This window comes from Brassica napus, unplaced genomic scaffold, assembly GCF_020379485.1.
Source record: "Brassica napus cultivar Da-Ae unplaced genomic scaffold, Da-Ae ScsIHWf_605;HRSCAF=898, whole genome shotgun sequence".
NCBI classification, from domain to species: domain Eukaryota; kingdom Viridiplantae; phylum Streptophyta; class Magnoliopsida; order Brassicales; family Brassicaceae; genus Brassica; species Brassica napus.
In genome coordinates, this window is record NW_026016666.1 from 1,658 (window position 1) to 70,779 (window position 69,122).

At 34.9% G+C, this 69,122-nt stretch overlaps 12 protein-coding genes, 1 long non-coding RNA gene and 1 other non-coding gene across 16 annotated transcripts; 6 read left to right on the plus strand and 8 right to left on the minus strand.

The window, feature by feature from the left end:
• Positions 1-12,827: 12,827 nt before the first annotated feature.
• Positions 12,828-15,468, minus strand: LOC106404868 (dicarboxylate transporter 2.2, chloroplastic). Its single transcript, XM_013845524.3, is given in 6 exon segments — positions 12,828-13,097; positions 13,194-13,700; positions 13,703-13,955; positions 14,545-14,790; positions 14,792-14,934; positions 14,937-15,468. Coding segments are annotated over 6 exon segments (1,674 nt in total). The 5' UTR covers positions 15,346-15,468; the 3' UTR covers positions 12,828-12,981.
• A 1,509-nt stretch (positions 15,469-16,977) lies between these two features.
• On the plus strand, positions 16,978-17,658 carry LOC106425847 (classical arabinogalactan protein 1-like). The gene has a single exon (XM_013866571.3). It carries the CDS (start codon positions 17,069-17,071, stop codon positions 17,459-17,461), a length of 393 nt encoding a protein of 130 aa, XP_013722025.1. The 5' UTR covers positions 16,978-17,068; the 3' UTR covers positions 17,462-17,658.
• Positions 17,659-18,043: 385 nt separating this feature from the next.
• On the minus strand, positions 18,044-20,487 carry LOC106404857 (pentatricopeptide repeat-containing protein At5g64320, mitochondrial-like). Its single transcript, XM_013845516.3, has one exon. The coding sequence runs from the start codon at positions 20,373-20,375 to the stop codon at positions 18,225-18,227; it is 2,151 nt and encodes a 716-aa protein (XP_013700970.1). The 5' UTR covers positions 20,376-20,487; the 3' UTR covers positions 18,044-18,224.
• An 894-nt stretch (positions 20,488-21,381) lies between these two features.
• LOC125575571 (transcription factor SAC51-like) lies at positions 21,382-23,875 on the minus strand. Its single transcript, XM_048774925.1, has 4 exons — positions 23,699-23,875; positions 23,039-23,503; positions 22,803-22,958; positions 21,382-22,712 (listed from the first exon to the last, which is right to left on the minus strand). The coding sequence occupies exon 4, from the start codon at positions 22,662-22,664 to the stop codon at positions 21,951-21,953; it is 714 nt and encodes a 237-aa protein (XP_048630882.1). The 5' UTR covers positions 22,665-22,712; positions 22,803-22,958; positions 23,039-23,503; positions 23,699-23,875; the 3' UTR covers positions 21,382-21,950.
• Positions 23,876-26,339: 2,464 nt separating this feature from the next.
• On the minus strand, positions 26,340-27,737 carry LOC106404838. Its single transcript, XM_013845502.3, has one exon. It carries the CDS (start codon positions 27,618-27,620, stop codon positions 26,508-26,510), a length of 1,113 nt encoding a protein of 370 aa, XP_013700956.1. The 5' UTR covers positions 27,621-27,737; the 3' UTR covers positions 26,340-26,507.
• Positions 27,738-28,122: 385 nt separating this feature from the next.
• Positions 28,123-28,896, plus strand: LOC125604724. The gene is made up of 2 exons (XR_007336414.1): positions 28,123-28,396; positions 28,676-28,896. It is a non-coding gene; the product is annotated as an uncharacterized LOC125604724 (long non-coding RNA).
• LOC106404826 (oligopeptide transporter 4) lies at positions 28,556-34,339 on the minus strand. The gene is made up of 5 exons (XM_013845494.3): positions 33,756-34,339; positions 33,494-33,591; positions 29,942-30,505; positions 29,616-29,868; positions 28,556-29,479 (listed from the first exon to the last, which is right to left on the minus strand). The coding sequence occupies exons 1-5, from the start codon at positions 34,230-34,232 to the stop codon at positions 28,682-28,684; spliced, it is 2,190 nt and encodes a 729-aa protein (XP_013700948.1). The 5' UTR covers positions 34,233-34,339; the 3' UTR covers positions 28,556-28,681.
• A 2,422-nt stretch (positions 34,340-36,761) lies between these two features.
• Positions 36,762-38,479, minus strand: LOC125604722 (leucine-rich repeat extensin-like protein 3). Its single transcript, XM_048774922.1, has one exon. It carries the CDS (start codon positions 38,297-38,299, stop codon positions 36,878-36,880), a length of 1,422 nt encoding a protein of 473 aa, XP_048630879.1. The 5' UTR covers positions 38,300-38,479; the 3' UTR covers positions 36,762-36,877.
• Positions 38,480-39,860: 1,381 nt separating this feature from the next.
• On the plus strand, positions 39,861-44,194 carry LOC125604723 (fatty acid amide hydrolase-like). 2 transcript variants are annotated; one of them, XM_048774924.1, is made up of 21 exons: positions 39,861-39,998; positions 40,114-40,192; positions 40,281-40,390; positions 40,468-40,528; positions 40,799-40,989; positions 41,069-41,198; positions 41,270-41,347; positions 41,427-41,574; positions 41,645-41,757; positions 41,827-41,902; positions 41,979-42,050; positions 42,273-42,324; positions 42,414-42,494; positions 42,699-42,782; positions 42,862-42,965; positions 43,040-43,132; positions 43,202-43,270; positions 43,372-43,436; positions 43,555-43,616; positions 43,721-43,816; positions 43,902-44,194. In XM_048774924.1, exons 2-21 carry the CDS (start codon positions 40,114-40,116, stop codon positions 43,977-43,979), a joined length of 1,842 nt encoding a protein of 613 aa, XP_048630881.1. In that variant the 5' UTR covers positions 39,861-39,998; the 3' UTR covers positions 43,980-44,194. The 2 variants fall into 2 exon arrangements, with proteins under 2 accessions (XP_048630881.1, XP_048630880.1); XM_048774923.1 differs by lacking the exon at positions 39,861-39,998 and having other exon boundaries at positions 40,037-40,192; positions 43,902-44,193.
• A 1,357-nt stretch (positions 44,195-45,551) lies between these two features.
• Positions 45,552-47,384, plus strand: LOC106415402. Its single transcript, XM_022709525.2, has 3 exons — positions 45,552-45,993; positions 46,228-46,779; positions 46,922-47,384. The coding sequence occupies exons 1-3, from the start codon at positions 45,631-45,633 to the stop codon at positions 47,210-47,212; spliced, it is 1,206 nt and encodes a 401-aa protein (XP_022565246.2). The 5' UTR covers positions 45,552-45,630; the 3' UTR covers positions 47,213-47,384.
• Positions 47,385-47,682: 298 nt separating this feature from the next.
• TRNAV-AAC lies at positions 47,683-47,756 on the plus strand. Its single transcript has one exon. It is a non-coding gene; the product is annotated as a tRNA-Val (tRNA).
• Positions 47,757-56,047: 8,291 nt separating this feature from the next.
• LOC106425832 (NAC domain-containing protein 104-like) lies at positions 56,048-57,841 on the plus strand. Its single transcript, XM_013866556.3, has 3 exons — positions 56,048-56,337; positions 57,056-57,327; positions 57,494-57,841. The coding sequence occupies exons 1-3, from the start codon at positions 56,190-56,192 to the stop codon at positions 57,629-57,631; spliced, it is 558 nt and encodes a 185-aa protein (XP_013722010.2). The 5' UTR covers positions 56,048-56,189; the 3' UTR covers positions 57,632-57,841.
• A 1,550-nt stretch (positions 57,842-59,391) lies between these two features.
• Positions 59,392-64,728, minus strand: LOC125604720. Of its 2 annotated transcripts, none has more exons than XM_048774919.1 (2): positions 64,522-64,728; positions 59,392-61,535 (listed from the first exon to the last, which is right to left on the minus strand). In XM_048774919.1, exon 2 carries the CDS (start codon positions 61,351-61,353, stop codon positions 59,665-59,667), a length of 1,689 nt encoding a protein of 562 aa, XP_048630876.1. In that variant the 5' UTR covers positions 61,354-61,535; positions 64,522-64,728; the 3' UTR covers positions 59,392-59,664. The 2 variants fall into 2 exon arrangements, with proteins under 2 accessions (XP_048630876.1, XP_048630877.1); XM_048774920.1 differs by having other exon boundaries at positions 64,441-64,721.
• A 1,411-nt stretch (positions 64,729-66,139) lies between these two features.
• Positions 66,140-69,103, minus strand: LOC106425822 (magnesium transporter MRS2-2). The gene is made up of 11 exons (XM_013866544.3): positions 68,765-69,103; positions 68,636-68,665; positions 68,026-68,179; positions 67,835-67,956; positions 67,691-67,765; positions 67,411-67,620; positions 67,273-67,317; positions 67,130-67,174; positions 67,012-67,041; positions 66,813-66,932; positions 66,140-66,731 (listed from the first exon to the last, which is right to left on the minus strand). The coding sequence occupies exons 1-11, from the start codon at positions 68,999-69,001 to the stop codon at positions 66,645-66,647; spliced, it is 1,155 nt and encodes a 384-aa protein (XP_013721998.1). The 5' UTR covers positions 69,002-69,103; the 3' UTR covers positions 66,140-66,644.
• Between the last annotated feature and the right edge of the window lie 19 nt (positions 69,104-69,122).

Here is a 69,122-nt window from a genome sequence, read left to right on the forward strand (position 1 = left end):
CTCTTTGAAATTCATCATATATGTTGTGCAGGATGCAACTATGAATTAAAACAATATTTTCTATTTTTTGAATTTTTTTCTCAAATCTATGTGTTAACCCCTACGAAATATTGAGTTTTGGGTAAATGGTCTATATACTGAAGCTTATGATTTTTAGTGTTGTTTTAAATTTCTAAACATATTTTATATTTGTATTAATGTACATTAAACTCTATTTCATGGAACATCGGCATCGTTTTAATTTTTTATCAATTAATTTTGTAAACTTCATAATACTCCCTAATTGTTAGATTAACCACAATAAATTGTTATTCTTTGGAAACGGAGACAACAAGGTTCCAAACCTCTTTGACATTCATAATATGTGTGTGCTGGATGCAACTATGAATTAAAGCAATATTGTCATATTTTTTGAATTTTTCTCAAAATCTATGTGTTAACCCCTACAGAAATATTGAGTTTTTCGGTAAATGCTCTATATACTGAAGCCAATGATCTTTATTGTTGTTTTTAAATTTCTAAACACATTCTATATTTGTATTAATGTGTAGTTAAACTCTATTTCATGGTACATGAGCATCGTTTTAATTTTTTAATCAATTAAATTAGTAAAACCTTCATAACACTCCCTAAACATGTAGATTAACCACAATAAAATCGCTATTCTTTAGAGAAACGGAGACAACAAAGGTTCCAAACCTCTTTGAAATTCATCATATATGTGTGCAGGATGAACTATGAATTAAACAATATTTTCATATTTTTTGAATTTTTCAAAATCTATGTGTTAACCCCTACGAAAATATTGAGTTTTGGGTAAATGGTCTATATACTGAAGCTTATGATCTTTGTTGTGTTTTAAATTTCTAAACAAATTTTATATTTGTATTAATGTATATTAAACTCTATTTCATGGAACATGGGCATCGTTTTAATTTTTTATCAATTAATTTGTAAAACTTCATAATACTCCCTAAATTGGTAGATTAACCACGATAGAATTGTTATTCTTTGGAGAAACGGAGACAACAAAGTTCCAAACCTCTTTGACATTCATCATATGTTTGTGCAGGATGCAACTATAATTAAAATATTTTTCATATTTTTAAAATTTTTCTCAAATCTATGTGCTAACCCTTACGAAAATATTGAGTTTTCGGTAAATGTCTATATATTGAAGCTTATGATCTTTAGTGTTGTTTAAAATTTCTAAACACATTTTATATTTGTATTAATTTATATTAAACTCTATTTCATGGTACATGAGCATGTTTTAATTTTTTTTAATCAATTAATTTAGTAAAACTTCATAACACTCTCCTAAACAGGTAGATAACCACAATAAAATCGCTATTCTTTAGAGAAACGGAGACAACAAAGGTTCCAAACCTCTTTGAATTCATCATATATGTGTGCAGGATGCAACTATGAATTAAACAATATTTTCATATTTTTTGAATTTTTCTCAAAACTATGTGTTAACCCCTACGAAAATATTGAGTTTTGGGTAAATGGTCTATATACTGAGCTTATGATCTTTTGTTGTTTTAAATTTCTAAACATATTTTATATTTGTATTAATGTATATTAAACTCTATTTCATGGAACATGGGCATCGTTTTAATTTTTTATCAATTAATTTTGTAAACTTCATAATACTCCCTAAATTGGTAGATTAACCACAATAGAATTGTTATTCTTTGGAGAAACGGAGAAAACAAAGGTTCCAAACCTCTTTGACATTCATAATATGTGTGTGCAGGATGCAACTATGAATTAAAGCAATATTGTCATATTTTTTGAATTTTTCTCAAAATCTATGTGTTAACCCCTACGAAAATATTGAGTTTTTCGGTAAATGTCTATATACTGAAGCAATGATCTTTAGTGTTGTTTTAAAATTTCTAAACCATTTTATATTTGTATTAATTTATATTAAACTCTATTTCATGGTACATGAGCATCGTTTTAATTTTTTTATCAATTAATTTAGTAAAACTTCATAACACTCCTTAAACAGGTAGATTAACCACAATAAAAATCGCTATTCTTTAGAGAAACGAGACAACAAAGGTTCCAAACCTCTTTGAAATTCATCATATATGTGTGCAGGATGCAACTATGAATTAAAACAATATTTTCATATTTTTTGAATTTTTCTCAAAATCTATGTGTTAACCCTACGAAAATATTGAGTTTTCGGTAAATGGTTTATATACTGAAGCTTATGATCTTTAGTGTTGTTTTAAAATTTCTAAACATATTTTAATTTTGTATTAATGTATATTAAACTCCTATTCATGGAAAATGGGCATCGTTTTAATTTTTTATCAATTAATTTAGTAAAACTTCATAAAACTAATCCCTAAATCGTAGATTAACCACGATAAAAATCGCTAATCTTTAGAGAACGAGAGAACAGGTTCCAAACCTCTTTGACATTCATCATATTTTGTTCAAGGATGCAACTATGCATTAAAAAATATTTTTCATATTTTTTGAATTTTTTCTCAAATCTATGTGTTAACCCCTACAAAATATTGAGTTTTGGATAAATGGTCTATATACTGAAGCTTATGATCTTTAGTGTTGTTTTAAATTTCTAAACACATTTTATATTTGTATTAATGTATATAACTCTATTCCATGGAACATGGGCATCGTTTTAATTTTTTATCAATTAATTTAGTAAAACTTCATAATACTCCCTAATTGGTAGATTAACCACAATAAAATTGCTATTTTTAGAGAAACGGAGACAACAAAGGTTCCAACCTCTTTGACATTCATCATATGTGTGTGCAGGATGCAACTATGAATTAAAAAAATATTTTCATATTTTTAATTTTTTTCAAAATCTATGTGTTAACCCCTACGAAAATATTGAGTTTTTTTCGGTAAATGGTCTATATACTGAAGCTTATGATCTTTAGTGTTGTTTTAAATTTCTAAAACATTTTATATTTGTATTAATGTTGTATTAAACTCTCTTTCATGGTACATGAGCATTGTTTTAATTTTTATCAATTAATTTAGTAAAACTTCATAACCCTAAACAGGTAGATTAACCACAATAAAATCGCTACTCTTTAGAGAAACGGAGACAACAAATGTTCCAAATATCTTTGAAATTCATCATATATGTGTGCAGGATGCAACTATGAATTAAAACAATATTTCCATATTTTTGAATTTTTCTCAAAATCTATGTACTAACCCCTACGAAAATATTGAGTTTTGGGTAAATGGTCTATATACTGAAGCTTATGATCTTTAGTGTTGTTTTAAATTTCTAAACATATTTTATATTTGTATTAATTTATATTAAACTCTCTTTCATGGTACATGAGCATTGTTTTAATTTTTTATCAATTAATTTATTAAAACTTCTTAATACTCCCTAAACCGGTAGATTAACCACAATAAAATCGCTATTCCTTAGAGAAACGGAGACAACAAAGGTTCCAAACCTCTTTGACATTCATCATATGTGTGTGCAGATGCAACTATGATTAAAACAATATTTTCATATTTTTTGAATTTTTTATCATCTATGTGTTAACCCCTACAAAAATATTAAATTTTCGGTAAATGGTTTATATACTGAAGCTTATGATCTTTAGTGTTGTTTTAAAATTTCTAAACACATTTTATATTTGTATTAATGTATATTAAACTCTATTTCATGGAACATGGGCATCGTTTTAATTTTTTATCAATTAATTTAGTAAAACGTCATAATACTCCCTAAATTGGTAGATTAACCACAATAAAATCGCTATCTCTAGAGAACAGAGACAACAAAGGTTCCAAACCTCTTTGACATTCATCATATGTTGTGCAGATGCAAACTATGCATTAAAACAATATTTTCATATTTTTTGATTTTTCTCAAAATCTATGTGTAACCCTACGAAAATATTGAGTTTTTGGTAAATGGTCTATATACTGAGGCTTATGATCTTTAGTGTTGTTTTAAATTTCTAAACACATTTTATATTTGTATTAATGTATATTAAACTCTATTTCATGGAACATGGGCATCGTTTTAATTTTTTATCAATTAATTTAGTAAAACTTCATAATATCCCTAAATTGGTAGATTAACCACAATAAAATTGCTATTTTTAGAGAAACGAAGACAACAAAGGTTCCAAACCTCTTTGACATTCATCATATGTTTGTGCAGGATGCAACTATGCATTAAAACAATATTTTCATATTTTTAAATTTTTTATCCAAATCTATGTGCTAACCCCTACGAAAATATTGAGTTTTTCGGTAAATGGTATATATATCGAAGCCAATGATCTTTAGTGTTGTTTTAAAATTTCTAAATACATTTTATATTTGTATTAATTTATATTAACTCTCTTTCATGGTACATGAGCATTTGTTTAATTTTTATCAATTAATTTAGTAAAACTTCATAACACTCCCTAAACGGTAGATTAACCACAATAAAATCGCTATTCTTTAGAGAAACGGAGACAACAAAGTTCCAAACCTCTTTGAAATTCATCATATAGTGTGCAGGATGCAACTATGAATTAAAACAATATTTTCATATTTTTTGAATTTTTCTCAAAATCTATGTGTTAACCCCTACGAAAATATTGAGTTTTGGGTAAATGGTCTATATACTGAAGCTTATGATCTTTAGTGTTGTTTTAAATTTCTAAACATATTTTATATTTGTATTAATGTATATTAAACTCTATTTCATGGAACATGGGCATCGTTTTAATTTTTTATCAATTAATTTTGTAAACTTCATAATACTCCCTAAATTGGTAGATTAACCACAATAAAATCGCTATTCTTTAGAGAAAGGAGACAACAAAGGTTCCAAACCTCTTTGACATTCATCATATATTTGTGCAGGATGCAACTATGATTAAAACAATATTTTCATTTTTTTAATTTTTCTCAAATCTATGTGTTAACCCCTACGAAAATATGAGTTTTTGGTAAATGGTTATATATTGAAGCCTATGATCTTTAGTGTTTTTTAAAATTTCTATTAAATTTATATTAAATAACTCTCTTTCATGGTACATGAGCATTGTTTTAATTTTTTTATCAATTAATTTAGTAAAACTTCATAATACTCCCTAAATTGTAGATTAACCACAATAAAATCGCTATTCTTTAGAGAAACGAGACAACAAAGGTTCCAACCTCTTTGACATTCATCATATGTTGTGCAGGATGCAACTATGAATTAAAAAATATTTTCATATTTTTAAATTTTTTTCAAAATCTATGTGCTAACCCCTACAAAATATTGAGTTTTTCGGTAAATGGTCTATATATGAAGCTTATGATCTTTAGTGTTGTTTAAAATTTCTAAACATATTTTATTTTGTATTAATGTTATATTAAACTCTCTTTCATGGAACATGAGCATTTTTATTTTTTTATCAATTAATTTAGTAAAACTTCATAATACTCCCTAAATTGTAGATTAACCACAATAAATCGCTATTCTCTTAGAAACGGAGACAACAAAGTTCAAACCTCTTTGACATTCATCATATGTTTGTGCAGGATGCAACTATGCATAAAACAATATTTTCATATTTTTAAATTTTTTTATCAAAATCTATGTGCTAACCCCTACAAAAATATTGAGTTTTTCGGTAAATGGTCTATATATTGAACCTATGATCTTTAGTGTTGTTTTAAATTTCTAAAACATTTTTATATTTGTATTAATTTATATTAAACTCTCTTTCATGGTACATGAGCATTGTTTTAATTTTTTTATCAATTAATTTAGTAAAACTTCATAATACTCCATAAGACGGTAGATTAACCACAATAAAATCGCTATTCTTTAGAGAAACGGAGACAACAAAGGTTTCAAACCTGTTTAACATTCATCATATGTGTGTGCAGGATGCAACTATGAATTAAAACAATATTGTCATATTTTTTGAATTTTTCTCAAAATCTATGTGTTAACCCTACAAAAATATTGAGTTTTCGGTAAATGGTCTATATACTGAAGCTTATGATCTTAGTGTTGTTTAAATTTCTAAACACATTTTATATTTGTATTAATGTATATTAAACTCTCTTTCATGGAACATGGGCATCGTTTTATTTTTTTATCAATTAATTTAGTAAAATTTCATAACCTCCCTAAACAGGTAGATTAACCACAATAAATCGTATTCTTTAGAGAAACGGAGACAACAAAGGTTCCAAACCTCTTTGACATTCATCATATTTGTGTGCAATGATGCAACTATGCATTAAAACAATATTGTCATATTTTTTGAATTTTTCTCAAAATCTATGTGCTAACCCCTACGAAAATATTGAGTTTTTCGGTAATGGTCTATATATTAAAGCCTATGATCTTTAGTGTTGTTTTAAAATTCTAAACACATTTTATTTGTATTAATGTATATTAAACTCTCTTTCATGGTACATGAGCATTGTTTTAATTTTTTATCAATTAATTTAGTAAAACTTCATAATACTCCATAATTTGATTGATTAACCACGATTAAATCGCTATTCTTTAGAGAAACGGAGACAACAAAGGTTCCAAACCTCTTTGACATTCATCATATGTGTGTGCAGGACGCAACTATGAATTAAAACAATATTGTCATATTTTTTGAATTTTCTCAAAATCTATGTGTTAACCCCTGAAATAGCGTTTTTTCGGTAAATGGTCTATATACTGAAGCTTATGATCTTTAGTGTTGTTTTAAATTTCTAAACATATTTTATATTTGTATTAATGTATATTAAACTCTATTTCATGGAACATGGACATCGTTTTAATTTTTTATCAATTAATTTAGTAAAACTTCATAATACTCCATAAATTGGTAGATTAACCACGATAAAATCGCTATTTTCCTACAGAAACGAGAGAACAAAGGTTCCAAACCTCTTTGACATTCATCATATGTTTGTGCAGGATGCAACTATGCATTAAAACAATATTTTCATATTTTTTTTTTTTTTTTTTCAAATCTATGTGTTAACCCCTACGAAAATATTGAGTTTTTCGGTAAATGGTTTATTATTGAAGCCTATGATCTTTAGTGTTGTTGTTTTATTTAAAATTCTAAACACATTTTATATTTGTATAATTTATATTAAACTCTCTTTCATGGCATGAGCATTGTTTTAATTTTTTATCAATTAATTTAGTAAAACTTCATAATAGTCCCTAAACTGGTAGATTAACCACAATAAAATCGCTATTCTTTCTTTAGAAACGGAGACAACAAAGGTTCCAAACCTCTTTGACACTCATCATATATGTGTGCAGGATGCAACTATGAATTAAAACAATATTGTCATATTTTTTGAATTTTTCTCAAAATCTATGTGTTAACCCCTACGAAAATATTGAGTTTTCGGTAAATGGTCTATATACTGAAGCTTATGATCTTTTAGTGTTGTTTTAAATTTCTAAACATATTTTATATTTGTATTAATGTATATTAAACTCTATTTCAAGGAACATGGGCATCGTTTTATTTTTTTATCAATTAATTTAGTAAAACTTCATAATACTCCCTTAATTAATAGATTAACCACGATAAAATCGCTATTCTTTAGAGAAACGGAAACAACAAAGATTCCAAACCTCTTTGACATTCATCATATGTTTGTGCAGGATGCAACTATGCATTAAAACAATATTGTCATATTTTTTGAAACTTTCTCACAATCTATGTGCTAACCCCTACGAAAATATTGAGTTTTTCGATAAATGGTCTATATATTGAAGCTATGATCTTTAGTGTTGTTTTAAATTTCTAAACACATTTTATATTTGTATTAATATATTAAACTCCTATTTCATGGTACATGGACATCATTTTAATTTTTTATCAATTAATTTAGTAAACTTCATAATACTCCCTAAATTGGTAGATTAACCACGATAAAATCGCTATTCTCTACAGAAACGGAGAGACAAAGGTTCCAAACCTCTTTGACATTCATCATATGTTTGTGCAGGATGCAACTATGCATTAAAAAATATTTTCATATTTTTAAAATTTTCTTAAAATCTATGTGCTATAACCCCTACGAAAATATTGAGTTTTTTTGTAAATGGTCTATAATTGAAGCCTATGATCTTTAGTGTTGTTTTAAATTTCTAAAACATATTTATATTTGTATTAAATGTATATTAAACTCTATTTCATGGACATGGACATCGTTTTAATTTTTTATCAATTAATTTAGTAAACTTCATAATACTCCATAAATTGGTAGATTAACCACATAAAATCGCTATTCTTTAGAGAAACGGAGACAACAAAGGTTCCAAACCTCTTTGACATTCATCATATGTTTTGTGCAGGTGCAACTATGAATAAAAACAATATTTTCATATTTTTTAAATTTTTTCAAAATCTATGTGTAACCCTACGAAAATATTGAGTTTTTCGGTAAATGGTCTATATATTGAAGCTTTGATCTTTAGTGTTGTTTTAAAATTTCTAAACACATTTTATATTTGTATTAATGTATATTAAACTCTCTTTCATGGAACATGAGCATTGTTTTAATTTTTATCAATTAATTTAGTAAAACTTCATAATACTCCCTAAATGGTAGATTAACCACAAAAATCGCTATTCTTTACAGAAACGGAGACAACAAAGGTTCCAAACCTCTTTGACATTCATCATATATGTGTGCAGATGCAACTATGAATTAAAACAATATTGTCATATTTTTTGAATTTTTTTCTCAAAATCTATGTGTAACCCCTACGAAAATATTGAGTTTTTGGTAAATGGTCTATATATTGAAGCTTATGATCTTTAGTGTGTTTTAAATTTCTAAACATATTTTATATTTGTATTAATGTATATTAAACTCTATTTCATGGAACATGGGCATCGTTTTTTATTTTTATCAATTAATTTAGTAAACTTCATATAGTACTCCCTAAATTGGTAGATTAACCACAATAAAATCGCTATCTTTAGAGAAAGGGACAACAAGGTTCCTCCAAACCTCTTTGACATTCATCATATGTTTGTGCAGGATGCAACTATGAATTAAAACAATTTGTCATATTTTTGAAATTTTCTCAAAATCTATGTGTAACCCCTACGAAAATATTGAGTTTTCGATAAATGGTCTATATACTGAAGCTTATGATCTTTATTGTTGTTTTAATTTTCTAAACATATTTTATATTTGTATTAATTATATTAAACTCTCTTTCATGAACATGAGCATGTTTTTAATTTTTTATCAATTAATTTAGTAAAACTTCATAATACTCCTAAATTGTAGATTAACCACGATAAATTGTTATTCTCTACAGAAACGGAGACAACAAAGGTTCCAAACCTCTTTGACATTCATCATATGTTTGTGCAGGATGCAACTATGCATTAAAACAATATTTTCATATTTTTGAAAATTTCTCAAAATGTATGTGCTAACTCCTACGAAAATGTTGAGTTTTTCGGTAAATGGTTATAAATTGAAGCCTATGATCTTTAGTGTTGTTTTAAAATTTCTAAACACATTTTATATTTGTATTAATGTATATTAAACTCTTTTTCATGGTGCATGAACATTGTTTTAATTTTTTATCATTAATTTAGTAAAACTTCATAATACTCCCTAAGTCGGTAGATTAACCACAATAAAATCACTATTATTTAGAGAAACGGAGACAACAAAGGTTCCAAACCTCTTTGACATTAATCATATGTGTGTGCAGGATGCAACTATGAATTAAAACAATATTTTCATATTTTTTGAATTTTTCTCAAAATCTATGTGTAACCCTACGAAATATTGAGTTTTTTGGTAAATGGTCTATATACTAAAGCTTATGATCTTTAGTGTTGTTTTAATTTCTAAACATATTTTATATTTGTATTAATGTATATTAAACTCTATTTCATGGAACATGGGCATCGTTTTAATTTTTTATCAATTAATTTAGTAAAACTTCATAATACTCCCTAAATTGGTAGATTAACGATAGAATCGCTATTCTCTAGAAACGGAAGAACAAAGGTTCCAAACCTCTTTGACATTCATCATATGTTTTTGCAGTTGCAACTATGCATAAAAACAATATTTTCATATTTTTAAAATTTTTCTCAAATCTATGTGCTAACCCTTACGAAAATATTGAGTTTTTCAATAAATGGTCTATATATTGAAGCCTATGATCTTTAGTGTTGTTTTAAATTTTCTGAACACATTTTATATTTGTGTTAATGTATATTAAACTCTCTTTCATGGTGCATGAGCATTGTTTTAATTTTTTATCAATTAATTTAGTAAAACTTCATAATACTCCATAAGCTTGTAGATTAACCACAATAAAATCGTTATTTTTTAGAGAAACGGAGACAACAAAGGTTCCAAACCTCTTTGACATTCATCATATGTGTGCGCAGGATGCAACTATGAATTAAGACAATATTTTCATATTTTTTGAATTTTTCTCAAAACCTATGTGTTAACCCCCTACGAAAATATTGAGTTTTCGGTAAATGGTTTATATACTGAAGCTTATGATCTTTAGTGTTGTTTTAAATTTTAAACATAATTTATATTTGTATTAATGTATATTAAACTCTATTTCATGAACATGGGCATCGTTTAATTTTTTATCAATTAATTTAGTAAAACTTTCATAATACTCCCTAAATTGATAGATTAACCACGATAAAATCGTTATTCTCTACAGAAACGGAGACAACAAAGGTTCCAAACCTCTTTGACATTCATAATATGTTTATGCAGGATGAAACTATGCATTAAAACAATATTGTCATATCTTTAAAATATTTCTCAAAATCTATGTGCTAACCCCTACGAAAATATTGAGTTTTTCGATAAATGGTCTATATATTGAAGCAATGATCTTTAGTATTGTTTTAAAATTTCTAAACATATTTTATATTTGTATTAATGTATATTAAACTCTCTTTCATGGTGCATGAGCATTGTTTTAATTTTTTATCAATTAATTTAGTAAAACTTCATAATACTCCTAACTTGTAGATTAACCACAATAAATCGCTATTTTTTAGAGAAACGGAGACAACAAAGGTTCCAAACCTCTTTGACATTCATCATATGTGTGCGCAGGATGCAACTATGAATTAAGACAATATTTTCATATTTTTTGAATTTTTCTCAAAATCTATGTGTTAACCCCTACGAAAATATTGAGTTTTCGGTAAATGGTCTATATACTGAAGCTTATGATCTTTAGTGTTGTTTTAAATTTTTTACATATTTTATATTTGTATTAATGTATATTAAACTCTATTTCATGGAACATGGGTATCGTTTTAATTTTTTATCAATTAATTTAGTAAAACTTCATAATACTCCCTAAATTGATAGATTAACCACGATAAAATCGCTATTCTCTACAGAAACGGAGACAACAAAGGTTCCAAACCTCTTTGACATTCATAATATGTTTGTGCAAGATGAAACTATGCATTAAAACAATATTGTCATATCTTTAAAAAATTTCTCAAAATTTATGTGCTAACCCCTACGAAAATATTGAGTTTTTCGGTAAATGGTCTATATATTGAAGCCTATGATCTTTAGTGTTGTTTTAAAATTTCTAAACACATTTATATTTGTATTAATTTATATTAAACTCTCTTTCATGGTACATGATCATTGTTTTAATTTTTTATCAATTAATTTAGTAAAACTTCATAATACTTCTTAAACTGGTAGATTAACCACAATAAAATCGCTATTCTTTAGAGAAACGGAGACAACAAAGGTTCCAAACCTCTTTGACATTCATCATATGTGTGTGCAGGATGCAGCTATGAATTAAAACAATATTTTCAAATTTTTTGAATTTTTTTCAAAATCTATGTGTTAAGAACCCCTACGAAAATATTAAGTTTTCGGTAAATGGTCTATATACTGAAGCTTATGATCTTTAATGTTGTTTTAAAATTTCTAAACACATTTTATATTTGTATTAATTTATGTTAAACTCTATTTCATGGAACATGGGCATTGTTTTATTTTTTTATCAATTAATTTAGTAAAACTTCATAATACTCCCTAAATTGGTAGATTAACCACGATAAAATCGTTATTCTCTAGAAAAACGGAGACAACAAAGGTTTCAAACCTCTTTGAAATTCATCATATGTTTGTGCAGGATGCAACTATGTATAAAAATAATATTGTCATATTTTTTGAATTTTTTTCAAAATCTATGTGCTAACCCCCCTACGAAAATATTGAGTTTTTCGGTAAATGGTCTATATATTGAAGCCTATGATCTTTAGTATTGTTTTAAATTTTCTGAACCCACTTTATATTTGTATTAATGTATATTAAACTCTATTTCATGGTACATGGGCATCGTTTTAATTTTTTATCAATTAATTTAGTAAAACTTTATAATACTCTCCCAAATTGGGGGACTAACCACTATAAATCGTTATTCTTTAGAGAAACGGAGACAACAAATGTTCCAAACCTCTTTGACATTTATCATATGTTTGTGCAGGATGCAACTATGCATTAAAATAACATTTTCATATTTTTTTAATTTTTCTCAAAATCTATGTGTTAACACCTACGATAATATTGTGTTTTTTCGGTAAATGGTCTATATATATTTAGTGTTGTTTTAAAATTTCTAAACAAATTCTTTATTTGTTTGGTTCTTTTTATTCTTGATTTTAGATTTATTGCGTTGAATTTTGTTCAGGAGATGATACGTAGAAGCTGCAACGCTCGAGATATATAGAATCTTTGGCCTAGCTTCATTGTTCAGGGTGTTGGTCTATTCGGTTTAGTAGAAATGTGAATGAAGAAGTTGTGACGAATATATAAAATTACAGTTTGGTTATGTCCTTATGTAATTGCTTCTTTTGTTTTTTTTTGGTTTTTTTGGAATTGCTAAACTTCAGTTAAGTTTGGATTAACAACAAGATATATCCGTACAATGTAGTCTGGCTTCTTCTAGTAGAGACCCAAGAACTTCCACCATAAAGATCCAACAGATCCCCAAATGACTGCTTGTAATAGAGCCATCACGAACCCTAGCCTAAACATGTCTTTCAGATCTACGTAGCCAGCTGCAAATAAAAAAAAAAAAAAACAAAATAATAAGGGAATACTATATAAATGTTCATTGAGTAAGAAAAAAATGAGACAAGAGAAAGAGAACAAACCTCCATAGTATAAAGCAGCTGGTCCACTACTATAATGAGCCAACGCACCAGAAAGATTGTTATTAAAGGCCAAACAAAGAGCCGCTAAAACCCCGGGAACACCAGCAGCTATCTGCATGGCCAAGAAAGCTGGATAGAGAGCACCTGCATGAGCCGTTTGGCTTGCGAACACGTAATGCAGCAGGAGATAAGAAGCCTGGAGGATAACAAACGAAGCAGGCCAAGTCAAGGAGAGTGTTTGTAGCAGTTTAGCCACACAATCCGACATCCAAGCAACCACCCCGAGGTTCGTTAGCTGTCCAGCCATACCAATCAAAACAGCAAACCATGTTAGCGAGTCCCAAGCCGATTTGTCGCTTAGACAATCATTCCAGTTTATAACTCCCAATACTAGTAACGTTGATAGACCAATCATCGCGGAGACAACGCTAGATACTCCTATTGCTTCTCCGAAAATCCAAAGAGAGACGGTGAAGGCCATTGCACCGAGCATGACCCATTCGTTTTCGTGATGGGACCTAACCGTTCGAGCTTCTTTGCAGCTGCGGCGGGAGCTTCCGGTGTGTGTTTAAGCTCAGGAGGGTAAAGCTTGTAGATGATGAGAGGTGTACAAAGAAGTGATGCAAAGGCGGGAACACTCGCGGCTTTAAACCAAGAGACCCATGGGTTTGAGAGCACCACACCAACTTCTCTAGCTAGTTTCAGACATAGCAAGTTTTGTGCGGCTGATGTGAGGAGAAGCGCACCAGAAGTCCCTGCACACTGTCACAGAGTAACACAAACCTCATTAGTTAAAGTCATCAAGAGAGAGACGTAGATTTTATCATTTTAGTAGTCCTCGGCGTACTATTCGAAGCCCAAAAACCAAATCGGAATTGAACCAACAAGCCGAGACGAACTGAAAATTACAAAAACCTGATGGTTCCAATTCTTTCCATCCAAAAAACCGAAACCGAACCGAGAATCAAAAAGACCGAACTGAGAATCAAACGGATATCCGAATATTCCAATATAAAAAAAAAAAATTATTTTATTTTTAATATCTATTAAAATAACTAATAAAAAATCTAAAAAGCCCGAACTACCCGAATTACCAAATATTTTTTGGTTTCTCCGATCGGATTTTCAGGATATCTAGGCTTTAAACCCGAACCAAACTCGATTTTTTCTAATTCGATTCCACGTCAGGTTTTATAAGAAAATAGAAAACTTGACCGGAACTTGACATTACCCATATCCGGAAAATGTCCGGTTCTTAAACGGGTCCTAACCACTCAACCAAATAAGCTGAAAACCGAATAACCCGAATTGACCTGAACCAAAAACCCGAATGCCCAGCACTAGATTTTACCTGCAGTTGTGTCTGAATCAGAAAAGCACCAAGCCTTCTCGAAGACGAGTCACCAGGTTTACTCCCGGCGGAGAGAGACAACGATTTAATCACCGGCAAGAAAACCCCACCGGCTCTAGCCATCGTAGACGGCATGATCAAACCCATAAACGTTTCACACAACACGAGACCGTACGATAGACCAAGAGTGCTTCTCCCGAGCCACTTCACGAAGTAGGTAGCGATCCTATCGCCGAGACCCGTTTTAAACGAAGCCGCGAGCGAAGAAGAATGAGATCGCGATCAGCCAGATGAGCTCGTTGGTGAAAGCGGCGAAAGCGGTTGAGAAAGAAAGCGTTCTGGTGACGATCGAAGCGGTTAGGCCGATGAAGGCCCATGCCCCGACGGGAGTGGGCCGAGGACGAGGCCCGAGATGGTGAAGAGGAAGACTGAGAGGAGTTGCCATCCTTGTGACGTCACTTGTTCGGGTCTAGGGATTAGGAATCTGACGATGAGACCTATTGAGATGGAGATTGCGAGAGGTATCAGCTTAGCTCCTTGCGGCGGTGAAGAAGATGAAGAAGAAGATTGAGGATTGCTCTGTATCTCCGGTGAGGACGAGGTGGAAGAGGCGGTGGCGCGGAGAGTGAGTCGAGGAGAGGAGATGGAGAGTGATCGGAGGGTTGGGGATGAGGTGTAAAGGGAGATCGAAGGGTGAGTAAGTGATAATGATAATGATCTTGAAGATGAACGGCGGAGAGAGAGATAAGAGAGTGGTGAAGAAGCGGTGGTTGAGAGTGAACGGAGAGCGAGACTCGCCATCGTTGTACTGTTAATTCTCAGTTCTCTTCGAGGGAGATTGAGTTTATTAATTTTTATTATTTATTTATTTATTTATAATTTCTCCGTTTACAAGTACAGGCGAATCTATCACCATGTCTGAACGACACATATGATAAGTGATGTTTTGTGGAGCTAAACTTACTTTTGAGTTATTATTGTTAAGTTAGACCTTCATGTTCCTCACTTCTCTATTTCTATCCCTATAGTTTTTTTCTTTTAACACACCCCCCCCCCCCCCCCCCCCCCCCCCCCCCCCCAAAATCAACTCTGCATCTTGTTACTTCGCTTTCTCTACAGATCTCTTTGTATATTTGTGTGAGAAAGATTGTTTGATTCTCTAAGGTAAACGACCTATTTGGCTATTTGCATATCAAGTATAGTAAAAGGAGAACAAAAATACTCGGTACCATCTTTTCAAGCTTCAAAAAACATCTTCTGGTAGGTTTAATAATGCTCTTATTAGAGATCCAAAAACTTCCACCAGAATGTTCCAACTACTCCACAGATGATGGCATTAATCGCCACCATCATGAATCCAATCTTGAATACATCAGGCAGTTCACCAAAAACATGAATGTTAAAGACTTTCCACATAAAGAGAGCGGGAGAGTTATGTTCATAAGGTACCTCCCCATATTAGACAGCGGCTTGCTGCTATAATGCATCCATGGCCGGTCATGGGTTAAGCTTAGTGAAACATTCGATCTAAGTTTCCAAAATTTTTGAAATTTTTTATATGTAAATATTTCTAAATTTGTAAAAAAAAAAATCTAGGCTCTTAAACTTTTGAAATCTTTTATTAATTGGTATAGGATCCTCAAACTATCAAGGCCGACCTTGAATGCATCAAAGCACCAAAAAGATTGGTGTTGGAAGCTACAGCAAGTGCAGCTAATAAAACACCTGATCTTATTATACTCATAGCTAAGAAATACCGAGAAGAGAGTTTTTACGTGACCGGTTTGGCTTTGCAAAAAGATAGTGGATGAAGAAGTGAGCTGCTTGGAGAAAGACCAAATGCATCTGGCCAGCTTAAGTTGAGAGATCGGAAAGCTTTGGCTACACAATCAGACATCCAGGTCACCATACCGATGTTTGTGAGCTGTCCTTCCAAGCCCAACAAGACAGCAAACCAAGCTAATGTTCTTTTAGTCTAATCTTTTTTTCTGATTAGTAATTGTATTTGATTTTGTGAAACAGTGTAAGGAGGAAGCTTTGAACTTTGAAAATCTGCTAATAAAACTATTTTATCTTACAAAATGTTAAACTATAATTAGAGTGTCACTAATGATACAATATTATACAAAAAAAACAGAGTGTAATTTACGTTTTAATTATTAAAAAAAAAAATAAAATTAATTAATCATAACGGCCAAATTTTCTCCTTTTTCCATCACGCGTCAATAAGACCACCACGTGTACGGTTGTGATTCTATAGTCACATCTGTTATAGAGCCGTTAGCGCCGTAGTCAAGGGGCCGCGTTTTCTTTTTTCTTCTTTCTCACTAGACTTGTCCCCACCTTACTGTATAATGAAATCTAAACCGTTAGATTAAAGTTTCACCTTACATCTCAAAGCAGTAGACCCTACATATCTCTCTATATAAACATTCGTCTCCTAGTTTCGTTAACATCACAAGCAATTAAAGCAAAACACTCTTAGAAACATAACAGCTGTCTGAATATCTCTCTCTCTCTTGTAATGGCATTCTCAAAATCTCTAGGGTTCATTCTTCTCGCTGCCATCTTCGTTTCCTTCACGGTGGCTCAATCTCCGGCTCCAGCTCCATCTAACGGCGGAGGAAGGCGGATCTCACCGGCGCACTCACCTAAGAAGGCGTTATCTCCTGCACAAGCTGTCTCTCCTTCTCCTCAAACCGCGTTGACCCCTGAATCATCTGCCTCTCCTCCATCGCCGCCTTCGGTTGATTCTCCTTTAGCTGATTCTCCTTCTGATTCGTCGGCTGTTTCTCCCTCTTCGATCTCTAACTCGCCGGCTCAAGCTCCCGCTCCTGTAAGCGGCGCCGTTTCGAACAGCTACGCGGTGTTTGGATCCATCGCTGTTATGTTATCTGCTGCCGTTTTGGCTATGTAGGTTCGAGGAATGAGATTTATTAGATTTTTAGTATTTATTTATTTACGATATATATGAGTTTTGGGAGAGCGAGAGATGATTCTTTATTTTATTTTTGTTAGTTTTTCTTTATCAGATTACTATTTGTTTCTCCTTTTGTTGATCTTATGAGCCTTTTTCCATATTCCATATTAATATGAGTTTATCAGATTCAAATACATTTAGTTTATATATCTAAAATACTATTATTCGATCGCTAAACGTTTGTATATTGCAAACTGTAATAAAATCATGATCTGCAAATTTGCTATACAATGTTACAACCATAAAAACAAAAGGTGTAATTTAATCAAGGAAAATGTAACATGCTAAAATCAAGTGTTTAAAAATATGTTCAAAAAAAAAAAAATCAAGTGTTTAATGTTAAGACAAAAGAATTAAGATACTACTATATAAACAAATCACGACTAAAACAGTGTTAAATGTTAATATACATTTCAAGAAAAAACACGGTAAAACGCTTAAATCAATTGTCATAATAGTTTTGCATATATTCTCACATACTACATTTATACTACTGGTAAGTAAATTAGCCCAAAGAGAAAATAAAGAATAAATAATAACAAAATAGCGATTTTTCCATCAAAAAAAGGGCCTTAAGGTCTCTTATAGTACCCCAATTGAATTGTAAATTGGTAATGAACGACGACCATATTGTTTGTGACAAAGAGAATAATACATACATACAATTAACTGAACAAGCTTCTCTTTAAATCATTCAACTTCAGAGAACTACTTCATAAAATCTCTGTCTATCTAATGTTTCTTGAGGAACAAGACTCCTCAACAAAATGGACCAACTTCTACAATTCGGAACAAAACCTTCTTCAGCACCTTCCTCCAGAAGAAAACAAGCATCATCCACAAACCCTCCTTTGCACAACCAACTCATCAAAGTGTTATACGTCACCGCATCAGGCGATATCCCTTCATCCCGAAGCTTCTCAAACATCGCCACACCATCTCCAATCCTCCCAGCCCTGCACAGACCGTTGATCAAACTGTTAAACGTCACAATATCCGGCGTGGTCCCCCTGTGAACCATCTCTCTCTGAAACTCAACCGCTTCCTCCACCTTCCCGTTCCTGCACAGCCCGTTTATAAGTATGTTGCAGGAGATGTTGCTCGGAACAACTCCGTCTCTCAACATCTTCTCGAACAAGCTCCTCGCCTTATCAACCTCCCCGGCCCTGCACATGCCTTCTATCAGACCATTATACGTTATCTCGTCAAGCGGAGAGCCCTGGAAAACCATCTCATTAACCAGCTTACGAGCTTCTTTAATCTCCCCTCTCCTAAGAAACGCCTTGATCAAGGTATTGTAAGTAACAGTGTTGGCAACTACACCTTCTGAGATCATGTCTCTGTGCAGCCACAGGGCGTGGTCGATCTCATCGACCTCGCAGAGTCCAGCTATCATCGTATTGAACGTATACGCGTCAGGCTTACACCCTTTACTCGGCATCTCTTTAAAAACATCGATGGCTTCCGTGACTCGATGCTCTTTACACAAAGCGGATATCAAACAGTTGTAACCAGCAGTGTTGAGTTTCAACCCGTCAGCAGACATGTCTCTCAGAACATCGAAGGCTTCATCTATCCGTCCTAACTTGCAGAAACCATCAAAGAAGATGGTATAAGAGAATATATTAGGCTTACATCCTCTAACCCCCATATCGCGAAAAACCTCTAAAGCTAAGCCTACAAGACCCTTCTTCAAGTATCCATATATCAACGAGTTAAACGTGCAGACATCAGGAACAAGACCATGAGAATCAGACAAAAGAGATTTAGCATCATCAAGCCTCCCCTGAGTCACAAACCCGTGAAAAAGAGTGTTGAAGATCACAATACTCGGCTTCGGAACTCTACTAAACAGATCTTTAGCAGCATCAACCCTCCCTATCTTACACAACCCATTCATCAAATAACCATACGTTATATCATCAGGAGCAAACCCTCTCATCAACATCCTATTCACCATCTTCGCCGCTTCATTAATCCTCTCAAACTTACAAAGCCCAAAGATAACATCGTTAAACGTCTCAGCGTCAGGCACACATCCCATCAAAAGCATCTCTTCAAGAAGCTGAAGCGCTTCGTTCACTCTACTACACTTCGATAAAGAATGTATAAGCGTCTGGTAGATAACCGAGTTGGGGACACACCCATGTTTCGTCATGTCTCTAAGTAAAGACAAACCCGAATCAATCTCGTTAATGGCACATAACGCTTTTATCACGACACCGAAAGTGAAAAGCGTCGGGGGGATTCTTCTGCTGAGCATATCGTCGAACACGTTGGCTGCAACTTTGTAACAACCTGCGGAGACCAGAATCTCGAGGACCACGTTGTAAGATCTGAAAGTGGGTGAGCAGGAGAAGACGCTCCGCATCTCAAGGAGCAGCCGAGTGGTCTGTCCGGGGAGATTAGATCTGGCGTAGTCTCTCATGATGGAGATAAAGATCGATTCTTTGAAGCAGATACCTTCTCGTTTCATCTGGAGGAGGAGCGTGTCGATGGCTTCGAACTGGGATTGGGATCCGAGCTTGCGGATTAGGGATTGGTAGGAGAGGAAGGTGTGGCGGTAGCCCGGTTGGGAGCCGGTTCGGGAGAAGAGGGCGAGGGAGGTGGGGACGTCGAGAGGGAGGGAGAGGAGGGTGGAGAGCTGCGAAGGTGTGATCTTGGGGAGGGAGGTTGAGAGGGAGGAGAGGTCGTAGGGTTTGAGAAGGTTCTCCCATTCGTTGGCTGAATCGGAGGAGGAGGCATCGTTTTGATCATCGCCGTTGCTGCTGCTAAGGTAACGGGAGGGTGGAGGGAGAGGGTGTGATCTTCTTCTGCTCAGGTGTAGAGCAAGCTTTGATCTCGCGAGCATAATACGAAACGCTACATTAATCAATCTGTTGAAAGAAGGTTTTACGGTGAGAGAGAGAGGGAGATTCTATGTGGTTCCGACAAAGCTTTTGAACCTTCTACTTCGTTAAGAAGTTTCGAATATTTTTATTTGTTTGTTTGGATCTCTTGTTGGGCTGGTTCACATTGGGAAAGAGCTAAGTTTCTGAGCCCAAACAAAGGAAATGGCTATAGGTTGTTTATTATTTATTATTCATTTATTTGGAGGAGAACAAGTCTGTGTTAATTAGCCATGGTTGTACCGCGTCCTGTTCGGGTTCAGTTTGATTGATTCAGACTTCCAGATTTTAAATTTTCAGATACTATGCTCATAAATTTTATTTAGATTTTACTGATTTTTTTTTATTTTTTTTAACTGAATTTTAGTTTAGATTTTACTAATTTTTGGGTTGAAATTGATTCAATTCTTTTCAAATTTGGTTATAACAAATATAGTGAAACTGATCAAGAATATTTTAAAATATATAAATTATTCAACAACTAATTGAAAACTAGTTAAACTACCTAAATTAATTAAAATATTAAATAGCAAAAAAAATTACTAATATTTTTTAAAAATAATCTAAAATATCTAAGTTTACTTTAACATATGTAAAAGATTAATAGATTTTACTAATTTGAATACTTCGAATTCTATTTCGAATTTCGACTCAGTTTGGATTGTATTTTAAAGCAAAAATATATCTCTTAGGTTTTGTTCAGATGTTTTTCTATAACGGTCATGATTGGATTTGTTTTTTAGGTTTGAGTTCGATTTGGATTTTGAATTTGGTTAAGAAAAGCCAGACCTACTATTAATCATCAACCAGAGGAAACAAAGAGTATGGAGCAACTCAAATTTTTGAGAAATTTTTAAAAAATATTTCAAGTGAGCCAACTTTGTGTGTTGTTGATTTGATTCTTTGGAGAAAGAAATGCTTCTTTTGATCCTAATTTGTAATGCTAATGATTTTTTTTGTGTACTAATGTTAATCAAACAAGAGACCCAATTTTATATCACTGGTACATTACAAAACACAATCATCTTGACAATACATAGACACTAAGAGAACATGAACAATGAACAGAGAGACTCAATGGCACAACATCAAAACATAGTAGCAAGTGAGGAAAGCAAAAGAACAAATGAATGGTTTGCATTATTACAAAAGACACTAAAAAACTAATCACATGAACATGACATCAATGGACCCACTTAGGTCACCATATGAACAAAAGAGAGTGTAGGTAGGTCAGAGATAACCTTAGGAGAGGGAGATTCATAGACCACGCGAGTATATGAGATAAAAAAGACTTTGAATATTTGCCTTTATGATTTCACCATCCACACTAAACCCATCAATGACCAGAAAGAAAGTGACCGCATGTCTTCTTTTAACTTTCTGAAAATGCAGAAGCATGTACACCTAAAGCAATCCACTATATACACAGCTAAAAGCTGGTGCAGAGGATAGGGACCCCCTAAGCCACTTCACACGTGAGAGAATCTTCAAGCCTTATCTGTCTGGTGACTAGTGACTGGTGGGACGTTTCTTGTCTAGCAATGGTTTAAGTCTTGTTTCAGTAGCTTTAGGTAATCAATGGCTTCGTCTAGAAGTAAGAGAGCTTGGTTCCCTTTTGCACCAGGAACTATGCTCTCGAGTATCTTCAGAGCTGTGCGGATCTTGTCTTTTCTTGACTGCTCGTCGCTCAGACCAGAACCAGTGTCTTCTTGACTGATGTCTAGTAGCTTCTGCCTTTTACAAGGAGCATCTATTTCTTCTGATACCCCTTTGTTGCAAACTTGTTGATAAGGAGAGTGACCAGTGCTCATTACTTCATCATCGCTCTCGCAATCTTCATCATCTGAATAGAGCAATGCATTGATCTCCTCAGTGTCTTCATGCATTTCAGATTCTTGTCCATAGTGCTCATCAAGCTCAGAGAGTTTAACTGGTTCTGCAGTTAGGGGAAAGGGACATTGGAATAGACGAGTCTGGTTCCCTGGCTGATCTAATATCATTAGCCTTTTCTGAGAAGAAGACTCTAATGCTCCTCCATGTGGAGTAGTAGCAGCAGCAGCAGCGCACCAAGACCTCATGTCAGATAGAGAGAATCGTTTCCCACAAGACTCCTTATCAAGACTCCATTTGAATGGTGGTGGCTGCAAACAGTGGGCCTGAATCTCAGCTGCATCAGGAAGGAACCGAGCTGCTGTATCCTCAAAGCAAGCTTGAGGAGGCAAATCCCATTGCCTGGTATCAAGAGGCATGCTCTTGGAGTTTTTAACTCAAAAGGTAACTTCAAAAGAGCACACACACTACAAAAACCAAAAAGACAGAGGCAACAGATCAGCTCAAGAAACATAAACTGAACAATTACATAAGAGGGGAAAGTTTCATTGACATACCGATTGTTTGAGTTGTTCAATTAGGTGAATGCAATACTTGTTGTTACCTTTCTGGAAGTAAGTAGTGAAAGAAAGACGAAGGAAGAAACTAAAATACAGCTGAGAATCACAAAGCAACTACGTGACTGGTTTGAGTAGAAGTCTAAAGTATTCAGCCTGAAACACACACAATCATAAGTGTTAGAAGACTAAACCTATTGTGTGGTAAATGAGAAAGTACTATGTGTGCTATGTACCTGGCAATTATCCATGGGTTGAAAGCATGCAATAATTCTAACTACAATGGTTGGTCTGTTAGCGTCTCCTGTCTCGTGTTTCAATGCTCTAAATCTTGTCTTGCCAGGTGACTGACACACCATTACTTTGAAAGAAATAAACTTTTTTTTTTGTGTGTGGAAGGAAACAAGGAGCTTGTTGTCTAGCTGATTCTTTGTTCACAATGGTACACATAGATATGTTGGGAACCCATTTTTTTTTTAAAAAAAGAGAGAAGGTGAATAAGAAAGGAGAGGACTTAAGAAGGATTGGTTAAAGAAGAGGCTTTTCCAGAATGACACGGCAATAGAGATTCAAGAGCACAACTTTGCGGTATATAGTGAACCAACAACAACACATACTGTTTCTCTTTCTCCTCTTATTACACTAAAACTTGTTCCTTATCATCATCCACTGCTTTGTATTCTCAATCTACTTTTCGAAATCTGTAAGGAAACATATGATCAAACACTACAAAATGAGCTAAACACACAAGAACTGTAGAAGCAACAGAGAATCAATCATAATACAATTGTACTTGTCAGGTTCACAGCTACACAAACCACATTGTTCTAAGCATGAAGGATTTAAACCGGTTTTAACCAATTACGAACAGAGGAAGAAAGATTGAATTTTGATACCTTGGAGAGATGAAAGAGAGGAACTTTGATGTTGGGTCAGATCCAGAGAGAAGGATGAGAGTTTCTTTAGCTGAATGAATCAATGGAAAAGCGAAGAGGAGATAATAAGAGAGAAGATGAAAGTGACCAACGAGCAGAACAATAATGTTAGAAGCCACACGCAAGTGTTAAGTGGTAATAACAAGGCTTTATAAACATGTTTATTGACGCTTTTGTGCTTTTACCAAAACACCCTCACTTATGTGTACTAGTACGTAAGTGGCAACAATGGTAATATGATCAAAATCTCTAATCTGTAGTTTATTTCATTTCGGTTTGGTTTGATTTGTTCCGGTTTGAATTATGATTGGTTTAAGATAAAACAAATTAGCAAGCAAATTAATACTTGTTTTTATGTTTCTGATCTTCTCATGGAAACTTGTATTAACGCACATGTTACATATTTTGAAATGTAATAATACAATTCGGATTATACAAATAAAAAGAAATGTTACTTGGAAACTAATCTTGTAGTAATTAAAAGAATTGGTATTGGTGCTTCGCTTGGAAGAAATGGAGGCAAGGGGGACGAACGTGTATATACGTGATTATGGTATATATGATGACAAACTCTCACGGTCCATAATTTCAGGTTTATCATCCTTTTATCATTAATTAATAATACTATTTTCTCTTAATAAAATACTTTGTTGATTGTTTGTTAAAGTAAAAGGTCCATACGTTTTCTCTTTTAATTTTTAGTGAAAGCTAAGTTGGTGAAAGTATGCTCCAGCTTTTATATCCTGCTTTAATCAACTCTATATTCTAATACATTTGTTCAGGTGCGTGTTTGTGTGTTTCAAACACCCATTGTGATGGAAAACAGAATAAAAGAGAACCACTTTTTTGGTTGTTTAATTTTGATTAACAAGTTAGCATCTAGCTTGATTATGCAACGCCAAAATTAGCTCAATACTTTTGTTTTATTTTTGTTAATATCATGTAGACTTTATTATTTTATATAAATATTGACATAAAAGTCTAGTAGTGGGTGAAAAGAAAAAGAAAATGAAAGAAAGAAAATGAATATGAAAAGGAAAAAAAGGAAAAGAAAAAGAAAAGGAGTCATAAGTTATGATTAAAGAAATGCACGGGAATGTTAAGTGCTTAATTACCCGCACGACTTCTCTCGTATTTTCTCCTTTTCTTCCTTTCTTGTTGTTAACTTTGTTCTCATTTGATTTGATATTGAGAATAGTAATTACTGTTTAGCAAGGGTTGAATTCAAAGTTTCATCATGGTTTCACATTATTATACCCAACTCAAAATCAAATTTTTGTTTGAGATAATTTCTTTCTTTTGATTATTATTATGGTATTTTTAGTGAACACATGGACTTCAACCAACTTGAAATTAAAATGTGTTATTACATATTGAACACTTGAACATTCATATGAACTGGGGTAACATTCTTAGCTCAGTGGTAGAGTGGCGTTATAGTACTTTTATTTTGTAAAAATAAGTTTGTTTTCAGCAAAAATAAAGAGATCTTTTATTTAAGATAAAACGTTTGTCCAAAGAGTTTACAAGAACACTGGCAAGTGACGTCACAAAGTTTTGTTTCAACAAGATCTCAGAAGCAACAAAGATAAAGGATTGCTACTTACTACCACTTACTAATTTAACATTTAAGTTTTTTTTCTGAGCTGGAAAGCATCATCACTGCACGCTGAGTACTTCAATTTCAAAGTCGAGAACCGAGTTAGGCTGGATTCCCCACGCTGGAAACCCACCAGCACCATATGCATAGTCCGGTGAGCACCGCATAAACAGAAGATGTTAAATAACACCATAAGATATTCCACACACACGAATGGCTTATACAGTTCTACTACAACAAGCTCAAAATGACTATCCTTAGAGACAATAACATGCTTTTAAGACAGACGCAAAGCTTTAGAATTCATGAAGCAAGCAAATATGTTTTTCATGACGACATCACAATAGTTAACAAGAAAAGACAAACACACATATCCATTTTATTAGCAACATTGTGTGTGAGATGATCTTTTTACCATTTCTCTATCAATTTCCTTGCAAAGCAGGCTTCCTCGCCTGAAACGTATACATCTTTTCCCAAGCGTTACCAAATATTGAAATATAGTTATAAAAACATTCAAACAGCCTTGAAAGCTAACTTCACAGATCGTAAGTACGCACCAAAACATTAGAATTGCACTATTGCATAGCTGATTTTGAATTTGCAAGCCAGACCTGTAGCTATGTTCAAGAAGAACATTGTGTCAATAAGTAGGACACTGTCAAAATTTCAGGAACGTTTAGAGCCTAAATATTCTACTATCATATGAACAAATTTATGAATTAACAATGAAACAACCTTAACCCTTTAGAATAGTAACAGTTGAGCTAATATAATCTAAATAACGTGCACATAAGCATTGGTTGAATAGCTTCCCCATCTTCTTGATTTTGTAGACTCTCTTAACATTTGTAAGTATACCTACAGCAACTACAAAAAAAATGAGTTCCTTATCGATCCAAGGGCTACAAGAACTTCGAATATAGCAATGTGTGCTGCCACATTACTTCCTCCTTTGCCAAATAGCATAAAGTTTGATATATAACAAAAGCATGTTGGTGGTTAAGATGCAAAAGATTATGTACCATGATGCAAAAAGAGTGAAAGTTTTGGCATATACATCAACAGATTCGATTCCAACAACATGAAGACTAAAGCCTACAACGAACAGAACAGAACAGAACAGAACAGAACACAGTCAATCTAAAGCAAAAGAAGAAACACTTTTCACTAAGTAGCCTTGATCTTATCATCACCAACAACAGAAAGAATGGGCAAGCTACTCAAAAACTCATCAAGCCCCTCAAAGAAGCCAATCCCTTCGATAATATTATCCACCTCCCTGTTGCTCTCCCTTCTCCCACTAACCCCACCACCCTCCTCCACGTCATTACTCAGCTCCACATTCAAATCCAACCTCCCCACGCTCTTACCTCCTCCAGCTCCACTTCTTTTCCTACTACCATTATGATGATGACTCACCGGTCTAGACACAACAACCGGTTCTTTCCCTTTCCCTTTACCAGTATCCACTGCCACCTCATCATCATCATCAGAGATTGCAACGTACACGTCATCATCATCATCCTCATCATCGTAAAAGACTCTCGGAGAAGCAGGTTCTTTCCTCTTCTTGGGGCACGCGATGAGAGGCGAGATAGGCGACCACCTGGTCCTCGTTGCTGGAGCTTGATTAAACTCACCGGAGAATCCTAACGGAAACACACTCCACGAGCAGAAGTAAACATCTTCTTCTCCTTCAACGACGACGGGAGGCTTCTGAATCCTCACGGCTTGAAACGCTCTTTTACAATCTCGACACTTCATCACGCACTCCTCGTAGTCCCTCGGGTACTCGAAGAGCACGAAGCAGTACGGACACGCCGTCCAGAAACTCCCTCCGAGTTGACTCGCTCCACCGAGTTGACTCGGCTGAAGCGCGCGGTCGTAGGACGATTTTCGAATCGGATCGGAGAGGACGCGCCAGGCGTCGGAGACGAGTTCGAAGGCCTTGTCGGCGAAGGGGAGGCGGTTGACGGAGGGGTTGAGGAGGAGAGCGAGCCTGCGGTACTGAGTCGCGACGTGCTCGGGGCTCTGAGTCAGGCGCCCGAGACGGAGGACGGAGTACCAGTCGGGGAGGTTGGAGACGGTTACGCGGATCTCTCCGGCGATGAGGATGTCGCAGATCGCGAGGATGTAGTCGGCGGCTTGGGCTCGGGTCGGGTCGGATTCGCAGGCGCGGATCGCGAAGGATTTGGCTCCGTGGAGGTCGGAGGACGCGAGTAGCTTCTCTGAGGTTACGAGCCACCGATCCGCCTCCGCTCTGTTACCGCCGCCTGCCATTATCTTCTCTCTGAGATTCGGAGATTTGAGATTTGGGTCGTCGATCTGAAATGTGTTGCAACGTTAAACCGTGATTAATCCGGTTTAGTTGGGTATTCTATGGGATACGGTTCAAACCGGGAGATTTTCTTTTTTTCGTAGAAGACCGGATTGGTTATTCTAACGTATCCCATCACTAATTCAACTAATTAATTCATGAAAATTCAGTTACTGCAATTAAATAATTTTAAAATAACCTTACTTTTTTAAATTCAGTGATATTGGAATTTTTTTTGATAAATTATTTGAAATTTATTGTTATTTTAAATTGTGAATCTTTGGAATTTTCTATTCATTCAGAGTGTTTTGGTGAAAAAAAATTATTTGAAAGTAAAAATATAAATCCAATAGTTTTAGATGAGTTTCTAAAATTGGTTAACCAGAATCATAGTAAATTCTCAATTTACCTCAGACATTTAAAATTTATTAAAAATCAAATGGTTTCAAAATTTAAATTGATACATCATCTTTAGTGTTATCAATAACAAATATATTACATAGTGAAATATTCATGTAAGCTTTTGATGATGGTACATACGACTATCCTTACCATGCCATAAGAAAATAAGTTTTATCAACTATAAAATTTGAGTTGTATAGTTGATGGTCTAAGAAAACAAATTATACCATTTTCTCGGTTCACTGTGCTTTTATAATTGCGTGTTTTAGTTAATTTATGAGTATGGTTTATAAATATCAATATAATACATTTTCGTAACACAGCAATGAAACATAGGGTCTGATTGGTAATGGCTGTAGCTTTAAAATTTTTGCTGTAGAAAAAAATCTGTAGACTTTTTGCTTTGGCTTTAGATTTTATTGCTGTAGAATTTGTGGAAAGCAGTAAAAAATTGCTTTGGATATTTGGCTCTGTAGAGCACTTGTACAGCTGTAGATTATTTTAAAAGCTGTGGTTTCAAAAAAAAAATTAAAGCTTGATTGCTCTGAATTTAGTGCTGTAGAAATAAATAGGGCTGTGGACAGCACCTACATCAACTACCAATCACCCCCATAAGTATCGATCATATAACCGGACAACCTTTAACAATCACTCCTCTAGCGGTTGGACATCTAGCTAGATCACAATGTTCACCTTGTGTACCCCACCAATCCAAACTCTTATCCTCCATCCCTACCGAGAAGTACAACAAAACCGCCATGAACGCTACACCAGCGTCCATCGCAGCTGACAGCACGTAGTTATACCTTTGCCACCAGCTTTTCCTGTACCGGAACACAAACAAGTTGAATATCGTCCCGACCAAGATCCATGAGTTGTAGTTCACCGCTGTCGCTGGTGGCATCATCGCGGTTGCTCCTAGAAGAACCGGGAGGTTCACTAGCGGAATCCAAGAACGTTTCGGAAACGCTTTGTGGCATAACCACACTATCACCGGCCCTATTGCACCACCGAGGAAGAACCAGTTCATGGCTGCGTAGTTTCCTTGAGAGCCAAAGATCCGTTTTGGTCCAACCAGTCCCCAAATGACCGATGCATCGAAGAAAACACGGTCGCCCGGACATGTCCATGGACTGTTGGGTGGTAGAAGTTCTTCTTGACATATGTTGGTAATAGTGTTTAGTTGCCACCATGCAACCGTTATGTTGATTGTTCCAGCAAGAATTGTACCGATAAATTGGACTAAGAACATGGATCTTGGTGGGATCTTCATGTAGTGACCAAGTTTGAAGTCGTTTAAGAAAGAGACAGCTTGTGCCATACTCATGTATCCATAGACTTTGAAGCATACGTTTGCAATAGGTCTTCCCGGGTAGATGATTCCCATTGCATACTCCGTTATTATATTCAACCCCGGTGTCTGCAAATTAAAACATGGTAAATTAACTTTTTTGAAAAGAGTAGATCTTTACTACTAGGAGGTCCATTAATTTTATCCACTACATCTACTATTTGTTAGTAAAATGAACATGTATCAATTGGTCAATATTGCTTACTTGGTTAGTTGTTGCGGTAATGATGCTGATGGGAAGTGTGAAGACGAAAGCCATGGCACTAGCGAACACAAGTCCCCACCAAGGCATTTGAACCTGATCGTTCAAGAAAATACATAACGCAAGAGAGATCAGAAGTGTTGCTGCCAGCATTGAGTAGAACCACCATGAAGGTATGTCTTTATATCTCTTCATTAACCTAGTATGTACATCCTCTTTGCCTTTGTACGAAACTCGAAACCTCTCGGTAATTTCCCTGGTTAATTGCATTTATTATTTAGTATAAATCAAATATTATTTTGTTAAGATGCTTATATATATACTTATACCTGCCGTAGAAGAGAGCTACATGAGTGAGTGTAGAAGCAATGGTAGCGAAACCAAGCCCATATGTCATAGCAAAGAACGTGCTCAAGTTAATCCTTCCTTGTTGCTCATACTTAGCTAAATCGAGCTCAAACTTATCATTCACGATCGCAGGGATATCGTACGTCTGACCAACCGATGTGAACAAGTGCGATGAGAATATAGGGAACCTCGTAGCGTTGTAAGCATCAAATCCCCAATAAGATAAAGGCAACACGATGTAGATCAAAAGAACATAGCCGATGAAAACATTAGCGATGGCGAAGAAGGGGCTAATGAGTGGACTGAACAAGAAGGAAGCAACCGCGGTCCAGTCTAGTGTAAAGGCTCCAAGACCGAGACCTCTCATTCCTGAACCAATCTGTTGAGCAGTGACTGATCGTGGAAATGCCCAACATATCCATGATATGCTTGTGAGTGTCGTGAAGAGATAGCCAGGGACTATGTACCATCCGAAACTGCAGACTAATGCTATTACAAAGAATTTTGCTCTCGTCATCTTTTGCTCATCCTTCTCATGCAGTGCCCTACATGCAAGTTTTGTTTTCATTTAAAATTCGGTCTTTATTTATGCCTACTAGTCAATGTGGACTCTCAACAAAGCAACTACATACTTTGCAATTTGCTGCAATATACGTGAACTGTATATATTATATATATATATATATAATATTTCTATCTATGACATCACTATATCATCAGCAAAACAATGATTAATTGAGTATCATTGAAACGATTACAAGAAACAAAAAATAAAAATAATCGTGTTTAACGTACGAACTAGATTTTGACCCGAGTTTGGAAAGCGCGGAGTTGTTGGATTATATTATAATACAAAGTTTTATTATATCGAAAAACATAATTTTTAACAGCTATATAATCTACAAATTAGTTTATTTAAGATTTTATATGTACACTTTTACGTAAGTTTCTTTTCGACATGAGAATTATATCCGGATCAAAAAAACAAACCGAACCGACCCAAAATTATAGGTTTAGTTCAGGTCTAGAGAAGATAACCTATTGGGTTTTTTTGACCCGCAGGTTTTTGTTTGAGTTCGGGTCCTACCCTAGACCCGATCATAAATATGTGTTTATTAGGTATATTTGGATATTCCGAATATGTTTCCGGTATTCTGGATATTATTTTTAAGTTTTTAGTTTACGATTAGAGTTTTGATTTCAGGTAAATTTTTCAAATTAAAAAAAAAATTGGGTATTTGGATAAAATTTTGGGTATTTTTCAGTTCATCGTGTCAGAATTTGAATAAGATTTTAAATTTTTAGGTATTTGAATTTTTTTGGAATTTGCTTGAAGTTTCAGATACTTTTCGTGTTTCGGATATTTTTCAAATTTTTCATATATTTCAAATTCTTTTAGGATCTTAAATACCCGAACAGATGTGGACCCATTATGTCCATATCAGGTCCAACAACTTTTTGATATAGATTTTTAACGTTATTGTACAAAAACATGGTTGATGAAATATTTTTCTGAGTAAAGGTATCATAAGAAATAATATTAAGATCTGTTAAAAATATTTAAAATATTGTATGTTTAGAATGATTAATGTATTATCAGAAAAATAATAAATAGTTATACATAACTCCAACAACTTTTTTATATTAGATTTTTTAAAACTCTTTCTTTTTTAATAGTATTGATTCGTTTTAAGTGAAAAGTATATAAAAGTATAATATCTAAATAAATAATTTTCAAAATCTTGAATAATCAATACTGATATCGTGAAGTCAGGTTAGCTTATATATATATGATAACCAATGAATTTTTTCATTTTTGTGAAGGTAACATGAATATTCAGAAATATCATTTTTAAATATGAAAATATTATCAAACTATAGACGGTTGAAAGTTTAGTATATGATATGAGATTTTAGTGGAAAAGTTTATATATGAGATGATTACTTTATTATAAACGAAAGAGGAAGTTAGAATGTACACATATATGTCTTGTAATTTGTCTTGCTTTAAATCATATATTATATGATAAAAGTGATAAAATAAAACATTAGTTTCAATGCTTTTACGATTAAAAATCAAAATGATAAATATAGTAATAGTAATGATTAGGATTTAGGAGTGAAATTTAAATAAATAAAAGAATTGACTAAATTACTGTTAGAGAAATATATGGTAACATATTGTTAGTATAAATTTAAGGTAAGACCAAAAAAATAATGAGTTAAATGAAAAGGTCCAAACCACTTTTATAGGTAGATTTTTTTAGACTCCTTCCCTTTTAATAGTATTGATACCAAGATTTTTTGATATCTTACTCGGATATTTACTTCGAATAATAAAATCTTGGTTTATGACAAATTATTATCTTGCTATCTATTAATTATAGGATTTGTAGATATATTAGATTGTTTCCTACTTGTAGGCAGATATCCAGTTAATGATATTTTTTATTCAATTCATATATAGTTGGGGTGGTGAATTATACACCATTCATTTTTAATAAATGATGTTTTTAATTTCTAATATAAATTTATTAATTTTTATGTTATGATCATATATATTGCACATTCTATTTTGTTGTTGGTTGATTTGTAATTTGCTGAATAATTTATGATATTTGTGTTTAGAAAATATAAAAAACTATTCTTTTTGAAGGAGTGCTTATTTTAGTAAATTTACGTCGAAACTAGTCTTCTAAATGTCTAATTAGGTTATACTAATTTTCACATTTAATGGATTTGACTCTTTGCAGCAAAACCATTCTGCGACTTAAAAGACCCAAACGTGTATTTAAGCTGTCTACATTTTAAGATGACATGTAATAACTTTGTAATCTCCCATTAACTATATGTTGAATATTAAAAATGCATAGACCTACCATGTGCAACCTCCACCACAGCCATAGATTGGACTATTAACCCATTTATTGTTATTTTAATACATTCAAAAGCTCAATTAAGACGATAACGTGTGTATGCTTTTCTACATAAGATCGAGAAATAAATGACTTATTTTCAAAATAGTAAAATATGTTATCATTATATATCAAACATGATCATCAAATGTGAAACTCAACTTGTGGACCACCAAGTGAATAGGTAAGTAAGGTCATACTTTACGTATACGTTAAAAGACCGCCATGTCTATCCGCTTTGACTCACGTGTATTCATACTTATTCACTGTATTTTGTTCTGCTTGCAAGTTGCAACCAACAAGCGTGGACCCATAAGTTTAGCTAGTGTACAACTAAAATTTTCCTATAAGATTAATATTTGGGTATTTATAATAAATTATTTTATATGAGATGCTGTTTTTGGGGAAAAGAGTTGTAGATAAGCTTGTATTTCGATACACACATTATTACAAAGAATAAATCGTGTGTTTACTTTGTCTTTAAGATTTTGAAAAGTAATCGTAAAGTTGCTTTTCTCCCCCAGATTGATGCTAATCTTAGTATCTTACCATATTATTATGTAGCTTTGTTACAAAAGGAGAAACAATTAGTTGTTAATTCAAGAATAGAATACTCACCGAAACAGGGACACTTGAACCAAAGTGCTAGGCCACCACATGTGAGCCGGTTCGACCACGTATTTCCTTAGTAAACCGGCCCACCCATATCCCAATACCTATCATTTTGTAACAAATATGAACATGAAGACGTAACTTTCTTCAACTTTACGTGATTTTTTTCAACTTGTTACTTATTTACTTACGTTTTTACTGAAGTCTTATTTGTTATAAAGATATATAACAACTTGAGAAGAAATGATTATGGTTAGGAATATAATACCTGTGTAGTGATGATGAGGAGCCAGCCAGCAATGAAAGAGATGTTTTTGCGATAGAAAGCTTTAATAATTGTGACGATACCAACCGCATAAGCCGACCCGGATCCGAACGCACTACCCGCATTAGCGAAAATCGATATCAACACATGCTCCTTCATGTTAAATGGACCGGGGTTCAACGAGAACCGGGTCGATCCAAATCCTGGTATCCCAAACTGAGTTTTGGGAAGCACCTTGGCCAAGAAATGACCTATGGGGAGTGTAGCGACTTGAACCGTGATTTGAGTGATGACAAGCGGTTCTGTCCGGTACGAGAAGAATTGGTTAAGGAAAGAGAGGAGTGCACATGAGATTAGACCCAAGAACCACATCCTAAATGTCCAAACCGGTAGTGTATGGTCGTCGGTGTTTGTCACCGTTAAACGGACTTCTTCAATCGGTGAGACGTCGTCGTCGTAAGATTCGTCGGTGGTGGCCATTCCGGTGAGGAGGGAATCTACTTGTGTTGTGTGTAAGTGAGAAAGAGATGAGAGAAAGAGAGAGCTGTAACGACTAGGAATCTTTATGTGAGACTGATAAGACCAAGGTGACCAACCTCTCTTTATAAAATAAAGATATTTATTTTTTTGTTTAAAATATATAAAAGACGATTAATGCAGTTTGATTAGTCTAATAAGAATTACTGATTGGCTCTAATGAGTCAACGCATCGTTGTGATATGATGTTTAAGCAATGAATTTAATATTGCAGTAGTGGCCGAAAAGGAGGAAAATTAAAATGTAGTTGATTCTTTGACGTATAAAGAAAATTTATGTTTTAATTTATAAGCTGGATGATTATAATCAAACAAAAAAAGTATAAAGAGTTGAAGAAACATTTCTGATGTTGATAGTCTTCTTCTTTGCATAATACGTCAATAAAACCAAGAATTGTCAAAGTCAAGCATTCACATTGTATTTGTCTACCATTAATTATGCTACATGTTTTTTTTTTTGAAGAACATTAATTATGCTACATGTTTTAGGTTTATAAATTATTGCAAGAGCAAAAATATAAACACACAAATCAACTACAGTATTTCTCATTTTCTTTATTCTTATCTGATTTGCATAAATCTATATTTGCAATGACTTTCCATGTGATAAGTTTTTTTCTTTGCCAAATAAAAACCATCACACAATTACAGAAACAAATCATTATATAACCGTAAACAAGGATGCAAGCTCTACACTGAAAGTAAATGAAACAGACAAGTGATGATGTGAATTATCTTTTTTTTTTGGGTCAACAAGTGAATTATCTATGTGGCAATCTTTTATCTTTCCATCAGGAAAAAAATAATAATACATGTTTATATATTCACTGTTTACATTATATAATTGAGAAGAGCAGGCTAAAGAGAAAATTGTGATTTTACAAAAGGCCCAGCACAACACTCTAATTAAGTCCAGATTAACCCAATAACCAAAAGCGAATCAGAATAATGTGTGGGTTTTAACTTTTAACCGAAACTCTTACCCAGGTAATTTACGTAACTTGAGTCTTCTGAACCGGTACATGAAGATTTTAGTTTGCCAAATACAGTCCAAGTTTCTACCAAATCCCGGTTTATCTATTCACATTGCTTGCTTCTAAAACCATAAACCCTTAAAGTCGCGGTTAGGGTTCTGTATTTGCTTTCGTTCTATTTTAAAGGTGTGTCCTTTTCTACGACAAAGCAAAACTCGCGGCTTTATGTGTGTTTTCACCAATGGGTAGTAGTAACAAGAAGAGAACCAACACTGATTTATCGGAGTATGTAGAGAATAAGAAGAAGAAGAAGAAACCAAAGATGAATGCTGACTATACTTCTTCCTCTTTACCCAAGCTTCCTCAAGTGATGACAGTGTACTTAAACTTAGCTCAAGCACTAGTGAATCCAAGCACTGCAGAGAGTAGCCAACAGCTTCTACAGCGGATACAGGGTGGGTATCATCCATAAGAAGATCTTCAAGAAGTCTCAGATAAAGGTGGATTTTCTTGAGGAAGTGTTTAGAAGGAGGGCGTGGATCGCACACAAGCTGTTTGGGTTTCTTGTGGAGAAGAGTTTGAATCCTAATGTTGAGTTTCGTAGAGTGGAAGCTCTTGAGTTGATCTCTGAAGGTTTGAGGTCGTTGGTTATTAATATGATGTTTGAATTGTAAGGTTGAGTTTCGTAATGATGTTTTTATTTTGGAAATATGTAAAATTAAATGTTTTTTAATTTGTGTGCTCGACTCTAAAACGATAATTAAAATGAAACGGATGGAGTAAATGTTAGGGATCGCAGTGTTGCTTCTCATACAGTCATACCATGCTCCAAGAGCGATCATGAAGTCTTTTTTTTTTCATTTTTCGCCTAACTAGCAAACGAATCTTGGGATGCGGCAAATGTAGTTGTTGGGTGTGTACTGGTGTGATGGTCTTACTCTCTCTGATTATGACAGGAAACCAAAGACATGAATGACACATGTTTTGGAAATTATGCATTCAATGATATGATTATGATACAATAATGGTTGTCGTTTTGTTAAAGAATTTTTGGAGCTAATGGGTTGACAACAATGGCGATGAGTTAGTGAAGCTGTCTCTTTCTCTCCAAAGTTCAAACCTATATAACATCCTTTCACACAACACCTGTCCCTAAGTAAGGTTTAATAGTTTTATTTCCGTGTGGTACCATCCATGAAATTTATCTACTAAAAAACCAATCAAACGAGATAACTTTTAAAAATCGTTTTTCTCTAGTTCAATTATTGAGTTTTAGATGTTGATCTTCCACAAAATATGATTCATTTTTAGTATCAGTTCTCATGTAGAGCCGATATGTTTTATATTGAATTTACAAGTCCATCCGAACAATACGTAATAATCTTGTTGACATATAGGCAAAAAGAAAAGAAAAAGTGCATGCACAAGAGACAAGGTTCATGAAAATAAGACAAGAAGTTATAGAAATTGCGGAATCAAGAACATTATAAAGAAGTAGATTAAAACAAAAAGTAAATATTATTTATGAGACATTCAAATACCAAAGTAATCTCAATTACACTATTATATGATGATGAAACTTGAAATGGTTTTAAACAATAATCTGATTACCTCATCACACTGCAGAATCTGAACTCTGTGATGAAACTTTGGGTGACATGTTCATAACAACAGGCTTACCGTCTGGTCCGGTTCTCACTTCGCTCATACCATTCACAGGTAAACCAACTCCTCCATGGTACTGTGGAGGTGGTGCCTCCGTGTAGTAAACTTGTTTCCCCATTCCTCCAGCGTAATTCACCTGAGTATACGCCGTTGTATCTGGCACTCCCACCACTTGCCGTGGCGGTGGAACCGCAGAGTACTGCGGTTGAGGAGGAGGACCTGAGGTAAAAGGCGGAGGAGGTTGCTGTTGCTGTTGTGGTGGTGCCCTTGCTCCTACTTGTGGTTGAGCCACGTTGTAAGCAGGTTGGTGCTGTTCCCTGTAAGGGTAGTAGCCACTTTGGTTGCCTTGTCCTGGAGCTATTGGTCTCATGACGCTTTGAGGTTGTTGTGGCGCGTGGTATACAGTTCCCGGATGTGGAGTCAGAGTTGGAGCCGGGGCTGGAACCATGTATACCGGCTGCTCCGGTAATCCCATTCCCGGAGCGGTTGTTGGATACACGCCTCCTGGATTACAGTGGTTTCCTTGCCAGAAGTTCATCGGAGGCGCTTGTGTACTGTTTTGTGGAACCGTCGTATGCGGCGGCGGTGCGTACGGCGGAGAGAAGATTAAACCGTCTTCACTCTTCCTTCTATAAACAGCTTCTTGTTGCTGAAGTAACTGTTCTTGATCCCTAACTTGCATCCTCTGAAACTCAAGCATTTGATTTTGCATCTCCGCCGCGTGATCCGGTTGAACCACCGGCGTATGAGGCTCGAGCACCACCGGTGCCGCCGGTGGCGGCGGCGGAGCTACAACTTTCTCCGTCTCAAACAAAAAATCCGCACTATTCAACGGACCGGTTACGGTTTTCTCCGGTTCAGACCGGTTACGAACCGTATTCAACGCCTCAACGAACCGATCACGATCCGAGTGACTAGACCCCTCCGATCCAAACCCACCGGAAGAAACCGGGAAGAGGAACAAACGCATCCTCGCCGGTTTAGACGACACACGAAGCAAGCGATCGTACTCATGCATCATGTGCTCAAGATCATCATCGTTAGTAACGGAGATCAACGCGTCAAGATCCTCTCCCGGAAGCTGATACTTAAACAAAACATCTCCAACGCCGCCGCACACGGCGGAGAGCTTGGAGGCCAAGACGGGGAATCTGATCCCGCGATCTACGGAGAGAATCTTGGTCTCTCCGTTAACGTAAGTAAGCTGGTTATCGTGAGGACGTGGCTGAATCTTGCCGCCGTAGCTGCACATGAACCTCACTTTGTAGCTCTGGTGGTTGTGATCATCCCATGGCGGAGGGTTATCGAAATCGATCTCGCGAGGAGATGAGTCGGTTGAGTCGGGATAGGAGTTGTAAGAGAGTTTCTCCATCTATTAGTTAAAAGTGTGTTCTGTCTTAAAATGATTTTTGTTATGGTTTTTGTTATATGATGGGTGAAACGGTGGTGGTGGTGGTGGAGTTGGAAAATGATAACATGATAGGACGTTGTGGTACGTGAACTTATTGCTCTATTACACGTGGTTTGTCAGAGTTTATGAGTTTAAGGAGTTGATGTGTGACTGTCTTGTGACGTTACTCATGGATTAATATGACTTTTTGGAACTCTATGCTGGGGTCCAGCTAACTAGTGTGTTTGATATTTCTACGCTGAAGAAGACCAGCTTTTCTTTTCAATAAAGAAGTTAATCACTACGTTGTATTTTATAAGCAAGTACTAAGTACGTACTATTTTAAGGTTTAATATTCTAAGTCATAAAGTAAGATTTGTAGAAGAAGATATGAAAAAATCTAAATAATTAGGTCATTGTCCTTGATCTTTATCCCCATCAGTCTTAGTTTTATTTTGTTAACAAGTACTACTAAGTTATTGGGTTCTTTTTTTTTGGGTGAGTTAAAGTTTAGTTGAATTAGTTCTGTTTTTATATGGTTTATAGTTATCAGATTTTTATTCCCTTGATTTCAAATAAAAGAAACAGATTTAATTAAAAATAATTAACAAGAAAGATTGAAAATACTAAACCAAATCTTGTATCCTTAAAACTGATCTTTTTATTTCTTGCCATCGAAAATATAATTGTAAAAGGGCCTAACACTCATCTTTTGTTTACTGATCTATGCATATCAATGGGGGATAAACTTTATACCTACCTAACAAAAGAAGATATTAACATTGTCACTGTGTATTCACCTTCTTACTTTCTTATTATACCATATATTGCCAACTTGCACCTTGTTATAAAAGTGGTTAAACTGTTGTAATTATTCTAACTTATATCAGACGTATCTCACCAGCATGCTGGATGTTATCATGATGGTATACATGATTTCTTTTATCTTTGAAGTAGCTTAGTTTTTCCTTATAAACAGCATGGTCACAATCAAATGCAAAACATGTGTGAGAGAGTAATAATTAGGCCTTCTTCCAAGATTATGTACACTATTCATGTGAATACAATGTTGATATTTTAAAGTCAAAATCATTGTAGTTGGTCAAAAAAGAAGAAGTCAAAATTATTGTTTTAATATATTTTTGCATCCTATCACCAATGACTTCTTTAAATTAGAATATCCATCTGATACATGGGCTTAATAGTCGTAAATGATGTTGCTCGATCAAGTCGTGTCTCGTGATCTTTGGTTGATTATGTCAACCAACAATATTATGGCAAATTTTCTTATAGCGTAACAACCAATTAATTTTCCATCCAAGAACTTTGCATTTCACTATTGATATACAACATAGTCGCACTATTTGATTCTTCTAGATAGCTGAACATGCTTATGACTTATGAGCTCTGAATAAGTAAAAATCACAGTTGGTTATGTAGTAGAAATGTGAAAACAATAATTAGGGGAAGAAAATAGAATTTTACACAATAAAGGGGACCGTTATGTCAATTTGAGAATATCGTTAGACTTGTTCAGCATTTCGAGACAAAATCAATATACAAATCTAGTACAAGCAACCATTCAAGTTTCCAACAAACTTCACCGGTCATCCGCACGGCCTCTTCAAATCTGTGTCAGCTTCATTAACTAATCACCGCCAAATCAGATCAACCTTCTCAGGTTCTTCTTTGACTTTTGCAATCTATATATATCTTCCATGGCCATTGTTCTGATTCTGGTCTCTGAATCTTCTGACGTGTGATCTAACGTCTTAATTTATTTCTTGTCTGATAAGATGGGTAAGTTTAAGGTCATGAAACCGGTGAACGAGGTTGATGTCTCTTGTGTCAAATATAAAGAAGAAGACATCAAAGGTTCGTTAATATTATAATGCTGATCTGGTTCTATACGTTACACGAGTTTCAGACACATGTCTTAACATGGTTTTTTGTAACGTCGCAGCCCCTCATTTGACTGGCTTCTTGTTCAAGTTGTTTGTTAAGATGCTTGAAGCACCACTTATAGGCTCATTGATTGTAGAGACATTGAAGAAGAACAATGGCATGACCCAGGTCTGTTTTTTTTATCAGACTCACTTTATGATAACTGAATAGTTACACATGTGCTTTTTCCTTGTTGCGACTTGCAGATTTTTCGCAACACAGTGATACCAGAAGAGCCCATGTTTAGACCTGTGTTCCCATCTCAAAGTATATTCTTATCTTACAAGTGGTTTTATCATTCATATGTTGTATACTTACACATGACTTGTTCTGAGATTTTGGGGGCTATATACAACTTAGCAATGATTTATATTTAAAAAATTTATACAAATTTGAAGGTTTATATATATGTAACTTAAAAAAAAAAACTTTGGAGGCTATAGGCTAATGCTTCACTAGCTTATGTTCAAGACAGGCTCTGTACTTACATGGAAAACTCTGTAATCATTACATAAACTTATCATTGTTTGAACTTAGAACCGGAGGTTGATGTTGTCCTTGTTGGAGAAGATGAAAGCCCTCTAAACAGATTAGAAACAGCCTTGAAGTGTCTTCCTCAGTATGATCCTTCTCTTAGCTTCCAAGCAGATTCAGGCTCATCCTTTCGTTACTGGAAGATACGTGATTACGCTTATGCTTATAGATCTAAGCTAACAACTCCATCTGTGGTTAGTCATCTTAATTTTCAAAAAAAATTACTGTTTTTATTTTGGTGCATATCAAAAAGCCTTGTTGCTGATTTGCTAGGTAGCAGAACAAATAATCTCAATCATAGAGGAGTTTAAGTATGACAAGTCTCCAACACCGTTTTTGATTAGCTTTGATGCTAATGAAGTCAGAAAGCAAGCTGAAGCTTCTACACATAGGTTTGAACAAGGTAATGTTGCAGACTAAGAGATCTATTTATTCTGGTATGTGTATTAATCATGTTGAATGTGAGTTGTGTAGGACATCCAATATCCATTTTAGATGGAGTTTTTATAACAATCAAGGATGATATTGACTGTTTACCGCATACCACAACGGGTAAGTAGTGTCATTCTTATGTTTCATTTAAAAGACTTAAAGATATAAGAGACCTTTTATAGGAATTTTGCATCTATAGGTGGAACAACATGGCTACATGAAGAGCGTTCTGTAGAGAAGGACTCAGTGGTTGTTTCAAGACTTCGAAGTTGTGGTGCAATCTTACTTGGGAAGGCTAATATGCATGAGTTAGGAATGGGGACTTCAGGGAACAATTCAAATTATGGGTAAGCAACACAGCACAGAACACAAATCTTACTTGTAAACTGTTTTGTTACTTCAGTGTGTTTCTTGCAGAACAACAAGAAACCCACATGCACCTGAAAGGTACACAGGCGGATCTTCTTCAGGTTCAGCAGCTATTGTAGCCTCTGGACTATGTCCAGCTGCTTTAGGAACAGATGGTGGAGGTATCATCAAAGTTATCTTGATTTTGTTTGATCTTTCGTTGTATGCTTTACTTGTGTCTGGAAATGCAGGTTCTGTTCGCATCCCTGCATCACTCTGTGGTGTAACTGGACTGAAAACAACATATGGTCGGACAGATATGACGGGGTAAGAGTTAAGAGAATCAAGATACTGAAACAGAACAACCATCTGAACTTATGTGTATGGTTTGTCATATCTACAGGTCACTATGTGCAGGTGGAACAGTGGAAGTTGTTAGTCCACTTGCTTCATCCCTAGAAGATACTCTATTGGTGTAAGTTTTTTTTTTCTTTCTTGACCCTAGGATTAGTCTAGTGAATGACCATATTGTTTCAATCTTTAAATCTTTGTAAAGCAGTCAACAATAGTGAGTGGAGGTGCAACACAAAAGTAAAACTATTCAAAGCAAAACACACATGTACCACCATTTCAGATGTTCGATTTTTGGATTAAACCTGGATTTTTTTTGGCTAATCTGCCTTTGTGTGTTACTCAGGTATGCAGTGATATTGGGCTCTTCATCTGCAGATAGACTTAACTTGAACCCGGTACGTTGTGTTCCTATGTAATCAACTGAACATGGCTAGTATTCTTGCAATGTGTTCCTTATGACTTGGTGTTTGAAATTATTCTGCAGACACCACCATGTCTTCCCAAGTTATTATCTCACAATGGAGGCAATGCTATTGGATCTCTAAGGCTAGGGAAATATACAACGGTGAGTTTTTGATTCAGAGTGAATATTTAGAAAATCTTCCAAATATTTCTAATTGTTTAGTCTATTATTTTTCTCGGGCATTCAAAGACTAAACGTGCATTATCATAGCTTCCGATACATCAGTTTTCTGTCCATGATAGTTTAACTGAGTTGGATTTTGCTACTTCAGTTGTATATAGTGCATTGTTTTTTTATTTAATGCAGTGGTTTAATGATGTTCATTCAAGTGACATCTCTGACAAATGTGAAGATATTCTTAAGCTCTTATCGAACAATCATGGTTGCCAAGTAAGCTGATCATTTGAATAAGGTTTATCTATCAATAATATAGTTTCATCTAAAACCTCTATATGGTGTACTATTGCAGGTAGTGGAAATAGTGGTTCCTGAACTGGAAGAAATGCGTGCAGCTCATGTTGTGTCGATTGGGTCTGCAACACTGTGTTCTCTTACTCCTTACTGTGAGGCTGGGTATGTCTTTAAGCTTTTGTTCTTATATCAGTAGCTTTGGTCTAAATCATTCTCTTCATTGTCTTATGTTTCAGGAAAAATCCAAAGTTATCTTATGATACTCGTACTAGCTTTGCGATCTTCAAGTCATTCTCTGCTTCAGACTATATTGCTGCTCAGTGTCTTAGGTAAATTAAGTTTTATACAACCATTCTCTCTATAGTGGATGCTTGCTTGTATAAACTTCTTTGTTACAGGAGAAGGTTGATGGAGTATCACTTGGATATTTTCAAAAACGTTGATGTTATTGTGACGCCTACATGTGGGTACGTAAAAATATTCCATGCAACACAACATTTGCTTCCAAATGTCTTCAGATACGTTACTTCTATATGAATTCTGGAGTCATGTTGTTTTGTACAAACAGTATGACGGCTCCTTTGATACCCCCTGAGGCTGTGAAAAATGGAGAAACCAATTTTCAAGTGGCAGGTTTGTCAGACAAAATACTTAAACTTCTTCACTTTTGGTGTTACTTTCTCTGTCTTATTCAGGTGTATAAGAGTTTACAACTTCTGATATGAAGATTGCTTCTCATTTTTTTTTTCAGCTTATCTAATGCGGTTTGTTGTAGCTGCAAATCTCCTGGGCTTCCCTGCCATATCTGTCCCTGTAAGCAATGTTTTTATAGTAGTACACTTGGACCTATCATGTTTTCATTCTTGCAATAATCATTTTATCTTTACAACTAAACTCACGTGACAACAAAAACGTAGGTTGGGTATGATAAGGAAGGGATGCCAATAGGATTACAAATAATGGGAAGACCTTGGGCTGAAGCTACCGTCCTTGCTTTAGCTGCTGCTGTTGAGGTACACACACTCTCTCTCTTTCCCCTTCTCTCTGTAATGGTCACTAAAACGGGGTCTTGTATATATTGTGGTGTATATCACTCAGGAGCTGGCTCCAGTTACCAAGAAACCTGCTATTTTTCACGATGTTCTCAATACCAACAGAATCCATAAGGAAAAGTGAAAAGGCAAAGAGTTTCTCTCTGAATGGGATATTTGTCTGTGGTTACATTTTGATTAATTGTGTTTATTTTTCAGGTTAAACATGATATATTTTATAAGATAAGTGGGGGTGTTCTTGTATTTACCTCGTACATTGACTATGACTCATTATTATAAATCTCAGTTATACAAGTGTGAATAAATGTTGCATCTCTAAGAAGATACCAGAAGGCACCATTTTTACCTTTTAACATTATCATCCATGAATTATCACTTGAAGTCTCAGTTAAGCAAAGATAAATCAAGTTTGTCACGAATTATCTTTAAGACTAATATGAAGAGTGGCATACAAGATGAATATACAACAATGTAACAGAACCAATCATTCACCTTTGGTGTTATTCTCTGCAACAGCATCACTATGAAGATCAAAATCCCCTTTGAGATCTTTCCCGGATAATCAGTCACTGAAACTTCTGATCCCAACATACTGCGCATTTAGACATGAAAAACATTACACTATAGTGAATGCTCTGTTTCTAGCCTATGTTAGTCCAAATCTACATCGAAAGGTTTATGCTTTGAGTTGTTGTGAACTAGTCAGAACCAGTTCTTGACTTGTGTTAAGTTTGCTGAGTTGTAGCATTGGTAGGTTGTTTTGAAAATAGTCAAGAGTCTTGTGAGGAACTTTAATTCATTGCAAATGTCATTAAAAAAAAGCTATCTTGGAGTATTTTGGGAATGCTCTGTTTTTGGCCAATGTTGGTTGTGAATCCCTTTGATCAATCCCTTGCCATAAAAGCTATCTTGGAGTATTTGGGAATGTTCTGTTTCTTGCCTATGTTGATTGTGAATCTCTTTGATCAGCCATTGATGCTAAGACCTAGACAGCTTGATTTTTGGTTTGATCCCAGGAACAACGGAGTGAACAAAGAAGCAGATGCTCATCCTGCTATCTTGTTAGGGAAACAGGACGCAGTGTCTTTATGGGGACAAGGTTTGAACATGCAAAATGACAGAATAACTCATTATAAGGGTAGTGTAAATCAATTTATATGGGGACAAGGTTTGAAGAAGGAAGCATGCAAAATGCAATTATTTTTTATAACTAAAATGCAATTACTTGCACTAAACGTACACTAAAAATGACAGAATAACTCATTTTTCATAATATTCCTTTTGTACACATGTTTGATCATTATACGGGTAGTGTAAATCAATTTATTCTCAGCTCTTATTTAGATTTAGTTTGATGAAGAAATTGATTCTTATAAAAATAGAGAAGAACAGAGAGCAATAGAAAATAAATAATTGGTGCTACATAGATTGATAAATAAATTGATCCTTTTCTACAACAATGAATCGATCCTTTCTAAAAGTAGTTTCAGAGAAAAGTGGAGGTTAATATAAAATAAATAATTGGTGCAAATTTATAGTTTGGTGAATATATTAATCCTTTCTAAAAATAGATCGAGAAAAGAGGAAATCAATTTGAAAAAAAAAAACCATTCGTCGCCTCAAATTCAGTTCAATTTTGACTTTCTTAACATCTATATAAACCAAGTTCTCCTAGAAAGCATATACAGAAGAAAAAAACCTCAAAAAAACAAAAAATAATATTAACAATAAGAATAAATATTTTCTTGTTTATATTAAGTATCTCCAAGGAAAAAATGGGAAGAATCTCATTAGCAGTATGTTTAGTGTTACTTGTTGCATTAAGCAATGTATATGAAACACAAGCTCAAGCTCAAGCTCAAGCTCAAGCTCAAGGGAAGACATTCTCCGTACTCGATTATTTGGCTCTCTTTCCCAAAACGGGCAAAGAGTTTGCGCCTTACGCTTCCAAAGGTTTACTAGATTTCGTAGGTGCCTTGGAGGGTAAGTCTCCCACGACCGTAGAGTTCAAGAACTTCTTCACAAATCTGAAAGGTTACATAACGAGTTGCTTTCAACCGGCACCACCCGGATCAGTCAAATCTGACCAGCTCTTCACGGCTATTTCTGCATTGAAGGGTTCCCAAACCGGAACATCAGTAAGTTTTCATTAGTTAAAAATGTTCTAAAATTCGGTTTTGGTGGGCTAAGCACCCGTCTAGGCGGCAAATCGATAATAACCGAAATGAATTTTCTAGATACTCTTTAAAAAAAAAAAAAAATCGTTATAAGCAATATCTAGACATTTGCTTAGGCACTAATCTTCTATAAAATGTCTAACTAATTACTAGCAATTTTTGAAAAAGATTGTGTGTGTATGTTTTATGTGATAGTTTGATTCATGGAGGTTGATAGAGGCCTTGGTTTCAATGGAGAAGCTTTCTACTGAGATGAAGACAAGCACTTCAAATGTAATGCCTGATCCACAATGGGATAGGTTGTCCGGGTCTATGTTCGAATGGGTCGGAAGGATTGGTCTATTTGTGAAGGCGGTCTCCGAGATAAATGGCAAACCAATCGAGCTAAAACAATTTGATATTGATTATACCGACCCTACATATGCATCTCTTTCTAAGCAATCTAGCGTTCGTCAATCAACATCACCGTTCTCGTTACCTTTCTATTTACGAAACATTCCCAAAACGGGCAAAGATGTTGAGCCATTCGCTTACACAGGCATGCAAACCTTCTTACTTGACCTAGAAACTAGGTGTCTTGCAAACAAAGATTTCAAGGAGTTCTTTGTTAAGCTGAATGACTACATGGCCAGCTTCAAGACTGTATCACCTGATACGTATTCAATAGAGAGCGATAATATTTCAACTCAAGCTATGCACCTATTCTTAGCTTTGTCTCCATTGGATGGTACCCAAGTTGGAAAATCAGTAAGTGTTCATTCCCTTAGACACTTCCCTTGATGATTCAAAAGTTTTAACCACTAGACCAACTCCACGTTCGTTAGTTATAGATTTTTTTTTAAAATATATGAGCATGTTCTTTACATTCTTTTGTTTTTAATGATAATAGGATCCGTGGAAGCTGGTTGATGGGTTGGTGACAATGGGAGATGCTTTGGTTGAGATAAAGAAGAGTGGTCCGGGTGCGATAACGTTTGAACAAAGTAAGGAACTGACATCGGCCATGGTGAAATGGGGTCGAGCAGTAGGTGAATTCGTGAAGGCAGCTTCTGCTAAGAAAGGAGTAACTATGGATATATCATTTGAAAACTATGCCAGCTCTAATGCTTCTCCTACTAAAGCAGCAGCTGGAAACGGTGGAAATATCCCCACAGGACAATCAGCAAAGACTAAAGCTTAGTGTACTTCTTCAAGCAAGACGATTGAGATTTTTCATTTTCTTTTCTTTCTTATTTTTATTATTCAAACAAGAAAAAATTGCAGAATGTGAGAGATGATTTGAATAAAATATATGTTTCAAACATCTCGTCCTAAAATGTATTAGGATATGATTATAAATTTTGTAAATTACATCATTATAAACTACATTTCAACAATTGTTATTTTTCCAAGTGAGCTGTTTCTTGATTTATGGTTGGGAATTAGCTTGGCCAAAAATCCAGAAACTGAGATCCAAACCGAAATTTTTGAATCCAAATCCGATCCAAAGTGTAAGAATATTTAAATAGATTCATTATTTCTACTAGTAATTTACTTGTTTAGCGGGTACCATCTCAGTTTTTGTTATTGATCCAAACAAGTAGAAATAATGAAATATACTAGTGAACTCCTAACTAAATATTGTATGATACGGTACATTATAACACCAAAGGTTTCGTGGTGTAGTTGGTTATCACGTCAGTCTAACACACTGAAGGTCTCCGGTTCGAACCCGGGCGAAGCCATAATCGTTTTTATTTACTCTATTAATTGTGAATCAATGATTTGTTTATTCACTAAACGTTCTCATTTCTTCCCTCTGTTAGATATAGTTTTCACGGACTCTCAGTTAGGTCGTTTACTTTCTTTATGCGTCTTTGTTCAGTCATGATCTCAGCAGGTGATCACCAGTCTTTGCAAACGGGACAGCAAAATGTGTCGGCAAATTCACTTGAATGGTAATTACATCCGCAACTTAGTAGAGCATAGACCGATTCATAGTAGACGATGTAAGGAAACTGTTAAGTCTAGTAAGATCATTTTACTCTAAGAACAGTCATATTTTGATTCCTGTTTCATCATCTCATGTAGTCTGGTATTGTCATTGTCTCATACGTTCACTGATGTTGATACCGGATTTGTCACACAATCCTTCCCACCAACAGAACAAGTTGATTAATGGTTCGGCAAATCTTGGTTTAGAAGAAACGGTGTGACGTTTGGACCGACTTAAGATCGAAGTGGTTAAAAGACTTGTTCAGAGATTATTGAATGAATCAAGATCATTATATTTAACTAAAAGATATACACATTCCAAGAATTAAGGAAGTCAAAGCTAAAATAAAGGAACACGTGCAACATCATACCGAGTTCGACGGTGGCGAGCTCCTCTTATAAAAGACAAAGACGTAGCTCTCGAGGGGGGTGGGGAGGCTATTTTCAGAGAGCTCTCATAAGAAAAAAGATACATAAATAAGAGAAGGTATAGTATTAGAAGAAGAAGGATAAACGACCATAATACTTATAATCACTTCCATGATTATCGAATCATTATGTTTCAATCTTATGGACCACAACGAGGAACCTAGATCATGCTTATGGCACGAGCTCGTAAATACGATGCCATTTACACAAAGCCAATGTCTCACACAAGACCAATGAAACCAGACGAACCCGGAGTCTCGCTCGAGACTGATGAAACCGACATCTCATTCGAGGTGATGAAATCGAACTACGTTAAGACTTGTCTCGTCGAGGGTACGTAGACAGCTCGGAATCGAGTTCAGTCACAGTCCTTCTCTCTCCCGATGTCTCTACGCTATTTGGCATACAAATATAGTTCATTTTTATCGACTCATACATGATTACATCGTTGTGTTCTGAGGATATTGTTGTCCATGTTATTTATTCCCTAATTGTTTTCATTTAAACACTACAAAATACTTAGTGTAAATTTTAGGATCTAAACTTAGGCTTCTAACTCTGAACTTTGTAGAAATAAATCATAACTGTTGTAAGGCAGCTATCAGCTAAGCAGCGTGCAGCAAAGTCGCCAGATGTAAAGTTAATGCCTAGTTAATTTATTTACATCAAGAAAAGTAAATGACAGAAAAAGTTAAGCCTTGAAAGGTAACATTTGCTTCTTTTTTTTACTTGATTAGAGTATTCTTACAATGTTTGGGTAACCTTATCTTAGATATAAAAAGAGAGAAAGTCACACTTACACACACGTTTTAGATTCGAATTGGATTGTAATATCTTTAATCTTTCTAAAATTGTCAAAAAATCTGTTCTCATGATTAGACATCAAAGACTTGAAGTTGCAACTGCACGTGTTATTTAATTACCTCATTCTTAGAAATTGCAACTGTTGTTTTAACTTCCTAGAAGCTTGAAAGTGATTCTTAATGGGACATCACTACTCAGGCCTTAGCACTAGAAGTCGTACGTGTTACATTTTTTCGACGCCAAAATCATATTGTAGCAGCATTTTGCTTGTGGACTTTGTCATATTATACAGTCATCAGGTTTTGGTGGTTACTTTTCCTTTTCCAGATATTTAATTTTTCTCCTTTTAATTTTTGGGGTAAAACTATATGTTGGGATTTAGCAGATAAGAGAGAGTCTTGTCTCATGTTATATTTCCTTTTATCTTCATATGAATGCTTATTGTTTACAGTAGTGTAATAATTGGTAGGTCTTACCAGGAGTGGGAGTAGTCAAATCTTTTGGATACTTGATGAGATAAAAACAGAATGTTATTCATACTACTTCCACTAAAAAGCTTTTATGTGTTGCATTCGACTGAATCAGTACTTTGATATATCGGGGAAGACACCAAAGCTTTGTTGTTGCAGTTTCTTCTAATTGTATATTTTGAGGGTGTCTGAATTTGAAAATTGACATATAATATTTAAAGAAGACTATAATTGTTCGAAGACCAAACGGCGTTTTCTTTGGCTTCGAATGTTACGAATCACCATGTTCCGCACCGCAGTTAACAGTAACAAAAATCTCTACATATACCATATATCTATACGTTTTTATAACTGTTAAAATCGCACCACAGTTAAACCGCTTGTCATGCACCGTTCAAACCGCACAGTTATCATTCAGAGCCTTTATCTTTTCAAAGAACCTCTCAATTTGCCAAAAAGAAAAAAGAAGAAGGTTTTGTGGCAAACTCACAATTTTTTTTTTTTTTTGGAACACTGCAAACTCACAATTAAATGATTTTTTCTGGTGTAAAAAAAATGATTTTTTTTCTTTAACTTTCCCTACTTTCAACACATCTCTATCGCAATTTTATTCATTAATCCATTGTGTAGTCATCGCATGTATTACGAGAAGTAAAGAAACGATGGTCATGCACTCATGCTACAGATAAAGTTTTAAGAAGAAATTAAAGATAAGAACGAAGGCTTTTTACAAACAGTAATGATGTAAAAGAGATAGAACAAGAAGATGTGGGCATGTGAGTATAAAGACATGGACAAGTTTGACTTTGACCTTTGCCTAACTTCCATTTGTGTGATGGTTAGTTGGTTACGTCTACTGCACACAACAATTAGCCGAAACTATATTCAATCTCCTCTCCCCTAATCTCATCTACTATATATTAATTAAAAGTTTAATCCAATAATTTATAATAATTAGCATCGCTAATTAAGATTGAGTTGATTCATTGCTTACCATAGTTCAGTATTTCTCCATTATTAACACCACGTAGTCCATGTTAATCTTTTTTTGGTAAAGAATATTACGAATATTTTAGCAAAAAAAAAAAAGAATATTACTCGAAGACATTAACGCAATTTTTCATTTGTCATATTTGTTTAAATCCTAGTACTTTTTAAGTTTCTTTGCTTCTGCCTTATGTTAATTGAGTCATATCAATAAGAGCATCTCTAATTTTTCTATATTTTCTAAAAATAGAATCATTCTATTACAAAAGTATACACAGCATTAAATGCATCTCTATGAAAGAGTTCATCTATTATAAAAGAAAATATAAAAATAAATTGGAAATAATCTAATTATTGGCTAATATTATACATATTATTAATTTGAGCTCAATAGCTTTTATTTGAAATCAAATTCTTTATGAAGTTGTAAAAATATAAAATGCTTTTTTGCAAGAGTGATAGTTTTGCTTTCCAAGTATTCTTGAATCCTAATGGGGTATTTTTCATTGTTATTTTTTTTTTTAGTTTTATACTTTTATAAAAAAACTCCGATTGATATTAGAGATATGATCTTAGGATATCTCCATCCTCACTCCATTTTTTCCTCTAAAATAGAGTAAAAATGAATATGGAGTAAGAAATACTCCAATCCAACTTTATATCTCACTTCATAATGAAATTTACTCCATAAATGGAGTAATCTATTTTTTGTGTTTGTTCATCACTCTATGATGGAGTAGGAAATAGAGTAGGATTAAAACAATTTTACTTTATTTTTAATTTTGCTTCATTTTGGAAAAAAAAATAAAGTTTTACATTGGAGATGCTTTTAGTCCCATAGTTCGAGACTGGTACCACTAATCTATATGATCTAATTTGATTAGATTTAGTCTATTACCATAAGAATAAGATTAATTTTCCTAATTTTTTGCGTCTTTCCGTTTTGGATCACTAAATACTACCCTTGGTTTTCAAATTTTCATATGTTTTAGTGCATTTTTATAAACGCAAACAATAAATAAATATAAAATAAATGATCTATTTTTTTTTTGAACAACTAAATGATCTATTCTAATGAAATTATGAAAATGTATTTTATTGATAGTTAATGTGGAAAACTAAAGAAGACAAAGATCTATTGATCACGCGTGTGGCGTGGGCATGTGCGTGCGTAAGCGTAAGCAATAGATCATCACAAAGTCCAAAAAGTTAAAATAAAAATAAAAATATTAAGTCCACAGTTTTATTAGTATAAAAAATATTTAATTTGAAAACCTTGGTGAAATCTGAAGCAAGATTGAGGAGAGCACCCAAACACTCCTATTCATTAGGGTTGCCTACTGCTATGCTCTCCTTTTTCTAATTCGTCTAATGAATTGCTTAATAAGTTTCCGAAGTTACTAACAATATGAAATGCAAGTATATATATATAATTAGGATAATAAGCCGATTTTTTTTTGAACGTCTGATTAATTATGCTATTACAACGATGAAAAATATTACATAGACGATTCTACAGCCGACAATTCTACCATCATATGAGAATGCACGTCCGACTGCATCGCTCCGAGCCGCCCTATGAGATCCATATTCGATGATACGCCCTTGCACTATGCTGAAGACCTCTTATAACCATTTTTTTCCATGATTTACATAATTTGCGTTTTTTAGGGTTTGAACCCCAGATCTCGTGGTGTAGAAGCATTAATGAACCCTTAGTCAAACCACTGGATTAAAGGGGCTTCCACTAAGCCGATTATTTAAAACAGATAAATAACATATAGTTTCTAGTATTTTAAGAGAGAAGTGGTCCAAATAAGGAGATAAATCAGTTTGAACTCTCAATTTTTATGGGCAGTCTTTGAGTTTGTGTGGATCTAAATTTTATAACAAAAGGCACTGATTGCTACTTGAGGGGGGACTGCATATGAGAAAGATTGATAACTTTTAAAGTTTTCTTCATACATACTTAAATCATTATTTTGTTAATTTTAGTCATTATTTATAAGAACAACTTTATGTATTAATCTATATTCTCTTATAAATTTGTGTTGTTGGTGCAAACTAAAAGTTAGTATGTCAAGAGAATTGTATTTGTATACAAATTCAATACTTGTATTATTATAAAAATGGAAAATAATTCAAGTTCATATAAAAATAGGATTGAGTGCAGTAATATAATGAGAGAGAGGAGGTATTGGGTACAAACAAAGGTACAAAATCTCAAGATGAAGGCAAAGGAAGAGAGCAAAAGTGGGCACCATAATCCTATGGTTGACGACCAAACCATTTCCATGTGCGCCACGTAGATTATTGCGGGTGCATGATCTCAGCATGAAGTGTCATCATCACTCGACCTCGAGATCCTCCTCCTCGACTTTGAATGCAGTAGCCATTATTTTGGTTTGTAGCTAAGTTTTGTCGTTGACGTAAACTGTGGACTTCATTAATAAAATAGAAACTGATCGTTAAAACGTAGATACAGGCCATAAACAATGAACACTATGATTGACATTTGCTGGTTGGTGATTTACAAATTGAACAAATGAAGTGTTTATATTGTGTTTCTAATTCTGTAAGAAGTTAGCATATAGGTGAACTGTGGATTATTAAAGTATATAGCGCAATCGTTAATGTCTAATGTTATGTTTACATGTCAAACTGTGTTTACATTTGTATTTCCTTTTCTTTTACCAAAAGTTTAATGTAACGCAAACATGATAGTTTGTTTTGTAGATGTTAATGGGAATGTAAGATAATATACAAGGAAAAATACTATAGTTTATTGAACTGAAAAATATATACTATAGTTTTTTTTTTTTTTTTTTGCTAAATTGTAAATGTCATTACTTCGAAAAGAATGAAAGTTCGGTTACAAAATGAATTGCAACCAAAATCTGCTATAACAGCCATTCAGATTCTAAGAGGTCGCAAAAAGTTTTAAAAAACCTCTAAGAACCTAGGTGATTTAGTTCAAGCTTCTAGCAATAGAGAGCCTGAAACTAATTTACATTTCAGAACAAGAGACAACAATTTAAAGATCCCTAACCAAAACCTTCTTGCTTAGCCTGAACAAACCTGCTGAGACAAGAGGAATAGCCGGAGGGTAGGATCAGTCGAGCACTCACCGAAGTGGCTCCAAGCAGGCATCGACGGAGGCGGCTGGCTCACGCCCCGGAGCTCCACTGGAGGAGGACGTCGGCAAAAACCAGACCCTAGCTATCTCAACAGAAGATGGAGTGTAGACCCGTGGCTATGCTGCTGAATATGAAGCTCAAGTTACGGTCAAGCGCAAGCGGAACAACATGCTCCCCATCCGGTCACGCGACACAAAGGATACATCACAAACAACAGGAACATTCAATCGGACTGTCGGAGCCTTGGCGTAAGGAAAGTGAAGCACGGAAGGGGTTGAAAACTCCTTGAAAACAGGCGACCTTGAAAGAGAAAGAGCTCAGCCTAGAAACAGTTGAAACCTCCACAGCGGGTTGTCCTCAAAACCCTAGTGAAACGGCGCCAGTAGTTGGAAGGATAGCCCAATCGATCATCAGAGGAGCGCCATGGATGCCGTCTCTTGGACTAGGTGACAGAGTTCCTCAGTGGTGCGTCTCCAACCACCTTACACTCAGAGACTGAGCGGAGAAGCTCTACAAATACCTTGGGCCTAACCGATAGAGGAGACCGACTGGAGCGAGACGACGATACTGGAGCGTGATGGTAGCGACCCTTCAGAGGCTCCGGCGGGTCTCGGATCTCAGATCTGACCCAGATCCGAGCGCAGACGGCGACTACAGGGAGATCCAAGGCGTCCAAGGGTCCTCCTATTCTTCTCACCTCGCCAGTGTTCCCGAGAAACAAAGACGTCTTTGATTTCTAACAGATCCGGTGGAAGAGCTCCATCAGAACTAGAAGCACCGTGCAAGGAGGAGAGAAAGAAGGGAGAACAGCTTGGATGTGAGACGAGAAGAACGTCGAGCCTACCACCCGCGGTGACCGGAGATAGGGAATCACCGACCACCGCGAGAGAGATCAGAATTTGTGGCGGCGCTAGGGTTAGGGGAAGCAAAGAGGGAGAGACTCTGGAGAAAAACTTAGTGGTTTTAGTGTTGTCTTTTGTGATTTATATATATATATACTATAGTTGATCATACATAAATTGAATATCCGTCTTATATACAAAATTTTAAAGTATCTTTTTATATTTTTAATGCTTAAACTAGATCAGGATTTTCTTTATTAGTTCAGTTTATTACATAGATAAAGTAATCATATATTTTTGGGGTGAAACTTCCAAAACAATACTCCTTATACTTTCATGAAATAATTAACTTAAATCACCACAATAATTTTTTTTGAACATTAATCACCACAATAACTGACAAGCTATCTAGGGAAGAGCCCAAATAACATATGTGCTCTGACTTGACGTGCCCCCATTACTGTTGCCACGAGAGGAAGAAAATGTAACAAATTATTACGATCTTAAGTGGTAAAAGCCGACAAAGAAAAGAAAATTTTTGTCTGCGCCTCACGAAGACCTTATACTCGGCCACAATTTGGAGGGGTAACATATATAGTACAAAGTATTGAGTGATTTTATTTAGTATATATAAAGTATTTTTTTTTTTTTTTTTGTATATATAAAGTATTAATTTGTTTTAGTTTACAAAAAAAAAAAGTATTGATTTGTTTTATTTAACTTTAATTTAATTTGGTCATATGCTTCTCTCGGAATGAATATAACTCGACATTAAAGTCATTATAAAAATATAGATATAGAAAGAAGAAATAAGAAGTGGATAAGAATCTTCTTCTTAGTGGCCAAGAAGATACTCTTTTGCGTGGAAGTATGAAAGTATCCAACCCTGCACACTTCTCGTCTCCACCCGCCTCTTTCTCCTTTTGTTCAGTCTCATTTTTCCATATTGAAAAAGTCAGATAGATAATCCGTTACGAATTTACAAGGTCTTTGCAAGTTTTTATATGCTTAGTTACTAGAAAGCATATCAACTATGGAAACACAGAAGTTTTGTTTTAGGAATAAATTAAAAAGCAAAAGTAAAAAGAAATATACAGCAGCCGAAATTGTAAGATCCACTTAAGCCGACGACTTCTCTGAAAATTAGCTTTCAAATGCCCCATTTGACATTGATTACTCATATCTTTTTTAGTTCCATTGCACTTACTTACAACGTACCATCATTCTCTTTTTTTTTTTCATTTATCATTTTTAATTACGTATTTTAAAATAGTATAAATTAATGGTGTTATATAATATATAGAAAAGTATATGACTTCCTTATTCTGCCTTTTCCTTGATCTTCTTTTTGTATCTCCTATATATACCTCAATTTCGTTCACACACTTCATCTTGTTCCACATCATCTACTCTCCCCATATTTAACCTTCTTCTACACACACACACACACACGCACGCAACCACATCTATGTGTATGTACATGTGAACTAGTACTAAGATCAATATCGTCATCAATGAATCTACCACCGGGCTTCAGGTTTTTTCCAACGGATGAAGAGCTTGTCGTCCACTTCCTCCACCGCAAAGCTTCACTCTTGCCTTGTCATCCTGACGTCATCCCAGACCTTGATCTTTACCCTTACGATCCTTGGGACCTTCCCGGTATACACACCCACATATCTCTCTCCATATATGTATCATGCAACATATATGTCCATATCTGATTCTTACCTGTCTATATATGCATGCATTTTAGATCATGTATGTATACGTATAGTTGACAATATGTGTGTGTGTGAGATAATCAAAGTTAAAGGATAGAGATTGATGTTGTCACCAACTTAAGTAACCAAACTCTCTTTTCTTAGCAGTACACTTTTGTTCGGTAGCTCTTCTTAAGGATTGTTTTGTTTCCAAAATCTTAAAATACACACCACACTAATACATTTCCTTTTTTTATTCTCTTGGAAGGAATATGTTTATTGGTGAACCATAATTAGTATTGCTTTCTCCATAGTCATACATGTGCACCAATTATATCAATCATTCGATCTCATGATACACAAACACAATCAATCATATACAAATATTAGACACACGCACACACCAAACACATGTACGTAGACATACAATCAAACACACATGCTATTGACATTTGATCTTACACTAACTTTGTTAGACTATATTTTTATCCATATAGTTTGATGATGGACCATATAGTTAAGCAGGCATACGGTAGGATAGATAAACCCATATTTTCTCACCATAACACAATGATAAACCTCTGGATAGCAAGAAGAAGTTTCATATAAAGTTTTTCCAAGTTCGCGATTATATGGCATTTGTTAATGAATTAAACTTTGCATATGTATAATTATAGGGAAAGCACTGCAAGAAGGGAGGCAATGGTACTTCTATAGTAGAAAGACCCAAGAAAGAGTGACAAGCAATGGATATTGGGGATCAGTGGGAATAGACGAGCCAATCTTCACAAGCTCCACACACAAGAAAGTGGGCATAAAAAAGTATCTAACGTTCTATCTCGGAGATTCTCAGACTAACTGGGTCATGCAAGAATATTCCCTTCCAGATTCCTCTAGTCGATCTTCTAAGAGATCAAACCGTGGTTCTACTAGTTCTACACATAAACCCGTAAGTACCCATTTTGTTTCAAGACTAAAGTTATTAACTCTTTAACTTAAAGCTTACGTTTCAATTGTTATTCAAAAAATAGGAAAAATAAAGTTTACGTTTACTAAAACCAAAATTACAATTTGACCTCCACGTATGTACGTGGTTTGGATTGTTTTGTGTGCAGGATTATAGCAAGTGGGTGATATGCAGAGTGTATGAACAAAACTGCAGCGATGAAGAAGATGATGATGGGGCAGAACTCTCATGTTTGGATGAAGTGTTCTTGTCTTTAGATGATCTCGACGAAGTAAGCTTACCGTAATAAAGATAAAAGCACTTAAAAAGAAAAGGTTTAGTGGGAAATTATTTCTATAATCTCTGTACCGTAGAAGGAAAAGGAGAATGACATCATTCTTACAAGTTATATGTTGTACGATAACCATCTCCAATTTGCAAGCAAACAGAAGCAAAAAAAGAAGAAGCTCTAGTCTTGTTGTATTTTTTACATTCAAATATATCTTTTAATACTGAATTATTGTGTTTAAAATATTTAAAATTATACAAACTGAAATCTAATTAAAGCTGTGAGCCCAAATTTGTGTGTATATGCACTGATATGAATAAATAGTCATCCATGCAACATCAGCAATTTAAATTTTAAACCAATGAAACAGTATAATAAAGATAAGGTTTATACTCAATTCAATCATTACCCTAAAATTATTGGTTAATGCAGGTTTCCCAATAAACTTGTAAATTAATTAAATATACCTATTCTTTTTGCCTAATACAGGTTAGGAGGAAAACCACATCTACTAGTCTGGGATAAAACTGCAGCCTACTTCTCATTCTCTGGACAATATTAACTAAAATATATATTTATTGGTCGAAATGGATTAGAGTTTTCACTAACAAGATCCAACACACTTGAACGTTTTTATATAAGAAATTAAAAATAATGATTATGTTACCACTGGATGCATGCAAATGGACTTCAAAAAAATAAGCCCCCACCCCATGTTGTTGAATAATCATAGGGAAAGGCTAATAGTGTGTTTAAAAAGTTATAGAGACCAACACTAACTTTTTATATACTGTTCTTTCTTTCTTGAAAGTTTATATGATTTCTAATTAAACTTAACAAACAAACCAAGAAATAAGAATTATATTTCTCTCTTTTTTAGATGGAGAGGCAGGTAGCTTGGAAAAAAATGTTTCCAATAATAAGTTATAGAGCCCTAAGATTTAGAGGTATAATATATGTTGGGATCAGATTGAACTTGACTTTGGTATTATCTAATTTATGAGAAAAATCTCGAGAAGTACTAATTGTCTTTAAAAGACAAGAAAAAGGCCAGAATAAAAAATACAAAATTTAAATAATATAAGCATGTTCTGTTGAAGTACACAATCTTTCAGGTATGACCTCTACATTTTATGTACGTATGGCCTAAACCTGACCGGTTTAGGCTAGTAGGATTGGTGTTTTGTTAATTATTTATAAGAATTTGGCAATCGAGAGCCTTTTGCTCCAAGTTATAGTACTCTCTCTATAGATCTTTGATTGGTTTTAGTAGTTGTCTTGTGTCGCCGAGCCAAGCAACATTGTCTTTCCATATCTATTATATAATTTCATTTTTTATTTTCTTTATGGGTGCTTGCTTAGCAAGCACTGACTCATGTATGATGCAAGCACTATACACACATATTAATAATAATAAAACACAAAAGAATTGAAAGGACAAAAAAATTAAGTGGGGCAAACATTGGGATGGGATTTAAATCATTGTATAGTTTTTAGGGATGGTTATGGAGATTTTCATGGTTCTGCTGAGTTAGATATTCGTAATCATAAAACCAGATAATTTCAGTGGTAAGAAAAAAAGGTAAACCATGTACATATGAGCTTTCTAACCAAAAAGATTTCGTTTACTTAGTCTAAACCAATTCGATATTGCAAATAATCAAAGTATCAATCTGATTCACTTAGAAGGCTATAAGAAGGAACGTGGGTGAACGTTGGTTGGATTACGCATTTGAATAGACTTGAAACTTAGGAATGCATAAAAGCAAACCAAACACAACACAACAAGCATCCATTGATGAGTCCACTGAAAAAAATCGATAACAACACTTCCTATACTACATTGCAAAATTCCAAATTAAAAAATCAAATAAACAAGTTCTAGCCATCGACTAGATGGTCAAGACTCATTACAAGACCCATACAAAAACACAAACCCATGAATATACAAAATGACCCAAGGGACAAAGGAATAATACTATACAATATTACATAAGCTTTTTGGTGTCTTGGTGTCTCTCTCACGCCAAGAGAAAAGCTTTCAAGTTCCATCAACGGAAAGTCTGTTTCAAGCTGCCATTAAGCAGAGACATTAGCCCACCTCCATGAACTCTCTCCTCCGGAACCATAAAGTCAAAGACATTCCTCCCACTCCTGTTATTGTTTGTTTCAGTGTTTGAGAAGCTTAAGGACTTCATTGATGGAGGCACAAGAACCTGCATTGGTATCATCTGCTTCTGTCTTTGCTCACTGGAGTCAGTGCAATCAGAAACCACACTAACTCCCGCCAGAGAATGATCAGTAGTACTAGTAGTAGTAGTGGTTTGAGAAGAAGTAGAAACAACAAGACCACGGAAAAGCCCTGGCCCTATCAAACCAATCTTGCTTCCACCTTTCTCCATACACATACTATTATGAGCCGCACACAAACCACTCTTCCCTCTAGCAAACTTCTCACATCCCCCACCTCCCCAAGAACACCGTTTCCCACCACCATGCGCCTTGCAAAAATCAGTACTCCCTTGCGCACTCTTCTCACACCCAACACACTTACACCGTTTCCCACCACCATGCTTCACACAACAATCAGTCCTCCCACGAGCGCTCTTAGTACACCCCGCCACAACACACCTCTTCCCACCACCGTGAGCCACACAGAAACTCGTCCCACCATGCACGCTCTTAGGACATATCCCACCTCCATCAAACATACAACGTTTCCCTCCACCGTGCGCTTTACACAGAGGAGTACTCCCTTCAGCTCCTTTAGTACACCCAGCGAATATACAACGCTTCCCACCGCCATGAGCTTTACAATAGTTAGTACTCCCTTGAGCACCTTTTGTACACTCTGACGCCTGACACCGTCTCCCACCACCGTGTGAGATACAAAGACCAGCTTGCCCCTCGGCACTTCTCGTGCATCCTTCAACTCTACACCTCTTACCGCCACCGTGTTTGATGCATAGCCCTGACTTGCCACGTGCAGCTTTAGCGCATCCCTCAGGGAAGCCGCAGCGTCTCCCACCTCCATGAGAGATACAGTAATCAGTTTTGCCTTCAGCGCTCTTTGTGCACCCCAAGTGTTGGCATCTCTTTCCTCCACCGTGTGCTTTGCAGAACGTTGTTTTGCTCTCAGCGCCTTTGTTGCAACCCGACTTTTGACACCTCTGCCCTCCTCCGTGGCCAATGCATAGCCCTGACGCTCCTCTAGCTCCTTTGCTACATCCCATGAACTTGCATTTCTTAGGATTGGTTGTTCTTTGCTGAGAAGATGTCGTCCTGTCAGAGAAAGCAGCTCCTATGGAGAACTCTGACTCATTATAAGCATCAGTACCAAAGTTGGTACTACACTCTTGCATTCTTGAAGGTCTTCTAAGGGATGACATGTAGCCACCTGACCGGGTTGCTGAGGTAGAACCTTCATCAGCTTGGGAGGCATTAGTGTCTGTATACGTCAGCAAGGAACAATCAAGTCCGCTGAAACTGTCCATGGTCAGTGCAGGAGGACCGAGCTGGAGAATTGAGTTACCACCTGATGAGAGTTCTTGGGAAGAAGCTGAGACTTTATTGTAGTAATAAGATGGAGGTGTTGGACCTAAACCGAGAACCAAACCGCAACCACCATCAGGACAGTTGGAAACATCAGAACAAAGCTTATGGTTGTAATGAGTGCTTCCAAGGCAGTTCAAGCTGAGAGCAGTATCACCAAAACGAGCTACACTCTCGTTCAAATCCATGTGAAGAAGAAGAAGGGAAGAGATGCACAATAAAATGGTCTAAAAACAAGAATACTTAAGAACAGCTTGTGAAACTATAAACATAAAAGCAACTTGAGGTATAAACATCTCCCACCACTGACAAACCCCCATGTGTCTGCCCTGTCCATCTTCAAGAATGAGGAAGGAGAGCAAGAACTTTTCTGCAAGAAGTTACAAAATCTATGTCAGTAAGAATAATGGAAATTAATAATGACATGAGAGTAATAAAAAAAACAGATTAGAGTCAGTAAAAAAAGAAAAATACAAATTGCAGTTAAGAGATTCAAAAGTACAGAGCAATAATTGGGTACAACAACTGTGTTTGAAAAGGACTAAGTACCAACCAAAAATGACTTATGGTTAAAAGTGAAACTTGAGATTTCCCAAGAAAAGCAGAATGAAAGAAAGGGAAAATATAAGCAGAGCTGGTTCTGAGCATAGACCATAGACCAGTGAAATATTAGCCTATAGCTCCCAAAATTTGTGTCAGTGAAGCATTAATGAGTTCTCAGCATTAATCTATAGTTCCTAAAAAATTTGATGAAAATTACATTGACATAAATCTCCAAATCATCTCCAAATTTGTAAGAATTTTTTTTTTATTAGAAGTTTTTTCTAACTCGTCTACAGCCATCAAAATGTCAAGGCCAAATAAGATTGGTTTTCAGAATAGTAATGTAAAACTCAATAACTTTTATCAAAACCTTGAAAGTCAACTTCTTTTTATAAATGATGAGAACAATATCTCAGAATTTCTAATATAGATGAAAGATCCCAAACATAATAACAAGATCTAAGGTAATATTTTGTTTATAAAGAAAATTAAAGAAAAAAAGGAACACCAAGGAGTCAACAAGATTCTGATATCTATATATCAAAAAGTTTCTAACTAACACATAAAGAGTATAAGATAATCAGTTCAATCATTAGGAAACCATACTACTATAAAAGTTATCAGATTTTTTTTTTGAACTGATAAAAGTTATCAGCTCTAGTTTACAAAAAAAAAAAAAAAAGTTATCAGCTTGATGGTGAAAGAACATAACTCAATTTCAGACACAACAGAAGAGCATCCCTTATATATTAAAAGGGATGCACTGGAGTAAATGCTTTCACACAAGCATTGCCACGTGTCGGCTGGAGATGAACTCTGGTTAATATATTTCCTTTTTTTGATTTTTTTTAATCTGAATTGGGAAAGATCTTTTGCTTCTGATTTTTTACGTGAATTGGACAAGAGTTGTTTCTGTGACTTGTGTCTGTATCATCGTTACTGGTACTTGCAAGTGTGGGTTTGCGAATTTCTGTTATGAACCCAACAAGCAAATTATTGTCACTTGCATGAACGACCAGAAAGACAAGCTGTAGCCTATGTTACAGAATCCACCATATCCAGATGAAGTCTGATGAGAAGAAGCTCATGGGTAAACCTTTGATGAAGCGTGTCATGCAGACATAGCTCCCTGCAAGTACTGCACTACTTGACATGATGATCTTCCACCTTCCGTCCCCCCCACACTCTCAGAGGTACCGTGTTGAGAACTTGTATGAAGATCCCCTCGATGATCAGTATGACACTGCCATCACTCCATTTTTGACGTACTCTGTTTTTCACATGGTTACAAAGGAGAAGAGATAAGAAAAGAGGAGATAGCAGAGTCCATTATTTTCTTCTGTTTTACAGCTTTTTGCAAGTGTGTGTTTGTCCAGTTCATCATGAGAGTCACGTAGAAAAAAAGAAGTAAAATTATTGCCACTTGCATGAACGACCAGAAAGACAAGTTGTGGCCTATGTTACAGAAGCTTGGTGTCCAGATGAAGTTTGGTGAGAAGGAATTTTACGAATATTTGCAGCCCAAATTGGTCGAGTCTTTTCTGGTAAGGTCTCTAATGGTACGAAGGTCAAGATTATGGGTCCCAACTTCGTTCCTGGTGAGAAGAAAGACCTGACGTCAAGAGTGTCCAGAGAATTGTCCTCTGCCTACGTGAAAGTTATTACTTCGGTATGGAACTTATGGTTTTTGGTTAACCAAACCGAACCGATCGGTTCTGAATTGGAAAGTTAATTGAAATCAATATAGATAACCAATTAAGAAATTCTTGTGCAAGGCAAAGAATATATCATAATCAATGTAGAGAACCACTTTATGGCAATATAATTAAATCTTATTGTGCTGGCCAAGGCAAAAATATTTGATAATCAATAAGATTTTAACGGTGAAACTAAGTTAGAAGCATTAGGGTTTGGAACTTATATAAGACACATGTCCCCAACCATTGTTACTCATCTCAATCACACAAAACCTGACACAAGGAAGTTCAAAGATTCTCCTAAATTTTTCACTCAACCCCTCTTGCGGTTCATACCGAACAACCATACATCCATACATAATTGGTTTTCTGTGGACAACACATGTGAAGAGTTGTGACGATTTGCCCGAAGCTCTAACCGGTTTTGAACCAGTCAACTATATGGACATTCTAGATGGTACACTCTCTACAGACTATTTGGTTGGTAAGTTATCTAACTTAGTGATTTCTTGCTAATACGAGTTTTTGTTTTTATGGATTATAACTCATAGCTTTTATGTTTCAGATGTAATTGGTGAGATTGTTGAGTGAAAGCATTTGAAGTAGTATCAGCTAATGGGAAAGAAACTCATAAACTGATGTTTCTTTTAATTTTATAATTATAATTTTATTATGAAAGCAGTAATTCTATTTTCTATGTTTTGTGTTATGTTAAATTCATAATAAATTAATATAAGTTATTGCATACTATTATACATTTTTTCTATACAATATATTTAATTTACACATAACCAATTACACAAAGTTTTTTTTTAAAAAACAATTAAGCTTACATTATATATACATGCAGAATTTCGTTTGATATATATCATTAAATCTAATATTTGTGCCTATAATTTTATTTTTTTAATATCGATAAATTAAAAAATAAAAATCGCTTTTGTTCACTTGCTCCGCGCAGGGCGCGGATTATCACCTAGTAAGATATTAAGACAATTACAGAAACATTTAAAGTAATAAATTCAGGAAACAAACCATGCATTCTGATTCATCATTCAGCACTTTGATCAATCACTAATAAAAGTAACAAAAATTACTAAAAGAAGAAATAAAAACCTGTTGGATCTGAGAGACAAGAGAGAGAGATTCTGAAAGCAAAGAGGAAAAAAGGAAACGTTGGAAACGGAGAATCTCCTCGTCTCAAAATCTAGGTAAGAGGAAGAAGGAGAAGAAACAAAAAAGACTGAACACAGGTGTCTAAATATTATCGGTCTTTAAAAGAGAGAGAGAAGTGGAGATATTATTTACGAGCGTGGACGGCTCAGGGTCCTTCTCGTTAATAACCCGCGAGGAAGAGAGAATCCATGTAAAATTACCCGAAATGCCCTTTGTAACCGTCGCTAGTAACGGTTCTGATTGGATGAGACAGTGCTCTATTTTGGGAAATCAATTAAATTTGCTTTTCGATGAAAACGACGCCGTCTTCTGAGAGAAAAAGTCTTATATGCCCCCTTGTTTTCTTGTTTGATTTCGAGTGGTAGTGTTGTTCCGACAAGTCACTTCTGATTTAAAATGTAAACCCATTATCGTCTTAACGCGACAAAACTGATTCCCTCCCAATTGTTTATGACGTAATGGTAATTTATGTAAACTGGAGTTTTATTTTGTATTTATTGATGATGATACATCAGCTGATTAAGTATTACGAACTTAATGATGTTTATTATTATTTTTTGTTATTTTATGTGTTGGTATTTTGTAAATCAGATAAAAATATTATTTTCTCATGCCAGAAATATGGAGTAAAGTATAGAATTAGCTGGCATCATGAGACCCGGTATTATTAACATTTGAATTAGATTCCACTATCCAAATGCCAAGCACTTGTGGCATAAAGCTTCTAATGATTCTCTCTTTTTATTTTATGATTGAACTTACATAGATCTATGTCTAGATCTGTATGTTTGAATGGTCAGTTTCTATTCAAACATAAGACATTTTATTCAAAACATCATTTATAAATTTGTATATATATGGTAAAAACAAGAACAAACACCCAAAAAGGCTATATTTATAGTTTAATTTTCTTATTACGCCCTTTTGTTCACAATTAATCTCTAACGATGTCTGATCAAACATTACTAGAACTTTTCCTTCAAATACAAGAAAATACATATTAAAATTGATGTACATAAATGCAAAATTTTCGTTTGAAAGAACCCAACATCTAATTGATTAATGGGAAGAAAATGCAAGATGTGCATCACTGCGTGTGAGAACAAGTATGAACAATTTATTTATATTTTAGTGCGGTCTATGCTTTTTTAATTTAATTGATATCATTTTTGTCGTTATAGAGAATTGTCTCAGCCATATACAAGAGGACTATTTAAAAAGAAATGAAATTTGATTTTTATGTTGTTCCAAGAGGCAATTCCGATTACGTCAGCCAGTTAGGTTCCTTGCAGAGTGGAAGAATCTAATTATTTATTTAGAGGAAAAGTACAAAATGAAATAAAATAAAAGGAATCTTATTATTTTATTGTTTAAGTTGATCACGTCAGCCTCGGCCTCAACTCTCCACGCGAACTGCTGACGTTGCCAATATTTTATACCTTTTTATACTTTATATTATGTTCAAATTATAAAAAAACTGGTAACAAAGGTATGTGGAAACACGAAAGCCTTGTTGTATTATTTTGAGACAACGTCTAGGTTTTGACTTCATGTATAGAGTTTTAAGAGTTCGTTCGCATGCAATAACAGAAAGTTTGTTTACTGTTGTAAAACCGCTAAGAATCCTAGATTGATCTTACAAAATTGTAATTGAATCAAAACAAACAACAATAGGCCGAAGTCCAGCCCAAGGCTAGCCCAAGCCATATCCACCTTATTTTCTTTCAGTGGAAAGCTCAAAAATGTCATAGAGAAGTATGACCTTTTTTTGTGAATTATACAAGTCATGCAGAGAGTAATTAAGCATATAACATATACCGTGCTTCTTGAAAGCTAGACGTAAAATTTTAATTTCTTCAAGCTCAAAATTTCAAAGTTGCATAGCTTCTTGAAAGCTTCTTGAAAGCTAGAATTTTTTTCCTTAAGCTCAAAATCAAAGTTGCATAGTTTGGTAGGATGCTAATAATATCGCACAAGCTTGTTGGCTTATAAAAAAACTCTGGTTTAAAAGCTCCAATTAGAAGTCTCAATTTCTCGATGCTAAAAAACTCTCTCTAGACCTATCAAGATCCCATAAGCCCTTTGAACCGAGCGTACGACATTATGAATACTAACGAGAACACACAAATTGCCCCCGTCACGATACAAACCTGCAACAACAAACCGGTTTCGGTTAACCCTGAGAAATACTTTCTTGTATATCAAGCAAATGGAGATTTGGTTATACATACCCATTTGAACATGTATCCATGGTTATCATTCCACGTGTATGGAATGTTCATCCCGAAAATTCCAGCGACAAGAGAGTAAAATGCTGAGCAAACGGTTCCAGAACCTAACACCACCTCCAACTGCATGATTTTTTGAAGATGATCAAGAAGAGAAACTCAGGAGGATGAAAGAAATAAACACTTTTCAACATTCACGTACCTGAATCAGCTCATTACGACGATTGTCCATCTGTAAAACCAAAAACCAATGATTATAGCCTTTAGACTATGATATTATGATTATAAAGATTTCAAATACATATAATAAAAATGGTTACCTGAATGCTAATGTAATCATCCGTGTCTTGGACATACTCACGTAGCTGCGCGCATCAAAGAAACTGGGAGTTAGAAGAACAATTTTTAGAAAAAAAAAAATCTGTGGAATTTATGACAAGAAAAGAAGTAGCAAGAAGATAACTGTTGTTAATTTGTTCAAAGTGCTGTCGATTTGTATGAAGTATGCCTGTAAAAGATATCGAAATATATGTTTTTAGACTTCACTTGTAGAAAATAGATAAGATTAAAAAAAAAAAACATTTGTGCAGTAAGAACCAACCTCGAGCAACATTTCAAGTTGTTCAACATCATTTTCATCCTCACGAACTGTGGCTACACTAGCTCTTGAAATCTTAGAGCCTATTGTTGGGGAAGTAAGATAGCAATTTGGACTACTAGCCATTGAGCAAGCACAAGAGAGTTTCCTTGAAAGGTAAAGATCAGCCATATCATCGTCATCATCCAGCAAATGTACAAGCTCATCTCTTACCTACAAAAGGCAATGAAGCTTCTTAATTATTTCTTCTATTACAAACTTTATGAGATTAACACTGCCTCACCTTTTGAACTCGAGCTGTCAACCGAGTCGTGGCACTCTTCAACTTCCTAACTCTATCCAAGTTACCGCTACTAATCTACAAGATTAATGTAAAACCACAGTTTAAAACTGGATCAGTGGTGATACTAAACGTTGAGGTACTTACCTTCGAGGTAAGCTCATCCAAAGTAGGGTAAGCAGCTGTTTCTAACTCTGTAGTCCTTGCAGCTAAGAAGCTACATATTGCTTCCAAGAAAACTTCCAGTGCACGGAATTCAAATGGGGATTCTATAATGCAACAAGCAGACATTTCAATTAATAAACAAAAAAGAAAGAAAGATTATGTGGAGATAGTACCATCTTCTTCACCATCATCAGCGTCATTATGGGCAGCTGAGCTCTCTTTCCCATCTCCTTGACCATGGTGTGCTTGGTTTCCAACAGGTAAGCGTCTTTCAAGCTCCTTCACAATGGGGATAACATTTTCATGTGATGGATCCCGCAGCAAAACCTGTAATAAATCAAGATATTAATACAAGATGATATAAGGTTTATCTTTCATTGACAATCATCCATCAAGAGACATGGAAGGAAAAAAAATATTTATGGAATGCTAAAACACTAGTTCTCTAAGCAATGCATGGATAATAACACGGATGAAACTGTGAACCTTTCAAACTAGTAACCTATCCAGGCAGGATCGGATTAGAGATTTTGAGAGCCATTAACATTTAGTAAAAAAATTAATAAAATGATTTTTTCATAATTTAGGAACATGTCTATGTATATAATTTCCAAAATTTTGGAGAGACAAGACAAATGTTTCACTAGGTTGTGTCCGAATCCAACCATGTATCCAACTTCTGTCAAGCTCCGTGACTGCTCAAGGTCAAACATGAACCCTAGATACTCCAAAAACCTAGAAATCTAAGTGACAGTGAAAAAAGGAAACAAAGAGTAAACTAACCTCATCGGAAGTGATGATCGCCTTGATATGCTACAACATCCCACCACACACATACACAAACACAAAAACAAAGTAAAACAAAATATAATAACACTCTGAAATAACAACAACAAAAGGAACAATCCTCACCTCTAAATTGAGCACAATGGCTCTCTCTCGGCCAAGAATAGTGGAAGGGTAAGACAGATTCGGGTCAATAATCCGGAGATCACGCGCGTGGATCTGAACACGGTGCATGACAGCATACTTGTCGACGTCAAGCGCTTTGCTCTCTCCCGTCGCGTTTATAAGCACCCAGTTCCACGACGGCTGAGACGCCTTCTTCTTCTCCCCAGCCGCAACCACGTAACCGTTGATATGCGCCATGTCTACTACAAAACAGAGAATCCCACCTTTTTGCTCTAGTGTTCATGCGAAGTAGACGGAGGAAACAAATACCCTAATGTATTCAGAAAAAAAAAACGAATCTCCGAACTCTCTGCTCTTT

What these genes read in the sequence shown, in the direction of transcription:
- LOC125604723 (XM_048774924.1), top strand. Translation starts at nt 40,114, where the DNA reads ATGGGTAAGTTTAAGGTCATGAAACCGGTGAACGAGGTTGATGTCTCT. An exon ending in ATTGCTGCTCAGTGTCTTAG is followed by an intron (nt 43,133 to 43,201) that starts GTAAATTAAGTT and finishes TCTTTGTTACAG; the next exon opens with GAGAAGGTTGATGGAGTATC. An exon ending in AACCAATTTTCAAGTGGCAG is followed by an intron (nt 43,437 to 43,554) that starts GTTTGTCAGACA and finishes TTTTTTTTTCAG; the next exon opens with CTTATCTAATGCGGTTTGTT.
- LOC106425847 (XM_013866571.3), top strand. Translation starts at nt 17,069, where the DNA reads ATGGCATTCTCAAAATCTCTAGGGTTCATTCTTCTCGCTGCCATCTTC.
- LOC106404826 (XM_013845494.3), bottom strand. Translation starts at nt 34,232, where the DNA reads ATGGCCACCACCGACGAATCTTACGACGACGACGTCTCACCGATTGAA. An exon ending in TCCTCATCATCACTACACAG is followed by an intron (nt 33,592 to 33,755) that starts GTATTATATTCC and finishes ACAAAATGATAG; the next exon opens with GTATTGGGATATGGGTGGGC. An exon ending in TTACCGCAACAACTAACCAA is followed by an intron (nt 29,480 to 29,615) that starts GTAAGCAATATT and finishes TTTAATTTGCAG; the next exon opens with ACACCGGGGTTGAATATAAT.
- LOC125604720 (XM_048774919.1), bottom strand. Translation starts at nt 61,353, where the DNA reads ATGGATTTGAACGAGAGTGTAGCTCGTTTTGGTGATACTGCTCTCAGC.
- LOC106425822 (XM_013866544.3), bottom strand. Translation starts at nt 69,001, where the DNA reads ATGGCGCATATCAACGGTTACGTGGTTGCGGCTGGGGAGAAGAAGAAG. An exon ending in CCATTGTGCTCAATTTAGAG is followed by an intron (nt 68,666 to 68,764) that starts GTGAGGATTGTT and finishes GGGATGTTGTAG; the next exon opens with CATATCAAGGCGATCATCAC. An exon ending in ATGGATACATGTTCAAATGG is followed by an intron (nt 66,732 to 66,812) that starts GTATGTATAACC and finishes TTGTTGTTGCAG; the next exon opens with GTTTGTATCGTGACGGGGGC.
- LOC106415402 (XM_022709525.2), top strand. Translation starts at nt 45,631, where the DNA reads ATGGGAAGAATCTCATTAGCAGTATGTTTAGTGTTACTTGTTGCATTA. An exon ending in GTTCCCAAACCGGAACATCA is followed by an intron (nt 45,994 to 46,227) that starts GTAAGTTTTCAT and finishes TTTATGTGATAG; the next exon opens with TTTGATTCATGGAGGTTGAT. An exon ending in GTACCCAAGTTGGAAAATCA is followed by an intron (nt 46,780 to 46,921) that starts GTAAGTGTTCAT and finishes TAATGATAATAG; the next exon opens with GATCCGTGGAAGCTGGTTGA.
- LOC125575571 (XM_048774925.1), bottom strand. Translation starts at nt 22,664, where the DNA reads ATGCCTCTTGATACCAGGCAATGGGATTTGCCTCCTCAAGCTTGCTTT.
- LOC106404857 (XM_013845516.3), bottom strand. Translation starts at nt 20,375, where the DNA reads ATGCTCGCGAGATCAAAGCTTGCTCTACACCTGAGCAGAAGAAGATCA.
- LOC106404838 (XM_013845502.3), bottom strand. Translation starts at nt 27,620, where the DNA reads ATGGCAGGCGGCGGTAACAGAGCGGAGGCGGATCGGTGGCTCGTAACC.
- LOC106425832 (XM_013866556.3), top strand. Translation starts at nt 56,190, where the DNA reads ATGAATCTACCACCGGGCTTCAGGTTTTTTCCAACGGATGAAGAGCTT. An exon ending in CGATCCTTGGGACCTTCCCG is followed by an intron (nt 56,338 to 57,055) that starts GTATACACACCC and finishes GTATAATTATAG; the next exon opens with GGAAAGCACTGCAAGAAGGG. An exon ending in CTAGTTCTACACATAAACCC is followed by an intron (nt 57,328 to 57,493) that starts GTAAGTACCCAT and finishes TTTTGTGTGCAG; the next exon opens with GATTATAGCAAGTGGGTGAT.
- LOC125604722 (XM_048774922.1), bottom strand. Translation starts at nt 38,299, where the DNA reads ATGGAGAAACTCTCTTACAACTCCTATCCCGACTCAACCGACTCATCT.